At 41.5% G+C, this 72089-nt stretch overlaps 1 protein-coding gene across 1 annotated transcript; it reads right to left on the reverse strand.

Moving 5' to 3' along the window:
• Positions 1–23028: 23028 nt before the first annotated feature.
• LOC147856026 (uncharacterized) lies at positions 23029–32993 on the reverse strand. The gene is made up of 7 exons (XM_087329486.1): positions 32791–32993; positions 32058–32196; positions 30110–31890; positions 29844–30006; positions 29483–29646; positions 28066–28324; positions 23029–23844 (listed from the first exon to the last, which is right to left on the reverse strand). The coding sequence occupies exons 2-7, from the start codon at positions 32184–32186 to the stop codon at positions 23734–23736; spliced, it is 2607 nt and encodes an 868-aa protein (XP_087185612.1). The 5' UTR covers positions 32187–32196; positions 32791–32993; the 3' UTR covers positions 23029–23733.
• Positions 32994–72089: the final 39096 nt, after the last annotated feature.

The raw sequence follows: 72089 nt of genomic DNA on the forward strand, positions 1-72089 counted from the left end.
GATCTAGGGTTTAGGGGGCCCTAATTCAGCCATGGGCCCTTATTCCAAACCTAGGTAGGTTAGCATTATTTGTGGTGTCCCATTGTTTGGTCCTTGGGAGAAACCATTGTTGCACCCCTCTTGGGACTTGGACTTGGCTCCCTTGTGAGTCTCGCTCAATTTTGGAACTATAAAAGATAATGTGTGGAAGCTAAGACAAAACCGACTAGTCCGGATAACAACAGAACATAGAACAGAGGTTTAATGGAAAGCTTGAATACACGAGAGGGACAGAGAGAGCAGAACAGTAAACTCAATTCAAAATAATAACACTTTGTACATACAAATGTCCTACAGAACACTTTTTATACAAGTCCTTAAAAGGACTGACATGTACTTCAATGCTCATACGAATGACTGACACTAACTCCAAGGAATATGCCTACATACCAGGCTCGGACCGTAGGCTCCAACGGCCTACCGGTTCTCACTATTCTGGAGTACAATCCGGTTCTCCGGTTTGGCTCTAGGTTACAGATACCGATATATCCTGACACCTATCCGGTTCTCCATTCCGGATACCGATCCGGCCCTAGCTTATTCAGCCAATCCAGATCCGGTTGAGCTTGCCCGCTCAACACTCCCCCTCAAGCTCAACTTTAGGTCGGATCACTATATGTGTCCACTGGTCCTCTCCTCAGGCTCCTCCTAGTGTCTTCCCACCTTGCTTGCGCTCCTTGACCCGTCCGGTTCCGCTTTCCACGACCCATTCGGTTCTGCTTTCCACAACCCGTCCGGTCCCGCGCACCTGGACCTTCTCGGTAGGCTTGTCTGCTCATAAGGCCCATCTCAACTCCTTCCTTGTTGCAACTCCGGCACGTCTCGACCCGTCGGTTCCTCCATGTCGGTGTCAACTTCCGTTGCCTCCGCATCCGTTTGGCCTTCTGTTGATCCAGCTCCTCCGAATCAAGCACCTCTTCCGAATCGGGTGACTCTGATTCATTACAACTCTTGTTCGAATTGGCTGTCTCCAATCCGTCTTCAACCTTCAGGCCCTTCACCACGTCGGACCACGTCTAGGTCTTCGCCTTCTCATTCTGGTCGGCTCTGTCCTTCATGACTCTGCCATCATTGCCGCTTGTTCCGACTTGTTCGGATGTGCCAACTTCTTCAGTCGACTCGGCTTCCTTTTTCTTCTTTGTCTCCCCCTGTCTCTCCAGCTCTTCTTCTGGTGCCATCACCTATTTTCCCAGTTCCCGTTCCCATTTCCTCCTCCTTTCTCCCCCTCAAGTGCGGCATGTCAAGATGTTGAAGACCAAACATCTCCGAAAAATGTTGCAACTTGTCCAGGCTGAGAGGTTTGGTGAAGATGTCGGTAGTCTGCCGATTCGTCGGAACATACACAAGTTCGACTTCACCGGAGAGCACATGCTCACGGACAATGGTAGTGCACCTCAATGTGCTTGATCTGGGCTGGATGCTGCTAAGATTGTCATTGTAGATCGTCGTCGGATTGGACACATCCAACTACAGATCCTTTAGGAGCCTCTTGAGTCATATGGCTTCACATGTTGCAACAACCGCTCCTCGATACTCGGCATCGGTGCTCGACAATGCTACTATCGGTTGCTTCTTACTGCTCCAAGCAACCGCGATGCTTCCAACTGAAAACGCATATCTAGAGGAAGACCTACGGTTGTCGGCATTTCCGGCCCAATCGACATCCGTGTAGCCGACAAACGTATAGAACTCTCGAGAGAAAGAAAGAGGGAGGGAGGGAGAGAGAGAGAGAGAGAGAGAGATAATGATGATAACAAAAGATATATATTATGTTAAGAGAATATACAATAGTAGCTAGGAGGCTTAAGACTAGCTTTGAACCAATTTGGTTCAAAATAATGCCTTGTGCCTCCTATATAGTTTTGTCGCTAGTACTCCTCAAGTTTCTAGAATGTTCTAGAGAAATCTGGAATATACATCAATTTTATATAGTAAAACTTAAATAAAAAATAATATCTTTCATATTACAACATATAGTGTAATGGTCAAGATCTCGACCCATGTAACATAAGGTCATGAGTTTGAGTCTTGCCATATCATGACACTATCCTCCCTTTAAAATGACGAGTATCACGACTGGTTTTGGATTGAGCACCCAGTTTGTCTGCATATTGACGATGGAAGTCTTCAAGAAGAGCACGAGCATTGGTCACATTCTCTATTCGTTCCCAAGTATGCTCATTGGGACCATATCCTAGCCAATCGACTAAATAGTAGAGCTTCTTGCGAACAATCTTGGAATTGAGGATGGCGACAACCTCGTACTTAGGTCCATCTTCAAGTTCGATTGCGGGTGGAGGTTGTTTAATACGACCTGGGATGGTGCTATCTTGATAGGGTTCGAGGAGAGAACTATGGAACACCGAATATATCCGAAGTTGTGGAGGTAGATCGAGACGAAAAGCAACATCATTAATTTTTCCAATAATACGGAAAGGACCTAGTCGCTGATAATCCAACTTCTCGCATGGGCGAATAGTCTTGATGTGTCGTCATAGTAGCCATACCCGGTCTCCAATGTTAAAACTGGATGGAAGCCGATGATGATCCGCGTAAACCTTGTGTGTTTGTTGAGCTTGTTGTAGATGAGTAGATAGATCCACTTGTATCTTGCATAACTGCTCCAAACGATCCTCTGCGCAAGGATTTGTGGGTAACTCTAGGGTTTCAAATACACACCACCGAGGGTGACAACCCGTATAAGCATAAAATGGTGTAACCTTTGTCGATGAGTGCACGGAGTTATTATACGCAAATTCAGCGAAGTGGAGAATATCCGCCTAGACATCTTGATTATAGCTTAGAAAGCACCGAAGATATTGCTCCAGTGTTTGATTTGTTCATTCTGCTTGGCTGTCTGTTTATGGGTGGTAGCCGGAGGAGAGGTTACAAGTGACCTCGAGCATTTTAAAGAGGTGCTTCCAGAATTTCAAGACAAATTGGGGTCCACAGTCGTTGATGATACTATCGAGAAGGCCATGATGCCGACATACTTCACGCATGATAGTTTCAGCAGTTTCCTCACTGGAGATTTCCTTAGTACATGGTAGGAAATGGGCCATCTTCGTATATCGATCTACTACTGTTAAGATCGCATCAAATCCCTTAGAGACTGGAAGATCTGTGATGAAATCTAGAGCAATGGATTGCCACGTCTTGCTTGGAATTGGTAATGGTTCTAATAAACCATATGGATGATGCCTTGGCATTTTTGCTCTGAAACATGTATCACAAGTCTGAACAAAATCTTCGACAAATTGTCGCATATGGGGACACCAGAATGATCATTGTACTAAATCTAACGTTTTAGTACTACCAAAATGCCCAACTATATATGTGTCATGACAGTTTTGGACCACTCGAAGTCGACAAGAATCAGTAGGAACATACAAGAGTTTCTTAAAAAATAGTAATCCATCATGACATTCAAGTTATCGATAGTCTGTACCTAGTTGTTGCGACTATGAACAAGATGCTCGAGAGGGATCAATTTGTGCTAGAATGGCTTGAGCGAAAGCATCTGTCTTCAAGTCCTCACGTATGGTATCGATAATGTGGGAATCCAATGGCATACCGAAGACCTGCATTGCTTGGAGTCATGTTGGTTCCAGGATTACTTGCTTTTGGTTATCAAAAGTTGGCTCACCATGACACGATGCAAGATATGAGCGTCGTGATAATGCATCTGCCTTCCCTTGTTGCTTCCCCAAACTATATGTAATTTTGAAGTCAAAACAAGTGACGAATTGGGCCCACTGAGCTTGACGTCAATTTAACACACAAGCATTCTGAAAGTAGGCAAGGTTTTTGTGATAACTAAATACGGTGACTTGATGAGAAGATCCCTCTAGAAAATACCTCCATTGCGTAAAAGAGTCCACTATTACTAATAGCTCCTTATCATGAATTTCATAGTTGATTTCGGCGGCGTCAAACTTGCATGAGTGGAAAGCCACAGGATGGAACTTTTCCTCGTCACCTTGTTGTGATAGAATGCTACCCAACACGAAATCTGACACGTCTACTTCGATGATGAATGGTTTTTCCGGATCAACATGAGCTAGAATAGGAGCTGATGTAAATGCCTTCTTAAGACCCTCAAAAGCCATGTCTGCTTCGTTAGACCAAACGAACGATTGTTCCTTCCTAGTGAGCTGTGTGAGAGGCAGAACAAGCTTGAGTAATCTTGTATAAACTTGCGGTAGAAATTGGCAAAGCCTAAAAAGCATTGCACATCTCACAATGAACGCGGCGGAGTCTGCCACACTACCACCGTTTCGACCTTAGCTGGATCCATGGAGATGCCTTCCGAGGAAATGACATAACCTAGAAATTCTACCTGGTTGCACTCGAAACTACTTTATCCAACTTTGCATAAAGACCATGTTCTCAAAGTCGTTTTAGTACTAATAGTACATGAGAATCATGTTCTTCTTGGGTCTTCGAATAAACCAGTAGATCATCCAAATAGATGATCAAACAAACATCCAACAGATCTCGGAATATATCATTAGCCATGTGTCGGAAGATTGTTGGCGCATTAGTGAAGCCAAATGGCATGACCGTATACTCGAAGTTACCATTTCTGGTGTGAAATGTGGTCTTCCATTAATCTCTTGGTCGGATCCGTACAAGGTTATATGCCCCTTGTAAGTCGATCTTTATGAAGAACCTTGCACCATTGATCCGTTCTAAAAGACTTCAGATAAGGGGAAGTGTGTACCTATTCCTAATGGTGACCTTATTCAAGCCACGGTAATCTACAACGAGATGAAGTAGTCCATTCTTTTTCTTGACGAAGAAAATGGGTGCGTCGGCTGGAGATTTCGAATGTCGAATGAAACTATTTGCCAAATTCTCCTCTATATAGGCTCGAAGGACTTCTAGCTTAGTTGGTGACAAATTGTAGATCGGTTCCCATGGTGGCTCTTTTCCCCGGTTGTAAATCAATGGGGCAATCATACGGTCGATGGTGAGGAAGTGTATTGGCTTGTACTTTATCGAACACATTGGCATAATGACGATACTTCTCTAGAAGTTGAACAGTGGGATCCTCTTTAGTGGTGTTGGAGGGTTTTACTGATATTGCGAAGAGAAACATTTCTTCCTTGCGTCCTTCCTCACGCAACTGATGTAGCGAAATGGTTGCAATCTTATGAGTAGATCCTCGGGTTTGTCGATACCGGATTTCTCTTGTTCTCCAATCTATGTATGGGTTATGTAATTCGAACCATGGTAATCCCAAAACGATGGGATGTTCTGGGATACTAATTATATTAAAGGATACTACACACGCTAAATTATCTAGGACAATATGAACGGGCTCTAACTCTTCTATGATATTTCCGGAAGTAATGGGACGACCATCATTGACTACTATAGAGGTTGGACACAGGAGTTTTCTTAGGGAGCTTGGGCAAAATTCCTATCCATGATGCAAGAATTAGCTCCGGAATCTAGGAGTGTTGAGACATATACTGGAGAGGTACTTTTAGTACTAACTATTACTTCGGCTTAGAACACATTGCTAGCTTGCTTACAGGGAATGGACCCACTAATGGGTTGCACATATCTAGGGTTGTCCAACCAAACGGCTCCTATTTTGGCTGGACTTAGTCGTTTAACTCTTCTTCTAACTGACTAAGGACATCAAATTTGTTCGATAGATTTGGGCTATTACTACTATTAGGACTATCAAATATTCCTACTAAAATAGACTCAGGTTTAGTACAGTTAGAACTAGCAACTATTTGGTTCACCTGTCTTCTTGGCCTATGGGGACAGTTCACTGCAATATGCCTTGGTCCACCGCAATAAAGACATAGTCGATTTGCTCACCGTTGCTGCTTTTCTTCTTCCGATAATGATCCGCGACGACGTGTAGTGTCAATTTCCATCGGAGTTGGACTATTCACTAGTGACGCATTATATGACTCCCTTGGAAAAGGTTTTGCTACCACTGGGGCGTAGGTGGGCTCTAATCTTGCCCTTGGCATCTGGAACTAACGTTCCGAACATCGTTCGAAAAGACGGTTCTCGCATCTCACCGTGTGACTGATTGCTTCTGTCAATGACATTGGTTCTTCGGGGAAGGTCAAGAGTAAATCCTTGACATCGTTACATAGACCATAACAAAATTGCTCCATAAGTGCTTGGTCATCCCAGGGGATATCGGAGGCGAGTAGGCAGAAATCTGTAGCGTATGCGGAGGCTGGACGATCACCTTGACGTAATCATCGGATTTGGTTGATTGATGTCCTTATGTTGTTAGTATCTCCAAAACAGGCTTTAAACTCACTTAAAAACCCTTCAAAATATTTTAGTAAAGGAGATTCCTTTTCTAACAATGGAGCGAACCATGCCAAAGCTTAGCCACTTAACAACGTGCCTACTAAACCCACTCGTGATGCATCGGTGGGATATCAGGAAGGGTGCATTTGAATGACTAATCGTACCTGATTAAGGAATCCTCTAAACTACGATCGTGTTCCATCAAATTTCATGGGAAGGCCGATCTTGGGTTCTTTATGAACCCCTTGCGTACTGGGTCCTTGTTGTTGCATCGCGACTATGGTTGCTTCGAGCTATTACACGCGTAATGCTAGTTCCCCATGTTGTTGTTGTGTATGCTACTTCTCTAAGGAAATTTGTTGAAGTTCCCCCAACAGTCGTTGATTTTCTTGTTCCAATGCGAAAAACTTCTCTTTCAAGCATTGCAACTCTGAAAAAATGGATTGATATTCTTGAGCACTAACAGTGGCCATAGTATAGAGAAAAGAGGAATAAGAGATTAGTATTAAGGGAGGGAGAAGAAAGAACATAAAGAAAGAGAAGGAAGGAGAAAAATCGGTTCAGACTGTCAGGAACAGTACTAAGACAGAGAAGGATTTAGTACTAAAAGATGAGGATTAGTACTAAGGGAGGTGTAGAACTCTCGAGAGAAAGAAAGAGTCAGTGAGATAGATAGATAGATAGATTATATTATCGTCTTCGGAGGTCAAATATGACCTATGAGACCAAAAATATTACATTTCACGTGATATGTGTGAAAGTGAGTAGTGACTCTCGATGTTCAAGAACTTTACTAATGAATGTTGCAATCAAGAGTGCACATTGTGGTTGTGAGAGGAATTCATGCAAAGATTGGACTCGATCGAAGAGATGTGGAAAGCATGGTCGAATATGATCAAAGGCAGAGCATTGTATCAAAGTGTGATACTCAGACTCGCGAACTTGTTTAGGGCAAAGTGTGCATAGCCGACCACTCTCATCACTTGTGCCCCAACGCCATGTTTCACATCGCAATGCATGTGAGCTAAGTCGCATGGAAGCAATGGTTCGAATGGCAGATAACGGTATGGGTTCTAACATGTATGGATGTGTACGATTTCCCCATTTCACAAAGAATATGGTTTTGTAGTTAGGTGCAACATGTGTAGTATAATGTGTGAAGCGTGAGCCTCCACATTTGTCCCATGTTATGATACATTGGCATTGCAAAAATGCCTCATTTACAAAAGAATCTAATGATGCATCATGAAGCAAGTGTCTCGCATCCTATCTACCAAACCATTTTTCTATATCTTGCATCCAACCGGAACACAAAATTTTGCTTTTATGCATCTTTTAGATCTTTTTGCTTGCTTCCCACGCAATTCTAGGATGTCGATGTAAGGGAATTTTTTGAACCTTAAGCATGTATTCAACAACCCTTTCCATGGCCATGATTTCAATGGGAAGCGATCCCGTCTCAAGGAGGAGGAGGGTGTAGGACGTTTGTTTCTTAACTTGTAGAAACTTGGTAAGAAAATGCTTTTCGACATTTTCAAACTCTTTCCACATAGATTTAGGGATGCTACCGCCCCATACTTCCACCCCATAGAGAAGAACCGGTGTCACCAAAGTGTCGAAAAGATATATCTTGAGGACCCAACACTTAATATCTCCAAGATTGCATGTGTTCTCAAATGCATAGTATGCTCGCTTACCCGCCTCTAAGCGGCGTGTAGCACATTCATTCCATCTATGATTTGAAGGAACTTCAAGGCCAAGATATTTGAAGCTTTCCACACATTGAAGTGGCTCATTGTTGTCCATAATGCATGGTTTATCTCTTTTTTGGCTCTTCACAAGCATAATCTTTGTTTTAGAGCTATTGACACTTAATTTAGTATGCATGCAAAAAATTTCCAATGCCTTCATAAGCTTTTGTGCATCTCCTAAAGTATTTGCAAAAAGCACTACATCATCTGCATATAGCAAAACCATAATCACAACATTCCCAATGGCAACTTCTTCAACACATTCTTCCTTTGCAAACTTGGTAACCATTTCTTCCAATTCATCAATGCATAGACCAAATAGTGTTGGTGAGAGTGGGCATCCTTGCTTAACACCAATAGTGCTTTTGAAAAAATCTTAAAGTTTATCTCTCATGCGCACACAACATATAACCTTCTCATAAATTCGGGAAATTGCAAGCATATATTCACTTGGCACCTCAAGTTCTTCCATTCGCCTCCAAAGATGCTCACGAGGTATCATATCAAAAGCTTTCTTGAAGTCTACAAAGCAACAATATAAACCTTTACCTCTAAGGTAACTTTCCTCCATTAAAACTCGAAGGGTGATAAGGTGATCAATGGTGCTATGGTGTTTCCGAAAGCTAGCTTGTCCATAAGCTCTCTTACCACTTTTTTCAGCCCATACACTTATCTTTGATTCCATTATACATCCAAATAGTTTTGCCATTAATGAGCCAACCATGATGGTTCGATAGTTGTTTACATTATTTATATCTCCACCTTTATGTAAAGGTTTGATCCAATTTGTAGTCCAATCGTACGGCATACCATGTTGCAATGCATCATTAAACATATCGCTTATCGATATATGTGCTTCCTTTCCCGTCCATTTGAGCATTTCAGCCTTTATACATTGAAGATCGCTTGCCTTTCGAGAGGCCAATTTCTTAAGTCCTATGCATATATCTTCAAGTGTAAAGAAAGGAGGCATATGTGAAAGAGAACCATAACACATCATCTTTCCGGCAAGAGATAACTCATATAAATTCTTACAATGCATAGACAAGTCGTGAAGAGTTAAGTCACAATAACTCTCAAAACGTTTCCCCTTTAGATTTCCCCAAAATTTAGCACATTCATGTGCTTTCTCTTGTGTTTGGATAAATTGTTGAGTAACTTCCCATATTCTTCTCTTTCTTTGAATAAGCCTTTTATACTCATGCAAATGCTTTTGGTAATTCTCTTTATCCTTAATTACATCCAAAACCATAAGGCACTTTCGAGCTTCACGACATTCTTTATCAAACCATTTTTTCCTAAGTTTCTTGGTGCATTTCCAAGATGTGCGGTTGGTCGAAAAACATTTGTTTGTACATGAGAGAATGACTTTCTTGAAAGCTTCCCATTTGCATTCTAGTGTAGCACCATGTTGTATCTTTGTCATTTGTAACATATCCTCAACCATCTTGGAATACATGGGTGCTCGCTTAAGGTTCATGCTCAAGTGCGGTTGTTTATTCTCTTCAATAGCCTTCTCACAATCAAACCTATGCATACATTTGAGATCAATACATAAAGGCCTATGATCGGATTCCGGTGTCCATTCACCACGTGAGAATTTATGTATACGATCCAAAATACCTTCGGAAAGTAGCACATATTCAATCACACTATTTCCGTTGTGTTTTCTACATATAAAACCATTAGTGTTGGGCCATAAGGAAATACCATTTGCAATAAGCAATCTGGTACTATTGCACATTTGTAGGAGTAACTTCCCAAATTGGTCCGGATCTTTTTCATCGCTAGAAGAGCGGTTATACATTTGCATATCCTCTTGCATCCTTGAGATATGTGGCATGAAAGATTCTTGTGAATCAAGTTGGAAACTTCTTGTACGAGCATTCATGTCACCAAAGACAATAACTTCCCCTTTGGATTTGAAATAAGCAATATCATCTTCTAGATTGGCAAATGGTTGATCTTTATCCAAACAAGCATAAAAGTTAGAATCTTGATGAGGAATGTAACATCCAACTACAAAAGTGGGCAAATCATTAGGTGTTTCTATTTTGAGCCATATGTAGCATTTATTTTCATCATTTTTTATAATTGACACATATTTCTCTATTTCCTTCTTAATCAAACATGCCACCCCTCCTTGTCCTCTTCTTTGTCTTGGATTTTTCTTCCATATCAAAGAGTGTACATTATAGTTTCCTAAACCTTGAATCCTTTGAGTATCATGCTCCCATGTTTCAACAAGAAGTGTGATATCCGAGTCATCAGTGAACTCCTCTATGCCAAATCCCGCATTCCATGGGTATCCATTGCAATTCCAAAAGCATAGTCGTAAAAGGCGTGGGTTAGTCTCATAAATCATGTGTCCCTATTTGCCTACATTTCCATCTTTAGGCACATCCTTAACCTTATTTTTCAATCTTTCTTCATATGCTTTACGAGGAGCATTTTGTTGTGAGATAGTACGATCTTCACTCACAAAGCATTGTGTACCTTTGAGGTATACCCAACTATTTTCGAGTATGATCTGCCGCTTTGTATCATCTGTCATTGTGCAGTGCATACAATAGGCCTTTCTCCGGAGCGAGTAACACCATGTTTCCCAACTCAGTGTGCCCCATATACATTCACATCTGACATCCCACAATGCATGCTAAAAAATTCACCAATGGCCTTTCCAAGGGATGCGGGTGTTTCCATACTCTCTTCTTTAATCCCACGGACGACAATATTCTTTGATCGTTGTTCACGTTCTTTCAATTCTCGGACATCTATGCTTTCTATATTCTTCTCTTGATGCATCACATGCATATTAGATGAGTTTGATAGCACATCCCCACCACATAAATCGGCCCATGACTTCATTGTACATACATTTTTCATCTCACTTACATCCCGCCTCATCGAGTCCAATTTTTCTTCATTTAATGCTTCCTTTAACTCAATCTTGTTAAGGCACTCATTTGTTTCAAAAGAAGCTCTTTTACATTCTTGAATATCTTCTTGAAGTTTTGCAACCACTTGTTTAAGACTTTCATTCTCAATGACAACCCTTTGGAGCTTAGTATTCTCTTTCATTAACATCCTAATCTCTTCACCTTGCTTGTTTATGGTTTCTTGAAGAGAAATCAAGTGACTCATAAGCATTTTGTCCATTGCATTAGAATCGAGATTTGTTGGTGATCTCGGCTCATTATCAATCATACCCCCGAACTTTGCGGCGGTTTTACGAGTATTTGCCATTGTAGGGAAAAACCCTACGAGAAGAGAGAGATAGAGAGGGAAGGAGAGAGAATGTACCTTTCACTCGATTTAGGGCTTCAAAATCTACCTTCCGTTTGAGGAACCGTGGGGCAAAGATGGCTACGGATGAAAATGCTCATAACTTCTCGCCACGGTAACTGAATTCAGTAAATGAACATTCTTTAGAAAGCTCTCTCAAAGAGCTTTCCAATGAGCTATAGAACATAGAAAACGATGGCCGAAGTGAACTTACAGAGAGCTTTGAAAGAGAGAGAGAGAGAGAGAGAGAGAGAGAGAGAGAGAGAGAATGATGATAACAAAAGATATATATTATGTTAAGAGAATATACAATAGTAGCTAGGAGTCTTAAGAGTAGCGTTGAACCAATTTGGTTCGTAATAATGCCTTGTGCCTCCTTTTATAGTGTTCTCACGAGTACTCCTGAAATTTCTAGAATGTTTCAGAGAAATCTGGAATATACATCAATTTTATATAGTAAAATTCAAATGAAAATAATATCCTTTGTATTACAACATATAGTGTAATGGTCAAGAGCTTGACCCATGTAACATAAGGTCATGGGTTTGAGTCATGACATAGTGTTGTTGTTATACCTAAGTATTCGGTGCGCGCACTGAAGGTGCTCCATGGTTGGATGCGCCATAAATTGACTAATCAGTCCGACCAGATAATTGAGATTCGGTCGGGTGATGGTCAGATATATGAGGCTTCCGGCTATTTGTCTGAACCTTTTCAGGTCGCATGTCATTCTGGAGTCGAGGCGGAGCTTCACATTCCTATCCAGAGTAGTCCAGATGGACTTGCATTCCGTCATACCGAATTTGAAGAGCATACTCAACACATAGTGGCATTGACTAATCAGTATGCCATCCAAGGTGCAGATCACTTTGATCACAACGAAGTAATGAAGGTCCCCAAGATCCTTCATGTCAAATGATGCCGCGAGTTCGGTCTTGACATAGTCGATTTCATCCAGGTTGGCATCGGCGATGACTAAATCATCAACATAAAGAAAAATACTTATCGGCTCGTTCCGAGCCCGCCGGATGAACAGGGAAGAGTCTGACCTCGACACGGAAAACCCCATCCGACGCAATCATTGCGCGATTTTCACTTCCAGGCACGCGAGGCTTGCTTGAGTCCGTAAAGGGACTTCTTCAGTCGGCAAACAGCCGACGTGTTCATTCTGGACTGAAATCTGGGGGGCTGAACCATGTATACTTGTTCCTAAAGATCACCTTATAGGAACGCATTTTTCACATTCATTTGATGTAGATGCCACGCCACCCCTTCGCCGCTGCTACCGCAAGCAAGACACGGACGGTCTTCATCTTTGCAATCGGCACGAACTTCTCATCATAATCGATGTCGTGTTGTTGCACGTAGCCCTTTGTCACTAATCGGGACTTGTACCTATTGAGGAGCCATCGGTGTTGTATTTGACTTTGTATACCCACCAGCAACAAATCTGCTTCACTCCTTTCAGTACGTCCACCAAGTCCCATGTCTCATTCTCCATGAGCGTATGCATCTCTTCCTCCATGGCCTTCTCCCAATTTGGATCCTTAGCCGCTTCTGCGTAGCTCTCCGGCTCACGCATAATGATGCACCATATACTTGTTATATCTGTAATGAATTACAGGGTGCTTTTGGCGAGTGGATTGGCACAACTTCTGGTTCACCGATTTCGTGGCCCTCTTCGCCGACTCACACTTTTCTCCTGAAGATCAGTCTTTGTTCTTTCCAGAGTCGTATCCATTCTAATCCGACTCATCTCTGCCGGTATCGTATTCCGGCATCTTTTTCTTCCCCTTTCCTTTGTGCGTGAACTGTCTCCTTGGTTCCTTACGCGGGGAGAGCACGACCGAGTCTTCGCTACTCACCAGCTTGTCATCTAGTTGACCGCTTCGGCTCAACCAGTCCGGATTTGGTCCACTAATCTGGAGAGAAGTCGCACTATCCGGTTCGGATTCCATTATGCTTCCTTCTATTCCGGAATTAGTTGCATCATCCACAGCAATCGGTTTGGGTTCGGGTGATGCGAGGTACCACGATGTTGATTCGTCAAAGACGACATCACAGCTAACAGGGGTTGTTGCACTTATACCCCTTCTATTCGTCGGAGTAGCCAACCAGGATGCACTTCTCGGATTTTGCATCAAGTTTCATTCGCTTTCCATCCGGCACATGCACATACGCAATGTTATCGAATACCCAAATGTGCGCCAAATTCGGCTTCCACTCAAAATACAATTCGTGCGGTGACACCTTTGACCCTAATGCAAATATCCGATTCTATATGTAGACGGTTGTCCGAATTGCTTTGGCCCAATAAATCCGGGGCATGCTCTTCTCCTCCAACATTGCCCTCGCCGCTTCTACCATGGTCCGATTCCAACGTTCAGCCACGCCGTTTTGCTCCGGTGTGTATCTACAAGAGAACTCTCGGCGAATTCCCTTCATCTATAGATAACTAGTGAACTGGCTGGAAAAGTACTCTTTCCCGCCGTCTAATCTCAAACACTTAATCTTCCTTCTGGTTTCTCGCTCTACGTGATTCTTTAGGTCCCGGAAGCAAGAGAAGACTTTGCTCTTCTTCTCGATCAGATATATCCAAGTGTGTCGACTAAAATCCAAGTGTGTCGACTAAAATCGTCCCCGGTTTCGACTACCCCCGGCTTCTCGAGAAAGGAGAACCACTCTTTGTGGTTCGTCATGTGGTTTGAAGCTCCGGAGTTCACATACCAAACTTCTTCCAACTTCGAGTCAATACTCCCATCCGGTTGGCCTTATGCTTCATTACAAGGGCCGGTCCCGGCTCTCTCTAAGCCTTCAACGAAGTGTGATCGATGACGCCTGACTGTTGTGTCTTTCCGGCTCGATCCAGCTTTGTCCAAATCAGCTCTCTTCTTCCAGCTCTCACTTTCTTTATGGCCCTTCCAGCCGTAGTACCAACATTCTGTTTCAGCCTTTCCTTGCCGGTTTCTGGCTTTGCCGCCTTGGCTTCGCCTACTTCCGGAGGGTCCAGAATTGTTGTCGGCACCATCTTTGTGCCTCTGATTCTGCTCATGTCGGTTGCCTGTATTGCGCGCTGATCCACCTTGTCCACCACGACAACGGGATCTCTCTTCCTCCGTGTACAGCATCGTGTTGTCAGTGTGTGTGCTCCTCGACACACCCGTGTGGTTCTCCTCCACAAGGAGCATTGACTGTAAGTCGAAAAAGGAGGGCGTATTCTCCCTTGTACATACCGCAGTCCAGAATGCTCCGAACTTCGACGCCAAGCCCCCGAGACAGACCTGCACCATCTCATCATCCTCGACAGTCACGTTGATGGAGACAAATGAATCACATATGTCTTTGATCTGAGCCGTGTAGTCGGCCACCGACATATCCTTCTATCAGACATTGCTCAACTCTTGTCGGAGTTGCAACTTCCGGGCCGTGGTGCTTGTAGCGAAGACCTTTTTCAGGTTTCCCCAAGCTTCCTTTGGCAACTTGGCGTCCCGGATATGGTTGAGTAGCTGATCACTGACACTAGATACAATGCATTACATTACCCTACTTGTTGCTTGTTCCCAAGCAGGGAAGTCTCTGTGTGTCACATCAAGTGTTGTATCATTAGCTCTGTCGACATAACTCTAGTAGCCATGCCCGAGTAGGTATTGGTGCATCTTGTACGACCAGGATGCATAGTTGGATCTATCGAGCTTCTCTGTCAAGAGTGAGCTAGCCATTCCTTGGTCCATTCTCTCCTTCCTGTTCTTGCTTGTGAGCGTCACTCGTCAACAGCAAAGGATTCTCAACCCTCGCGCTTTGATACCATGTAAAAGATCATGTGCGGAAGCTAAGATAAAACCGTGTTAGGGTTTGCTTGTGAGCGTCACTCGTCGGCAGCAAAGGATTCTCAACCCTCGCGCTTTGATACCATGTAAAGATCATGTGCGGAAGCTAAGATAAAACCGGCTAGTCCGGATAACAACAGAACACACAACAGAGGTTTAATGGAAAGCTTGAATACACGGGAGAGACAAAGAGAGCAGAACAATAAAATCAATTCTAAAGAAATATGAGAAAGCACATCTGTTCTGTAATATACATTTTGTTGGAGGGAGAAAATACAGAGATCTCTTATTTTTACATGAGGAGAAGTCCCTCTTTATAAAGGCCAAGATCTGGCCGTTGGGCTAACTAGCTGTTGGAACTAACTAGCCGTTGGGCTAGCCGTTACAACTTTTAAACATTCTCAACACTCCCCCTCAAGATGGGTGAAAAATATCCACTAAGCCCATCTTGTCACACAATCTAGTAAGACTTACTGGCCCAAGTCCCTTTGTAAGACAATCTGCTACTTGATGTTCAGTAGAAACATGACTCAATTTTAATATTCCATTATCAAGCTTTTCTTTGATAAAGAACCTGTCGATTTCGATGTGTTTGGTCCTATCGTGCTGTACCGGATTGTTGGCAATGCTGATTGCTGACTTATTGTCACACCACAACATCATCTGATTTTCTTGATTCACCTTTAGTTCTACTAGGAGAGTTCGCAGCCATAACATCTCCGCAACTCCTATAGCAATAGCTCTATACTCTGCTTCAGCTGTTGACCTTGCTACTACTGACTGTTTCTTACTCTTCCAAGAGACTAGATTGCCTCCAACAAACATGCAGTATCCTGATGTGGATTTTCTGTCATCAGCACAACTGGCCCAATCAGAATCACAATAGCCCTCAATGTTAAAATGACCATGTTTTCTGAAGATTAATCCCTTCCCTGGGGCACCTTTGAGATATCTCAGAATATGGTACACTGCATCCATATGATCTTTCCTCGGATCATGCATGTAGCGACTTACCACACTTACTGCAAATGAGATATCTGGACGGGTGTGGGTCAAATAAATCAGCCGACCTACCAATCTTTGATACCTTTCACGATCAACTTTCTCTCCCGCAAGTTCAGTTAGCTTGATCTTTTGGTCGATTGGAGAAGCTACAGGCCTACAACCCAACATTCCAGTTTCTTTGAGAAGATCAAGTACATATTTTCGCTGAGATAGAACAACTCCTTCTGCTCCACGAGCTACCTCAATTCCAAGAAAGTAGCGTAGCAATCCTAGATCCTTCACCTCAAACTCTTTACCCAATTGCATCTTCAGTTGGGCAATTTCTCCTTCATCGTTACCTGTAATAATTATATCATCCACATACACAGCAAGCAATGTAGTATGGTCCTTGTGTTGTCGAAAGAACACTGTATGGTCTGCATTCGTCTGTTGGTATCCCATACCCACCATAGCCCTTCTTAACCTGTCAAACCAGGCTCGAGGAGATTGCTTTAGTCCATAAAGCGACTTCCTAAGTTTGCAAACCTTACCTACTGTTTGAATTGTACGGAAACCTGGGGGAACATCCATGTACACTTCCTCCATCAACTCTCCATGAAGGAATGCATTTTTTACATCTAATTGATGTAATTTCCAATCCTTATTCACTGCTAAGGAAATAAGTGTTCTAACAGTGCTCATCTTCGCCACAGGTGCAAAAGTCTCATCATAGTCAATGCCATATGTCTGACTATATCCTTTAGCCACCAATCGTGCCTTGTATCGATCTATTTTTCCCTCTGGGGTCTGTTTTATTGTAAACACCCATTTGCACCCAACCGCCTTCTTTCCCGGTGGTAGTGACACAATCTCCCAAGTTTTGTTCTTCTCAAGAGCTCCGAGTTCTTCTTGCATGGCTGCTTTCCATTTTGGATCTTCTTTAGCAACCTGCCAACACTTGGGTAAAGTGATAGAGTCTAATGATGCAATGAATGCTCTATGTGTAGCTGATATGTTAGAATAAGAGATAAACTGAGCAATATCATGAGGAAAACCATAACGATCAGGAGGGACCCCTGCATTACTGCGAGAGGTCCTCCTAATCTCGATAGGAGAAGGAGAGGAAATCATATCACCTGTGATTTCTAGGTTCGGGAGTTCTGTAGGTATTTCAGAAGTCGAGGCAGGTCGGGACATGGAACTTGATGGCACATGTGGTGCTGAAGACGTGTTCATATTTCCGTCTTTCTGCCTCCTCTTCCTTGTATACACCTTTAGCTCCCCCTCAACTTGAGTCCCAACACATATAGGCTCCTCGTCTTCGTTTCCTTCTTCTTCCGTACCTCCTACGCTCACTTCTTTCTCAGCTGATGTAGGGATCAGCAAAGGAATTGATCCTATTTTTAGCAACCTCTCACAATTATCTCCTTCCCTCATATTTTCAGTCTGAATTAAGTCATCAAAGGGTGAAGTTACCCCTTGTTTATAATATGGCTCTGACTCTCTGAAATGCACATCCATGCTCACAAATAATCTCTTCTCTACTGGACTCCAGCAAACATAGCCTTTTTGTGTGGCAGAGTATCCCACAAATACACATTTTACAGCTTTAGGATCAAGTTTTCCTACTGATGGTCTACTGTCCTTTACAAAACACACACATCCAAACACCTTCAAAGGAAGGATTCCAGAGTTATTGCCTTGCAACAACTCACATGGAGACTTCCACTCCAATACTCTAGAGGGCATTCTATTGATCAATGTGGCAGCCGTCAAAACTGCCTGTCCCCACAACTGCTTTGGGACATTCATAGAAATCATCATGCTTCTCGTTACCTCTAGAAGATGTCTATTCTTCCTCTCTGCTACTCCATTTTGTTCTGGTGTATATGGGCATGTAGTTTGATGTTGTATTCCTTGATCTGAGAGGTATGCCCTAAATGTCATGTTAGCATACTCTGTTCCATTATCAGACCTCAACACTTTTACTACTGCACCATATTGAGTTTGAACTGCTCTATGAAAATCTTTAAAACAAGCAAATACTTCATTCTTTTTCCTCATCAAATATAACCAAGTCACACGAGAGAAGCAGTCAATGAAAGAGACAAAATATCGATATCCATTAATAGAACTTGTGGGACATGGTCCCCAAACATCGGAGTGTATTACATCAAATGCATGGGAACTCCTATGACCCGAACTAGCATATGAACTTTTAGTAAGCTTACCAAATTCACATGCATCACAAACAAGTTTTGTTTTATCCGCCTTTTCAAAAAGGTGTGGATACACCCGACTCAAAATGCCATAAGAGGCATGTCCCATGCGTTGGTGATGAAGTATTAACAAGTCCTCATAACTCATTCTAGATCCCCTTACATCTATTCCCTCTACCATAGATGCTAATGCTGAATCCAGCCCTTCACGATCCAAATACCATAGTCCACTATGCCATGTGCCAGTCCCAAGTCTCCGACCTGTCCCTTTCTCCTGGAATATCACCTTGGGAATATCAAAAGAAACAACACATTTTAGTTGGTGTATGATAGAACTTATAGATAATAAGTTTACTGGGAAAGAAGGAGCATGCAACACATTAGACAATGTCACAGAGTCGGTACATTTTACTGTACCTATACCCACTACAGGTTGTATAGTACCGTCAGCAATTTGAATGCTTTCTGGCATTGATAAGTGAGTATATGAGGAGAATTCACTAGCATTACCCGTCACATGCCTAGATGCACCAGAATCAATTATCCATTCCGGTGTAGAGGCAAGAGTATTTGTGTTGCTAGTACTTGTGGCCGAATAAGCATAGGTGGCAGTGTTACCTCTTGACATGAATGAAGTATCATCTGCGGCTCTTTGCTTCCTCCTAAGTATTTCTAAGAGAGCTTGATCCTCTTCGGTGAACACCACCTTAGTTCCTTCCTCTTCTTTTGCTACCATCAAGTTTGCTTGGTAACCTCCTCGTGCACCTCTTCGGCCCCCTCGACCACGACCTCTAGTTTGTCCACGTCCTCCATATTCTCTCTCCTTAGATGGTTTAGGGCAAGCATTCTTGAAATGACCAGCTTCACCACAATTGTAGCATTTTCGATTTTCACTTCCGCTTGTATTGGACACCATTAGTGCCGATCGTACCCCTGGAAGTCCGGTAGTGTCAGAGAGCAGCTTCATTCTACTCTCCTCTTGTATCATAGTCGCGATTGCCTCATCAAGTGTAGGAATTTCTGCCTTAGCTAGAAGAACTGCCCTTCTTTGATCAAATGACGGGTTGAGATGTTTCAAAAATTGCATAGTTCTTCTTTGAGCAGAAATTTCCTTGCTCTTACACTGAGGATCATTGCACACTGTCACAGGCGAGAAATGATCGTATTCTGCCCATAGACGCTCCAACTCTATGGCATATTCCTGGACCATCCTATCTCCCTGGCAAACAGCATCAATCTCCTGCTCGATTTGAAATACTCTCATGTTGTTTCCCCTCCCTGCATACGTCTTTTGCAATTTCTCCCATATCTCCTTTACACTTAAAATTCCATCAACTGTTGTGGCGATTGATGGAATCATGGAGTTTAGGAGCCACGTGTACAATGACATGTGGGTAGCTCTCCATGCTTTCCATTCATTGCTCGTTTTGATAGGAGGCTCTTTCTCTTCTCCCGTAAGGTAGCCGTCAAGGCTTCTTCCTGCCAAGGCACCTATAATCCGACGCGACCAGCTCAAGTATGTGGCTGGTCCATCGAGTTTGAACTCAACTGGGAGGAGTTCAAGTCGGGGTGGTGGTTGCATTCCTGTCACACCTCCAGATGCTACTATCTCAGCCTGTTTCATGTATTTCACCAATGTTTTCACCTCATCTTCATTCAATTTTGAGAACACATCATCCATCTTGTCAACTTGGCCTATCTCTGCTTTCCTCTTCTGACTTTTTTCCCCAAGTCACCTCTCAATCACATAGCAATGTCATCCCAAATGAAACAAAAAATCCCCCTTTCCTCTCTTGAATGCTAGGACAGTGCTGTTCCAATCACTGTCATTTCAGCAGAAGGGTAGATCTAGGGATTTGCAGAGGGGCGGATCTATGCTCTGATACCATAAAGAAATATGAGAAAGCACATCTGTTCTGTAATATACATTTTGTTGGAGGGAGAAAATACAGAGATCTCTTATTTTTACATGAGGAGAAGTCCCTCTTTATAAAGGCCAAGATCTGGCCGTTGGGCTAACTAGCTGTTGGAACTAACTAGCCGTTGGGCTAGCCGTTACAACTTTTAAACATTCTCAACAAATTCAAATAATAATACTTTGTACATACAAATGTCCTATAGAACACTTTTCATACAAGTCCTTAAAAGGACTTACATAAGTACTGACATGTACTTCAATGCTCATACGAGCGACTGACACTAAGTCCAAGGAATATGCCTACGTACTAGGCTCGGACCGTACGCTCCAACGGCCTACCGGTTCTCACTATTCCAAAGTACGATCTGGTTCTCCGTTCCAGCTCTAGGTTCCGGATACCAATATATCTAGACACCTACCCTGTTCTCCGTTCCGGATACCAATCCGGATCCGATTGAGCTTGCCCACTCAACAGGAACTTTGTCTTAGTTGGGACATGTTGAGAACCATATTCACTAGGTCCTCTAGAGCTTAAGTCCCATTAAGCTTACAAAATTGATACGATGGCAACCCCAAGTTGTTAGCCTTGTGTCTTGTGTTGTGTGGCCGCTTTCAATCTTCACTTCTATGGGCCGTCAAGGCAATTTCTACCATCTTAGACTCTTACTTGAACCGCTCTTGATCCTTTGCTCTGCGACACTTTGAGGCCTTTCCTTCATCTTCCCACTTTGCACATCCACCTTGGTTGAGCACACCTTCATCAAAACCATCTTGACTCGGCCTCGGTAGTCAGTTCCTCTTCTTCTTCATCAAGTTCAACTTGCACTCCCACCATTCGAGAGGAACCCTGTCCTGCTTAGGACACTCTCGAGCTAAGTGTGGATGACCACATTTGAAGCAACCTTGGTCGAATCAGGACACTCATTGTGTCTTGCTTCCAATTGAGAGGTTTGAGGGAGTGACTCGTTCATTCGCCTTGTTTGGCGCCCGATTCCTTGTTGGATGACAAAGTTTTGCAGTTCCTCCTTTTTCCATGGAGTCTTGCTTGTGTTCGAAGGCTTCCCAATCACCCACATGCTTCGCCATGTGGGTCGCCTCCTCCAAGCTTGCCATTTCCGACTTTTCTACCTCCTTCCTACCCAAAGGCCACAATTTACATAGAGAAAACCATGCACTTGTTAAAATCGACCATATTAGTTATTTGTGACAATCCTTCTATACTTATATATATTGCTTTAGGTTTCCAAACTCTTGTTGTAACGATCTCCATGCATGTGGTAGCCTGTATGGCTTGTTTGGTGGGATGAATTACTCTCGCTTGTAATCTTCCCAATCCTTGAAGGGGCTCCTCTTCTCCACCAAGAGGTACCAATTGTAGGTGTCTTCCTTGAGATATCGGCCCCACTATGTCCAACCATGCTCATGGCCTCACACAACACTACTCCAAATAGCCCTCCATGTCACAAATCCACTTGTTGAGTACCAAGAGCTCCCTTGCACATACTTAATCCCTGTAGCTCTCCCTCCTTGGTGAGCATTTCTCTCTCCTTTACTCCTTTAAGATTTCAACCAATTGTGATGTCACGATCTAAACTAGCCTCACCCCCCTTCATGGCACCACGATCGCTTCTTATACAATTCATTCTCTTCCTCTCTCCTCATACACTTCCTTTTATGTTGTCAACTTCCATTTCTTTGGCATTTTCGCCCCTCCAATTCACATTCCTACTCAGATACAAGTGTTATGCCCCAAAAATACAATTAGACTTATTAAACACATGAACATGCGAATGGATATCAAACACGGGACAAAAATGCTCTTATATTATTTACAACACAAAATATTGCAAAGAGTCCCAATATTGGGACAAAACAAAAATGTGAGTTGGGACAAGTCAAGACATTTTGTCCATGTCTCGTGCACCAAAATGATGTATGTCTTGACTTGTCCTTAACTATTTGGTGCACTATTTTGCCCAATGACCCGTGCACCAAATAGTTGAAGAACCCACACACTTAATACATGCTCAAATGTATCCAGAAGTTGGAATGAGAAGCACAACTTGAACACCATGGTCAACATACCCTAAACTTCAACACCATGAGAAGTACAAAAACCATGGTTCAAACAACAATGTTCAAACTTCAACCTTTAAGTAAGGCATTCTAGCCTATTTCAATAACCACATTCAAAGTATTAGATTCCTTAACTATTTCTCTCTAACTCTTTGCCTTTTGACTATTCTTTGACTAAAAGAATCAAAATGTTTTTATTCTTCATTCTAGAGGTTCAAAAGGTCATCACACTAATATCATACAACAAAAACTTCCAATAATTTAAATTTTATCATTGCATGGCATCATCATTCCCAATCATTCTAGAAGCTCAAGTACCAATGTGCACATCTAATCAGAAACATCATTATAGAATGGCAATCTTTCCAAAGCAAGACAACTCCAAAACTCTCCAATAATATCGACAAATTTGTAATAAGAAAGTAAACCATGTCCCATATCATTTAAAATTTACATCATCGAAAAGAAGTGTTATGAAGTCTTGTTTTATATACCAAATGGAACAATAAGAAACAAACCATCACATATTTTATTGACAGTGTCTTGAATCATATTACATATTATTTTAGAATTACATCAACAAAATGAATTCATGTTATGGGGCCTTGTTCTTTATATGTTAAACAAAACAATTAAGATATAAACCATCATGTATTTCATTAATATTGTCTTGATACATGGTTGAAAAGAAACATGTCTTTTTACTTCTTTGGATTTAGGCATTGATCAATCCTTGCCTAAATTGACACTTTTTTTCCTTAAGAATGTCCATCTTGTACAGTAAAAGAAACCCTAACAAAAAGAAGAAGCTGGCGTTCCAGAGCTCGCCACTGAAATGATGATGATGATGATGATGATGATGATGATGATGATGATGATGATGATGATGTTACTATTTGATACCAAAATAAGTGAACATTCGCTCAGAATATGTGATGTACACTCTTCGAACAATTTTTACATGTAGCTCTTTCTTTTTCGAAACTTTTTCTGGAAAACTATGTTCAAAATTTCTATTATCCTTTTTACCTTGGATAAAGGTGCCACTGATATGTGCAGACTATGAATGCTTTTTGGTGTGTACATCTGGTTTTTAACACTATTAACTTATCTTACTTTTGGGTCATCATATGGTTTGTGGAAAATGATCTCTAAAAACATTTAAGCTTAAAAGTCAAGCAAAAACTCTGCCAAGACCTTGTTATTATTCAGAGCTCTGAGAAAATTGCACCTTTTTCTTATTATCATATGGTGACTCATGAATCGATCCATCGATCTGGCTACAAAAGCATAGCGGCATTTAGAGGGATATCCAAACATTGTTGAGAAAAAACTGGCTTCTGTTAACATCTTTTCATGTTTCTTCGAGACAGAATACGTTTTCCATATGGGCTGCTACGCAAGAAAGGCGTATGTGGACAAATTGCTTCCATAAGGCTCGCATGAAGTGAACCCTGCACATTTAACCCTATCAGTTTTTTCGTTCTTTACAAGGAAAACTGGATAAAATGTACAAAATAACCTAAACCACAAATCATATGAAGACTCAAAACCTCATTTGACATAATGTTTAAATTCTAACCAGAACTTTCAAGGCCACTAACAACAAAAAATTGCCCAAAAGTGATTACATATACAGAAATGTTCTATATATACAGATGTTGGTGTAAGAGTTGGAGGGCATGGAAAAGAAACAGGTCTTTTATTTGTTAAAAGATGGGGTACAAAAGGCAAAGAAAACCCGATGTCTTTGCGAAGGGTACTTAAGTCAACGACTACAAGAGTAATAGAAAAATTATCTAGTTGGACAGAACTTGCTCCATTAGAAGACATTCTTTGCCTAAAAAGAAAGCTCAAATTACAAATGGTAGAAGATACTCTTAACAAGTGGAGTACCAGGTGGTGTTCATGTCAGGAGAATGAAAACAAAATATTCACTTCCATGAAACATGTGCTTTATTTTGTGGATGGCAATGTAGAGATGATGACAATGATATATATTTCACCATGACACATGGTATCAACAATCGTTACAACACACTCCCAGCTGTGTAGGAATGGCATTTGAAATTGATAGAGCAAAACGAACATGTAAAAAAATGTCAGTTCCTGAATTTCATTGTTTTGATTTTCCATCAGTCTGGTTTTGTAGTTAACTGGAATAGGATAATGGAAAGCTACAATTAAACTTGCCATGATTCTTGAAAATCATGCCCAATATACTCATGTCTTCCAAAGTGACATTTTTCTGTTTCTGGAACATGGAGAAGGCACAGGTCACATATTCTATTTTTCTGCTCAATATTCAGCCTATCCTCATTTCCTATTTTCATTGGTGGGATGGTGCATCTCTCCCTACTAGATATGGGTATCCAGATGTGAGATTGGTCATTGGCTAGCCACACATTAATTTTCCCAATATTGAACATTAACGCGGCTAAATTGGGCTGCTCTTCCTTTTGTGCAGGGGAAAACCTTTTGACACACCCTCTCATACCCTTTAATGTTTTTCTACATGCACATCAAAACATCAACATGCCATCTCATAAACAAATTTCCAGATGTCTCAACCCAATTGGATGAGAGAAATTTGCTTTTGTAATTTTTCTGTGAGAAGCATCTAATTTTCCATGCAGCTTTGTGGAATTGATTTCAAAGCAATTGCTGTAAAGGGAATAAAAAAAACTCTTGGCCTTCTTCCAGTTTTAGCAACATTACAGAGAGAGCGCTTTCTGCTCTTAGCCCGTAAATGGCAGAGTAGAAATTTGACCACTATGACTTTGGTCTTAGCCACATTGACAGCTAAGCTACCACATTCAAAAAGTATGTTCAGTATCTAAAAACCCTTGCAATCTCAGCAGAGTATCTAAAGTATGACATCATCAGCATAAATGAGAACCAATTACATTGAAATGTCCAATGGCTAGTTTCCATCATGTTCTCCGAACACTTCTTAGATGAACTCCTCTGGTTGGTCAACACAAACTCGACGGAGTGGTGATGCAGAAACTCAATGCATGCTGACAGGTATAGCATCCATCATTTTCATTGATTGTTTGTAGCACAAGGATTCTGGATCTATTGCCATATAGGTGCATTACCATGTCGAACATAGATAATGATGAATTTATTAAATTTTGTCATCTTCACTTTCTAGTTAATTGGCTGATTTTATATATCGTTATCAAGCTAAGTTGGAACCATTTTTTACGAAACAAGTGTTAGTCTCACACATATTTTCATGGATACTTTTATTGAAAACATTTGGTGTTTCTGTTTTCTTATCCAAATTTTGGATTGCATGAGTATAGAAAAGTGTCTCGCATTTCCATTTTCTTTCCCACCTTTGAAATTTTGAGAATTTCATTCCAGTATTTCCCCATCTCCTACAGGGCTGATAACTAAAAGCACATGAAAGAAGAGACGTGAGAATTCAATCTATACATGGAGGGTGAATAGGTGGTACTTCTAGCTCATCAATTCTATCCAAGTGGATATTCAAGTTTGAGAATGTCATGTCCAAGTTAGGATGGACATGCAAGAAGAGAAAGATGACGAGAAACAGCCACAGAAATTTCAGAAACATGTAGAATCGCCTACAGTGTTAACCCATAAATACAGATCCATGTACCTACCGATATGCCAATAAATGGATCACGTCATTCTGGGACAACAGTTTATGGAAAGTTTTGTACAGGGTATTGTCAAAAGAAAAATTGGCAGAGAAATTTATCAAAAAGAAAAACAAATATTGGCATGTCTCAGAATAAAAGAAACAAATTAATATGGATGCAAACAAAAGAAAAACTGATAATGTGAATTTTGAACCAATCTTAGATACTACTATATTAGCTATATCTATTTTACCAAGCCAATCTACACCATAAGAGAATCCAGACATCAGTAACTAGATCCGATAAACATGTCTACATTCTCTAACACATTTTCCACTTCCTACGCCATCCATCAATGCACACAAAACACGATATGATGAGTAGTATCTGTGGAAGGTGACAAATGGACACCCTTAAAATAAGACTTGCACCTAAGTTACCGCACCCAAAGCAAAGCATCAAGTATGCAAGAACGTCTTCTGAGCCATCCATCAATGGACACAAAACACGATATGATGAGTAGTATCTGTGGAAGGTGACAAATGGACACCCTTAAAATAAGACTTGCACCTAAGTTACCGCACCCAAGGCAAAGCATCAAGTATGCAAGAACGTCTTCTGAATCAGAACACTTGTCTAAAAATAAAAGAACAATCAGCACTATAGTATTTGGATTGATGGATTCCTCACGTATATCCATGGTCCCTCATGGCTGCAGAACCACCATCATGGGGCATTGCTGTTCTAAAGACTGTCAACGATCTTAGTCTGAGGACAAAGGTGTTGGAGGGTGGCAGCTCCAGACCTGCACTCTCTTTCATATTTATTATCTCTGTACTACATTCTCTCTTTTCTCAGATTCTTCTCTCTCTAGAATCTGCAACTCTTTAAATGCCTTCTCTCTCTAGAATCTGCAATGCTTTAAATGCCTTTTCTCTCTTCTACCTTTTCCAAGATATTCCTAGTTTTTTGTACCTGTTTGGTAGTACAAGAGTCACTTAACTACCAAACAGCCATTTCACCCACATTCCCCAATTTTGTATAAATAGGCTATACCAGCCTCTTTTGTGTAAAGTTTTCATTTTCTTTTTTGCTACTTAAAACAAGCTCTATTCCTTGGTTGTGTCTCTACTCTTTGCAACCATTTTTTCTACTGCTGTCTAACAGCCTTCTCACAGCTTGGCTGTGCCTATTTTGTTTTAAGTCTTCCACTGCTGCTATTAACAGCTTTTCTCACAAAAGGTTTGCAAACCCTATCACAACCCACAGACCTTTTAATCAGCCTAACCTCCATTACTATGGACATGCCATTGAGGTAGTGAATAGCTTTAATACATTCGGAATGTAAAATCCCAAGCAACCATGCTTGGAACCAGAGCAATGATTTTAAAAACCCATACTAATGCAAATCATTTTATATTGAAACAAGGTATCGGTCAGGGGCGAGTATTTCAGCCAGTTCTTGGAATGAGATAAGAAAACACAAGTTTTTATTGTGACATCTCAGAATAAAGAGCACAACCTAATATTCAGTTCTGATTTTGGGGACAGGAAGAAGACCAATAAAATTTTATGCCCTCCACCAACACATGTACGTTTGGGACTAAGCCACCTATGGCACATAGAAGAAAATTGGAGTTAAGCCATCACAAAAGTAAGGTTCTTTCTTCAGGTTGGGTTCTTGACATTTGGCAATAGTATGCATGTTGGAATGTAAAAGAGGACTTGAATATTCCACATAAAGGAGCAGAAGACAATAGAGCATAAATCCAGCTTTTATTCAGCCACATTGGGCCTCATTCTTAAGTGGCGAGCAATGTTTTAATTAATACTACTACATAAATACTTGAAATTTGGAGATCCCTCAGGTCATTTTGGCCCTCAGCAAACAATAACTGATCATCGTCATCATCATTATCTTTTTCTATGCCAGTTTCTCCCAGAAAAGAAAATAAGCAACATGATTGTTGTGAAGCATTTGTTGCGAGCCATAGAGAAATATTATTATATGTTTGAATATTAATAAAAAGACACTGACTGTAAATGAAATTGACAACTAACCTTTGAAACAATGAGGGCTGATTGTATCACATAATTTGCAAAAGGATCCTGGAGCAACTCTAGAAGGCGAGAGTCTTCCATGAGTTCACGAATAATGCAAGTCCTCTGGTCCTCATCTGCAATTTTAAGACATCTTTCTACAACGTTGCTACTGAACTTCTGCATTGAGAGATGAGCATAGTTCCCGGCAAGCTGGTCTACCACCATTTTGGTGGCCCAAAGCAATCCGAGGTCTAGAACATATTGAACCACGTAGTTTCTGCCAAAAGTAAAGAGAAGCTTTAGTATTTCTTCAAGAAATCCAATTATGAAATTACAGAATCATTGCCTACAAAATGTTCCACAATTGATACAAATAATTTTTACCTGATTCTTACAAACATTTGCAGTAACTTGTTTACTTAACTTTATAACAACCATGGTTAAAATTTCTTAGAATCCCTTCAATAAGAGCTTCAGCAAGAGATATTTTTACATCATATGAACCATTCCAAGCTGCTAAAGCACTGATAGGCATTCAAATAATTGGGCTAATAAATGCCTCAAATAATTGGAGTACCTAACTGACGCCAAATAGGAACCAGATTACTTGGCTATAGAAAATGAATGAAGACGAAAAAGAACCCATGAAATAAAAACCAATATAGAAAACGAAGGAAGAAGAAAAAGAACCCATGAAATAAAATTCATCTTTTAGTTACATGCATAGAATATATGGTGCATAGAGCTTATGTTCTAATTAGGGACCTCCATTGTGTTGGAATCTCATACCTTAAGGTTACACAGCTCATAAGGACACACCATAACAGCCCAATATGCATCACTACCACTGCCCAACATAGAAATGGAACTAAGTATTTACAAGGGTGGCAAATTCCTGTTATCTAGACTATTTTAGGCATTCTTTATATGTTCCATGATTAATCTAAACTTGAAATCTAGTTTAGTATGCTGCTTGATATATTAAGAATAAACTTTGACAATGACTTTATTGCTAGAGCACATGTGAGAATCAAACATTTGATTCTGGAAGAATGCCCAAAACATTTATTATGTTTTGGCAGCCACAAAATGAGAATCAAGTATCTTGATTTGGCCGCCACAAAATAGTGCATGCGAGAATGTAGTATATGTATGTATGCTGGAGATATATTATTGCCAGGATGTCTATATAGATTACACTATGTTTCCCTATTCATGTTTCCCTCATCATTCATATGGGTTTCACTATGTTTCCTTCTTCATGTTCCCTTCTTCTTTCATTATCTACTTAGTACAATATATAGGATTAAAGGTAAGATATGGGTTATTGACTACTTTGCACTCATTCCCTCATTATTTTAGCTGAAATGACGGACTCTCTCAGCTCTATGCAAAATTGAAAAGGGTAAGCTGGTCTAATGTCATCACAACTTACCCAAAGGGATCTTGAGAAAGAAGTAAGGCATTGGCTGCAATTTCAGCAATTAGCCTTCGCTGTGGTACTCCTGTAGAAAAGTCAATACATCGTTGCAACACACAGCAACCATGACGATGTGTAGCAATCTCCACACAATGAGATGTGACTGCCTCAAAAATGAACTGCATTCCACCAAATGTAGACTTAAAGAAGTTTAAAACGCACTAACTTCACATTCAAATAAGGGAATGCCATTATATAGTCAAAAAAACAAGCACAAGATCATCCACAGACTCTTTATTAAACATATAGCATCTGGATAACATGTATCCACTGTGAGTTTTAATTGGTATTTTAAATTACAATTGATTTGCTTTACCTGACTATCTTCACTGCTAAGGTGTTGTAAGCACCGCTGGATGACATGATTCCCATTTAGATCCTTGATGAGGGCTACCACTCCAGATCTTAATGAGGCAGTGGCCATTGACACTTGTTGACTGGACGCTAATGTTTCTATCAGCTTTTGCACAGCACGTGTTCTGTAATACAAACTCCCAATCCTCATAAAAACAAAGAATTGTCTTTTCAAGTAAGAAAAGTGACAAAAACGGGTGAGAAAAAAGATGGATCACACTATTTTACCCATGCATATTAAGTGAAACATTGATCAGTTCCCCATTCTTTGCTGTTCTCTCTAAAATCTGTGTCCTCTGTTCTTCATTACAAACATCAAGAAGCTTTTGAACCAGATAATTGCCAAATGGGTCGGTCATAAGCTCGAGAACATGATCAATTATTTCCACAAAAATTTTCTCAACTTCCTCTGGCCCACCTTCATCAAATTGCCTTTGCAGGAATCGACAACCATGCTGGTCTTTGGCAACTGCATATATATGTCCTTCAACTTCTGCCAATGAGCAATATTTCATTTGTGGGGATTGTGAACCCTCAGAAGACCTACAAAGTTCGATTCCTGTTGGGTCAACTAGAGTATCCCTGAAATGGTGACCATCTGACTTCACCAAAAGAAGATTAGAAGTCTGGAAAAGGTTTATAGATGAGTCACCATTCACATAAAATGCCTCTTTCTTCCCATCAGTTGAAAACCCACTCAGAATTGCTGGACCTTTGGAGTGGTCCCTTGACAAGATTTTCACTGGTGCCGTGATTTGCTTCTCTTGTGAGGAGGAACTTAACTTGAAATCCATGCTTCTTGACATACCTCTGGTATATGAATGAATAATGGGACACATTTCTCCTTTACAACAATACCCTTGCGAAAGGAATGTACAACTATTTTCTCTTTGATTTGTGAAATTCTGCAGGGGTTGGTTAAGCCCCATTGCATTTCCTGGATACATTTGTGGTCTCCAATCCATGTTAGTGATAGGTGTAGCCTGAGATGACCGATATAACTCATCTCGCCCAGTCTGAAAGGATGAAACTGGAAAACTATGTGTATGAACAGGATGTTGGTATGGTTCTATACATCCTACTGCTTGAGAATGGCAATTGCGCATTTGCTGCATCCTCTGCCATTCCCCCTCTTTTCTCTGCAATGGCAGTGGTGTTTTGCATGCATTTTGAGTATGAAAAAATGATGGCACAGAACAATCCCGATGCAGAGGTTGGCCTGTATGCAAAGACTGCACATAGCCGGTTGACAGTCTTCCTTGCTGAGGGAAAAATTGGGCATCATAGACACTTGATTGAGACATATCTGCAACTAGAGGCGTTTGAATATGTTTTCTTGTTCCGATATCATGATCCAAACTCTTATAGTCTGAATACATCGTAAAATCTCTCAATTTGTTGTTCTCACCCATAGGATTTGCATTATTAGCAAGTGGTTCCACCCAGCAATGCTCAATGTCATCAACCCCATAAAGAGATGCATTCCTTGCATTATTACTAGTGTTAGAAGGAGCAGGTCCTAATCCATTGGAATATGCAAACACCATAGCATCATTTATATACATTTTTCCTGTGCTTAAACCATCAGAGCCCATAGTAGAAGGGACAGTTTTCATGCCCGAGTCCATGTTTAGAGGGATTTTTCCAATGCCTCCTATCTGGTTATACAAACTGATAGATGCCTTCGTTACCCCATTGATGGCTTCCCGATGAGATACTATCTTCGTACTTCTACTCTCTTCAGGAGTTTGTAAAGAATTTCTAGGAGAAACATCCATATCCAAGTTCACATTTGAGAATGCTGTCATCAATGACTCATCTGGTAGTTCATGTGAATGGCTTTCGGTGAATCCTAGAGAGGACAGAGGACCCTCCTCTTGAGCTACTAGTGAGGAATGCCTACTTGAATCCTCTATGTTGATATTAGATGGAAACTTTGAGGATATATCTTCCTTTACAATGCTGGTCATCACTCCCACAAGGGATGATGGCTGATGGCAATCTCCACACTGTCAAATATTGGCAAAGATTTGGAAAACAATACAGTTCACGTCAATCTTACATTCATATCAATCATACAATGTTTTTCACATCAATCCTACAGCAACCTCACATTAATCCTACATCGATCTCTCATTATTAAAAAGGAAATGTGGATCCAGTTTATAAAAAATACCTCATCTCTTTTCGAACAAAGCACAGGAGATGCCCCAGCTAATACCAATCCTTCCACATGCAAGGAGCTGTCAGTAACCTGAGGGATTTCACCAAGCAGCATTTCTAGCTCCTCGTCAGCATGCGTCATTGTGAAAAACCTAGATTGAAAGAAGGTAAAATCAACCAATAGTTCAATAGAATTCATTGCACAGCATTAGAATCAAAAGGCCACTCTACAAAAGCCCAAATACGAAGAATTGTTTTTCTCATTTTGCATATTGCTGAGCAAACCCACAGTTAAGAGCTAACTAGTCGGCCCTTATAATAAAGGTATCATACAGATACACACACGCATATACATAGAAAGATTGAGACTCATCCTTGAAGAAACAGATCAAAACCCATCATGCTTATGTGATGGGAGGTCGCTAGGAAGAAATTATATGTATATAAGAACTCGCTATATAGAAAACTGGGGAGGGGAGGGGATTATAGAAAAATCATATGTTACAAGTAAAATACACCAGAGTAAAATGGGAAAATAGGGCAAGAATGCAAATTAAATGAAGGAAAGCACGAGGTTTAAACGAAAAGGGTATGTTATATGAGATTTTAAAGAGAGAGAAAAAGCAAGAAAGAAAGAACGAAAGAAAGAAAGACAAAATAAACAAAAAAAAAGATTGGTGAGCATGGATGGGGAAGAAAGATCGTGTGATGAAAGAAATGAAATAACCTTCTATCTACTTACTTACTTGTAAGGAAAGAGGGAACAGGGGATATGGAGATTGAGATGGATATGGATATGGAGAGTTTGAGGTTTTATGCTTCTGCCTTTTCCTTGTTTATGTCCTCAATCTTTACTTCTTTCTTCCTTCTTGGGATGTGGTTGTTTCTTCAATCTCTCCTTCTTGTTGATGAGAATCAGAGAACACATAGGCAACACACACAAACAAGGCCGAAGATGATTATAGTGAAGTGACTCGATGAAGGAAGAAACAGAGAAACTAATAAACCTCTTTAGGGGCACAAATACACACCGATGGAGACAGAGAGAGAGGGGAGAGTGTGGTGTAGAGAGAGAATGTAGACTTCTAGGGCATTGGTATAGGGGTAGCGGTGCAATTTCGTTTTCTTTTTCCCCTTTTTTGAAGTATTTTTAGAGCACAAATCAAAAATTAATTATGAAGCGATCTTATGCAATATGTACATATGTATATGTATAATGTACATATAAGAGAGCGAAAGAAAGAACAGAAATATATGTACATATATGTATGTTAGTATGTATGTGGAAAGAAGAGCATCATGAGGAAACAGACAAAAGAGAAAAAATAAATAAAGAGGTTATTATTGAACTTTTCTATAATTCCAGAACTACCCTCTATCTCCCACAACTGTGTCTCAGTTTCTTAAACCCTAGCTCATTTTATTAGCTTCCACCACTCTCTCTCTCTCTCTCTCTCTCTCTCTATGTTCGCAAGCCATGAACCAACAACCTCTACCTCATGTCCTGAACCCTAATAATGTTGGGTGATTGATTACACAAACCCTATATCATAATTCTTCTTCTCTGTCTCTTGAGTCCTACTCTGTTGTTGAGCGATTTTGTAAACCCTAACATCCCTCCTACCTTACTCTAGCACACCTGAATCTGTTGGTTGGGGGATGGATCTCTTCAGCCTTGCCATTCTTCTTTCTCTCTCTCCCAAACCCTTAATCTGCTGTTTGATTTCTTAAACCCAAGCATCTCTCTCTCTCTCTCTCTCTCTCTCTCTCTCTCTCTCTCTCTCTCTCTCTCTCTCTCTCAGACCGTAGTCTGTTCCTGGGCGATCTCTTAAACCCAAGCATCCTTCTCTTCGATCTTAAACTCTAATCTGTAGCCCTAGCATCATTCTTACTCCCATCTCTCTCTCTCTCTCTCTCTCTTAACAGCTCTAAAAAACCTTTTCTGTTATCCGAAAAAACCTAATGTGTGTTTGGGCACCTAATGTGTGTTTGGGCGGTTCCCTAAACCCTAGGGCCTGTGGTTGGGAGATTTACATTTAACCCAATTCCGTCAGTTTCCCTTAGACCTATAAATCGGCTATTGGGCGATTTCATAAACTCTAAATCTGGATTTCAAGCAGCAATTTATGAAGCCCTGTCTATAATTTTAAGCGATGTATTAAGCCCAAATTTGCTGTTGGGCGATTTCTTAGACCCTAATCTGCACTCGAGTGATTCTATAAGCCCTAACTTATTACAGATTAACAATCGATTAAGCAGACAATCAAATCTATGCCCTGATCAAGCAAACAAACAGTCGAAGATGTTCTGATTAGCTAAACGCCTTCATTAATGAAATTAAGCAAGCGCTCGGTTGTTTTCTAACTCTCTACTCTGTTTGAACCCTGGAGAGTTCAAAAAAATAAAATGGAAGAAAAGATGAAGAGGGGAGGAAGGTGTAAAAGAGAAGACAAAGGAAAATGGCTACATGTATGCATGCATTACATACACATACACATACACATACACATACACATACATGCATGCATACATATGCACATGTATATGAGTATATATGTATGTATGTATATGTCTTTACATAATGAGGAGAGACATGTATGTCCAATTCCTTTATTTTCTACATAATAAATAAATAATACATACATATGTATGTGTGTACTCTCAACAACCAAAAGTTCCCATTCCTGGGAAAACTAACTCTTCTTGCTCACCCCACAACACACACACACACACACACACACACAAATATGGTAATGGTTACCATGGCAAATGGCAAATGGCAAATGGCAATGGCAATTGCTTGCTGGCAATCAAGCCACAAGACCCGTCCCCTTGACTGTTTTATTTATCTCCCCCACCTCCAAAAAAACCACTATGACCAATAATCCGGGGTACAAAGCAGGTAAAAAACAAACTAGGCAAGACAAACATGGATGGGACCTAGGTGCAAACCCTACCTAGGCAAGGCCTAACAAGAGCAGTACTAGCAAAGTTTGGTATGTTACATACCCCTCTAATACAACGGAGACTACCTCAACACCCTTATCTAGGATTGATCGGTGTTGGACAATTGGGAACCCATGAAGTTTTCTTCATGTTACATGCCCCTCTAATACCACGGAGAACACCCTTATCTAGGATTGATCGATGTTGGACGGTTGGGAACCCGTGAAGCTTTCTTGATGTTACATGCCCCTCTAATACCACTGAGACTACCGCGACACCCTTATCTAGGATTGATTGATGTTGGACGGTCGGGAACCCATGAAGCTTTCTTGATGTGCTTCAAATGTCATTGAATCGAATTTTTTATAACCTTGCACTTTTGTGACCTATACACATACACTTGCTACTTTGAAAGTTTTGCATATGATGAAACATGTGACATATTGTGTGTTTTTGTGGCATGTCTAAAATATGCATAGGTGGTGCTTTGTTCTTCGCAAGATTAGGTAGGTAGTGCCCCATAAAGGATGAATCTACTTTGTTCACTACCATCCATTTTAGTTTTATATTTCCAAATAGATAGCTTGCATGCATATGTTGACTCATGATAGGACATATATCTTGCATGCATTCCATACTCACACATGCGTCCCATTTATATTTCAAAGTGAAACTTATTTAAACAGGTTCATTATAAAAATAAAGCATTTGTATTCAACACCAATCGTCATCTCTTGAGTTGTATCTAGATGTAATTATCATTCTATTCTTACCAAAATTACTCTATCTACATTACCTTATATATATCTTCAAGTCTCTAAATCTACCTCTTGACTTCTTCATTACCTTAGTTAACAAGAGTCATAACCAAAGTAGCATAGTCTCATCATAAGTTAAGTCTCCCTTGTAAGAACGTCGTTAGCCTTCTTGTATGGGTAAAAAACCCTAGGACCTATTGTGTTCACACTTGACCACTTCATGTGAAGTGGTCAAATCATAATACACTTAATAGGTATCTCACATTATAAAATTGTAATTCAATTCATACCCTCATTCCATTTAGAATTAATCTACACATACTGACAATAAGATTAAGGAAACTATGAAAATTGATATCATGATCATTATAGTTATGCACATAACATACTCCTACACTTAAAAATATTGCACTAATGACTATTTGAGGAAAAAAAATTGTTTTGCCAACTAGAAAATTGATCAATCAAGCAAATGAACCAATACATTTGGCGATTGTAGAAGGACCACAAACTTTTGGGGCTAATTTAATGCACTTCACTTACTCATAAGCAAAGTCTTAGATTTTAGAAAATACACAAAGAAATACCTTCTATCTATGGTTAATACATGAGGTTGCTAATTATAGTTGGCATAAATCATGCTTTGTCTTGAGCAATTGTAACTTGTCTCATGCAATATGCAGTATATGTTTGCATATCCCTTAGATAGTTTATGTTGTGTATAATTCATAATCATAAATGTTAACATCAATCAAGGTTCAGGGCTAAAATAATATGTACATCAATATTAAAGCATTATATGTATTTTTGGAGAAAACTCCATAATACAAAGTTATTGTTCCAATAAGCTCTAAACATATCCTCATTTATTTGATCACCTATTCGATTCCATAAAACTGAGTTTGGTATATAGAGTTCATGCTCAAGGTAGTTTCTAGTTCCATAATGGACTTTTTAACCAACAATGGTAGTAGTGAATTGGAAATCTCAGCCGCTCAATATATCCATTGGTAACCTTACAATGGTGTAATTTAGTCACATAATCATCGATATCATAATGATTCCTTAGGGGAAAAGAAATTAGTAGAGCTAATAACAAGTGCAAAAACGAATTCTCATTTTAACCTCAAACAAATTTGGAACACAAAACTTTTTAATATAGTGAGTTGACTTTTAGAAATTTAGAAGGTTCCCTTCAAGAATATGGCTCTTGCCCAGAAATTTTAAAGGAAATTATCATCAAGGTGATTTCCTTAAATGTGGTTATAATGATTTGTTTGTTAATAAAGTTAATCATGTTAACCTCATGAATATGACTTAAGGCATTAGTGACTATATTAACAAATCATTTTAAGCTATCTATTGGAAAATCAAAGTCCTTTATGAAGTTTGCCCATTGTGTCACGCGATCCATGAGGTTCCGTTAGTCATAGAGTATAAGGACTATCAATTTGTAGATACTCAAAAATGATTTCCATATAGGTAGTATCTCCTTATTTCTTTAGTGCATTTTAAATCTAAAATAGTTTTGTTCATGAACTATCTATTGATATTGAGCACAAGAAAATATCTTAGTCACAAATGAAACACCCAATTTAGATTTAGGAGATTGTTGCACATGTTCCTGAAGTGTGCTTAAGTCTTGCTTACTTGTCCAACAAAGATACCCGTCATGTAGTTGGATCGCAGGACAAGTCGCCATGGCCAAACATGAACTCAACATGGCAGAAAAGGAAATATATGACATGGAGTTTCATGGAAGCATGGCGCGATGGATTCGAGTAGGGGACAAAACCACGAAGGAATTCTTCCGCTCCAAAGGTACGAGGCACCCTAGAACAATGATGTGCAACCTCAACCGAGAGGATGGAACGACCATTGAGGATGGTGACGAAATGAGGAATATTGCCACAAGTTACTATAACCGCCTACTTACCGAAGATACTATGGCTACAGGGGAAGACATAAGAGAAGATATTATCGTCAAAAGCATACCCGAGAAAGTCACGACGGAAATGAATACATGGCTCATGCATCCCTATCAATCATCAAGATATGGGAGCCCCTCTCTGATTTGGATGCCGATAGTTGCCCCAAAATCAACAGCCTCACCCCGCACTTTTTCACATGCCTTTGGGACACTATTAAAGAAGACCTCCTCCATGCATATGAGGAGATCATCACCTCTAGAAGCATGCCAGAGGAATTTGGACATGGGATGATACATCTCATTCCTAAAAGTGGTGGGAGTGCCAACGACATTAGCAAGTGGCGGCCCATATCTCTTCTTAATATTGTCTATAAGTTGCTCACAAAAATCGTGGCATGCCGTTTAACACCACTTCTCCCTCAACTCATTCATCCATCCCAAACAGGGTTCATAACAACCTCTTCTCATCTGGGAAGCAGTAGCCCTTGCCAAGGTATGACAACAAGGTAGCGGTGGTGCTACTAGATTTTGAGAAAGCATATGATAGGGTATGTTGGAACTTTCTAGAAAGTGTGATGGGGAAACTCGGCTTTCAAGAGACATGAATCAAAGGCATTGCAGGACTTTATAGGAACGACAACAGTTGCGTTTCACTGGCAGGTGAAAGGGGCCCCTTTTTCCGAATATCCCGATTTGTACGACAGAGATGCCCATTAGCTCCATCCTTATTTCTATTATACGCCAAAGCACTCTCTTGCTTTCTCAACTCGCGGCATCTCAACCTACGTGGTCTTCCCGTACCTCATTCTCACCAAAGCATCATGGATATAGAATTTGCAGATGACACAATGGTCTACCTGCAAGGGGACTTGGAAACCCTCAAAAAGCTAGAAAGTGGGTTAGCCGTATTTTGCAAGAGATCCAATGCCATGATCAATTGGCACAAATCCTGCGCAATATGGCTTTCTCATGAAACACATCCGGCGTGGCACCCACATCCCGCTTTCAAATGGATCAATCAAGGAGTGTGCACCAAATATTTGGGTTTCCAAATTGGTTTCAACATACCGTCGGAGACTATGATTGCACCCGTTATCCATTCCATTCGACAAAAGTTGATACATTGGAGTTTGAAAAAACTATCGCTAGCGGGTCGCATCATAGTGGCAAACCAGGTACTACTCGCAACAACATGGTACAATCTATCATGTTGGACAATCTCCAAGGAAAGTATACATAAGATTCAACAACTGGTCCACAACTACATTTGGTCTGGTAAGGAAGACCATGTAACTTGCACCAAGATGGCGTGGCCTATACTCACAACGCCTAAGTCAAGAGGGGGATTGGATCTTATTGATCCCCTTTCACAATCAAAAGCCTTACTTGCCAAATTTGTGGTGCAAGGACTCCAACCAGGAAATGACTGTTGGAAAATGCTACTCCGGTTACGTTTCGCTTACTTTAGGCCACGAAAAGGGGTCAAATGGGCCCCCCAAACGGGATGGATTCTAAACACGGATCTCAAACCTAGTTTCTCCCGTCAATTGGAGGATAGATTCAGTGCATCCATGTGGAAGGCATGGTGTGACATTAGACGAGGGCTCAAGTGCGATCAACTAAGTTCCAAACTTGCCTGGCCTAGTCAACGTATCCTATGGAACCCATGTATCAAGGATGAATCTAATCAACTACTGGGATCACGTAAGGGGTTGTCATGGGGATACATTGCAGAGGGTTCAGGAAAAAGTATAGAATGTTGGCGACAGTTTATGCCATTACCACTACAAGATCAAGCCAACATACTTCATGGAATCAGAGGCAGATGGACTATGAGATTGGAAATCATTAACACTCTATTGATTAGGGAAACTGTTACTCAAAGGACGACAATGGAGAAATGGATAGGCCACGAGGAGGAGGGATCTCTGATCCCGAGAGGTAGGGGAACACCAAACAGGATCGAAGGCTCTGAATTGCGAGACACTGAGACACCAACACAAAATAGCGCAATTCGAGTACTCGTGTATACTGATCATAAATGGATTGCAGATCCTGCTCCGATCAAAGTACAACCCGATTGACACATATGTACTCATGAAAACACATGGCTACATAAGGCCAGTTGGGACCCTTTGCAATGGACATAGCGTGATCCTTACGCGGGGCAAGGAAGCAAAGCCATCCCTTTCTTCCAATTCACAACTAGATCGGGTTGCCACATTCTAGCTACTCAAACTGCCCAAGAGCCAGCTGCTGCGAAGGTCTGGCACACATTTCAAGTTCCTCCCACAATTATCACCAAGTTTTGGCAGAAAATCTGGAAACAACAACACGTGAGGCGAATTACCACGTTCCAATGGCTATTAATACATAAGTTCCTACCGATGGGAGCATGGCAACGTGGGAACCTTAGCTCTCCTAATTGTGTAGAGTACCCAAATGCAGTAGAATCAACACGACATGCTCTGTGGGACTGCCCAATGTCCCATTGAATATGGCAGGGGTTTGGCCGCTTGTTGCAATTATGCCAGGTGCAAGGTTCAATCAAGTGGGGAAATATATGTTGGCTATCATGGCAGATCCCAGTTGGCAGATATGAGCATCTGGAGGAGGGTATGACTTTGGTGATAAAAGCACAAGAGGTTTTTTTCTCCACCAGTGACAATGTCCACTCAACTCCTCTTAATGACAAATCTCAAGTTGTGTTAGAATTGGTCAGCCCAATAACTCTTTGGATTCTATGGAAACAACGGTGTAGACGAGTCTTCTCCAACCAAACCGCGCATCCAACAAGGTTACTGCAAGAGATATGGAGTGAATTGTAGCCACTCTAAAGAGCCAATATGATGGCCTCAAGGGCGGCTTTGATGGAGTTGAAAGACAACGAATAGCCTTCATCCAACAATGGTCATCCTCTTCCTTTCTTGAGTTAGTGGGCATCCACATAAGATGGAACTATCGCATCCCTACAGGGATTTGTACATAATCGTCTCATTTGTAAAATTTTATAACTAATGGAAGGAGTTTTTTTTGGGAAAAAAAGAAAAAGAAAAAAGTATTGCTTACTTGTGTGTTCAACCTTGTAGGAGGTTACTAAAGGCATCATCAATTGTGAGTTACTACAAATCAACATAATCAAGGAATGAATAAATTTCTTGGACATTATAAAGGATATACTAGAATTTAACTTTTTCTATTTGAGAAAGATCAATTGTATCCCTCAATCAAGTGCTCAAACTAAGTAAGTAATATGGAAATATCATAGCCATAAAATTCTAGTTTGATGGTACGGCATGTATTTATTTAAAAGACAATAGTTTATATGTAGTCGTCATGGTCTATCATATTTCACATCTAATTGGATTGATGCACCTTAGAGTGTCATACTCTAAATGTGTTAGATCTTATGTCTAACGTAAGCATATGATAAGGAAAATAGATAGATAGATAGAAAAGAGAGAGAGAGAGAGAGAGAAGGGTGTCGATCCACCCGACCACCCCCGTGCGAAGGGATCGAGACGGACTCGAGCCTCGATTGGCGTCCCATACCACCGCCATGGCGTCGAGTCGTACCTGGTGTTGGCGCGCTCGCAACAAGAGTTGACCCACCACAACGTCAGAGTCTCGATGTAGTCAAAAGATGATGAAATGAGGGTAGCTAGGCCTCATATTTATAGCGATACCCAAGGCCCCCAGGCAAGTTCACACTTGACCTAATGGGTTGTCTCAACCCCGAGGATTAAAAGTAATCATCCCCTTCTTTACACTCTCGTTTAACCCTCACACTTATCCACGTGTATAGAATGCTACGGTAAATTCTCACCACGGGATATTATATGGTCATGCCCGTAACAAAATGTGTCCCATTATTAAGTAATCCTCAAGTTTATGATCGATCTCAGCTTCTATGTATTGACTGAATCAATGTGAAGGTATAGAAACTAGTGCAAGTTGCAACACACAAATGAGATCGAGATTATCGTCAACATTAAATGTTGGCATTGTCCTAGATGGGAGTTCTCTAGAAAAAGCATCACAAAACTCTCAAAAGAGTACCAAACAATCTTTGGTCCTAAGGAATTAGAATGCATGAGGATATATGTACAAGAAAGATGTCAAAATAGATGGCTTGTAACATAATGAATAAAGTGTTATTAGAGACAAACAAGATTTATACTTAACTTAGTGATAAGTCTGTTCAAAGGAAGAAAATCATTCAATCTTAGTGAGGTTGACAAGATTGGAAAGTTACTTAGATGTTCAACATTAATCTCAAGAATTCAAGATTGAACAAAGGTCTATAGACTTGACCTTTTGCTCTTAATGCTTTGGTTGGAGCTTGTGGCATTAATAACTTGTGTGATCCTTCTTTTCTATATTCACATGGATGATTAAGTCGTTTAGGGTCGTTTCAAGGAAATTATTAGGTGTCTTATGTTTCCCAACGAGTTGTGTTGATTAGCCACATAAACCCAAGGTTGTTACGGTCCTTCCTTGAAGTATATTTATAATGAAGTAAAATCTCAACTTCATCTTCAAGTTTTTCAAGATCCTTATTGTGCATAAGGCAACTATAGTCCAAGTTTGAATGGAATATAGTAACAATAAGGTACTCATCATAAGATTAGGGAAAGCTATGGAAAACCTATCTCATCATAAGTTATAGTTACACATATAACATGATAAGTTGCTACGCGATTGGCAACATCACTCTACAATGGCAAAAGGCCAATCATGCTTCAACACCTAAACCATAGACTCTCAACTCCATGCAACTGAGGAAGAGTTTCTAAATTCTTAAGATTAACTAGGGTTAATATACACCTAATTCATTCATAGGAAACAATTACAAGGGCTATGTTTGGTGTATATAGATTATCAACTATAATTGTGAATGATGGGTTCTTTTTAATTGTTGTACTGGTAGAATCTTGGGGGACACAAAAAATACAAATCTTTAAGTTGCAAAAAGGTAAAGTCTCTAGGGTTCATCATTAAGATCCAATTACATTGAAGTACTTAGGGAATCATGATGGGCTCACAATTATCCAACACCCAAGGCATGGATCATCCCTAGGATATGTAACAAACATAATGGAATTGTTCAATAATACTAGTATTCTACATGAAATTTGGAACAAGTTGCCCAAATTCTTGTTGATTTGAATATTCTATATATCACAATGGTTTGTTGTGTAATTGTTTCTAGCATATCGATTTTTCGAAGGAAAAAAATTTAATCCTTGAATTGAGAGGTGAATTTATGAAGTCAAGTTGTTGGTGTTATTGTTCTCAAATGAATAACATGACATTGTTTTTATAATGAATGTAACGTCATATTATTCTTGCTTCTTCCAATATACAATCCTTAAATCATACTATGAGCGTTTCTTTTGGGACTACTATCACAAGCATTCTACCATTCTATTTTTTATAATAACAAAAGTATTTCATTTCGGATTACTATCCTAATCATCACACTACTCAATGTTCTAATGTTTGAATATGGTTCAAATAACAATTATTCTTTCATCATATTGTCTTGAGGTTCATGCAACTTAACTCTACAACCTCAAAGTTAAAAGACTACGAGCTTTACGACTACATACATAATGTTTTCACATATAATCTTAACTCTAAGCAATCATTTTGTGCAAAAGTCTATTTTGATGTGGCATGCCATCATATCCTTTCAAATTGTGATTGATCACAAAATGTCTTATTTTGCCCACAATGGCATGCCATAAAAGCTTGTACCATGTACATTTTGCCAATGGTTGGCCATGCTTCTCTTGGTTTACTCATGGAAGATATGTGATCACCATTATCAAACTTGAAATTTGGTCTGCAAAATTATGTCATTGTTATGAGGTAGAATCTAATAAAGATTGAAAAGGTATACGTTATTTTTGACAAATCATTGGCAATAATTGTTTCTATAATGCACTATTCATTGAACACCCATGATGATATGAAGAACGGCCATAAAAAAACACCACAATTGGTGGGCTCATGGTCAATCCTCATTCACTATTCGATGCAAGGTAATGACAAGCATGCTAAATGAATGTTTCATCACATCTACAAACTCAAATTGAAAGGCATGTCAAATTAACCTTGGGCTTGAACAAGATCCATGATTTGTTTCACAATAGGGGGATCTAAACGTAATCATTCCACCCTTACCCCTAATACATAAGTTATTCTAGAGTTTTTCATAAAGCCGGTAGTTTCACCTTGGAAAAAGTTGATATATTTTACTTGCAATTTGGAGGTCTTCCTTTCATTAAATGATGTGTGAATTTGGTTAACATGATTGGGTTCATGTCCTCAATTCCATAACTCCTAATAAAAAGACATCTCACTTTACTCTCGGTTTACCTAATGATTGTTCCGTTGCATAACAATGGCTGACTCATTTCAAACAAATTTGATATATTACTTGAAATTATGCTTTCTAAATTAAGTACTCATTGTTAGTCTATTAATTAACCATGTTTGTCATGTGGAAAAGCTTGGGATGTTAACTTACATGGAGGTGTGACGCTACGCCCGAGTTTCAATATATTTGAATACGAGTTCAATGTCCCAAGTCAAAGATTTAGTATTAGTTGTGTGCATATAAAGTACGATAGGTTTATATAGATGCCATCATGCCTACTTATGATCATCAAAGTTCATATATCGATGCCACCAAATATGGATTTATATAGGAATTGGACACGTCTTGAAAGCAAGTGATGAGACATGAAGGTTGATGCTAACTTGCTATCATCCAAAAGTTGTTGATAATTAACTATCCTCTCCTTGACACAATTGTTAATACTTTGGCCAAATAAGTATATCACATTCAAAGACGATCACTGAATGGACATGCATCTAATCTTGATCCATGTCTTTAAGAAAAAATACATTTACATTCAAAATAATCATGGGACAAATATCTACCTCATTCTTTAAGAGATATGGACCAAAGCAACATTTCCAAATTCCCATGATCTTTTTGAAGTACTTTTGCACCTAATGTATACCTTCACCCTCAACTTTTCGATTTCTTTCTTCACATTTTATGCATATGCAAGTTATGGATGTTTATGTAAGTTGTTGACAAGCATGATAAGACATAACAAATAAAAAGTTGTAGTGATTGTTTGGGTGACTCGTGAGATATATAATGAGTATTAATTTGACAGTATTATGTGACAATTTTCAAGCTACAAAGATTTTAAACAATTATAATTGTTATTAATAAAATATATGAGATATTGGTGGAACATGTAATTTTCTGTTTTTACTTTGAACACTGGGTGCATCCCCTCTCCTAGTTGAAGCATGCCCACCTCTCTTGTTTTAGGTTTGGTTCACAATATATGCTTTTTATGGGTGATGTTATCTAGCATAAATGATGTGTAATGTTGATGGAACATGCAATTCCCTACCTCCAGCTTTAGTTGTGAGACATGCGTCTCTACTTCTATTTCGATATCATACTTCCCTCCATCTAAATTCGTAAAGCAACATATTAATATAAAATGGAATATGTTGAAAGAACCCCTTATATATTAGTTTCCCCCATCTACTGATATCTATATATACCCATGGATTGTGAGGGTGAGTGAAACAATATGCATCAAACCATTGAATTACAATAACCAATAATGTAATTTATTCTAATCAATTATTAAAATAAAGTTATTCTTCCCATATCCATATTTTCTTGTGCAAAAATTCAATGTGTTATCTATATCATAAAACAAATAAAAAAACAAGATTTTATACAAACATTACTAGAAGTAGAAGTAGAAAGTGTTCCATGTATATTCTCCATTATTTACGAAGCATTTCACCTCTCTCATGTTTATTAAGTAAAGATGATGACAATCAAGTATTCAATAATAGGTCAATGGTTGTAGTTTGTCTTGTAGTGCAATTGTATCATTTTGTGTGGTATCTTGTGAATATGTCTACATTTTATTATATCCTTATGCATACATTGAGTTATAATGACCATCAAATGTACATATGTATATATCAATCTCAATGGATTTTGTTCATATGATTACTATTATTTATGTTTTTACACATGCATCTAGTATATTAGTATGTAATCCGATAGAAGTAGCCTAATGCTTCACGTGTGCCATCTTCAAATTAGTTCACATTAAAATGCATGAACCTCATCTATCTTAGAGGATAATTACAATGTTTAAAATCCGTGATTGTGTGATTGCAAACTACTCGTTTTTAGGGGTATTATGTAGGTCTACTTAAAAGAAAGATCACATGTGAGCAATAGTTAATGTTCTCATAATATTGGAGAGAAAATGGGTGCTTAAAAACATGGCTTATTGTACAATCAAAATACCAAGATGAAAATGAAAGATTTATTGGTAATTGCACCCCATTAGGCATGAGCAACATAATGAGAAATAGTAAGGCACATCAATGAATCATCTATATGTTCCTATATAATTAATATGACCGTACCCAATGAGGTGGTTTTTCTATCTTATAGAGATCATTGTACTTATCGATTAAATGCTTTCAAATCATGAGGATCCTTTGATGGTTTGATATGCAACCACTACAATGTCACGTTTGGTATGTGCACATAGTGAAGTACATGATTAGTGAGTCGTCGTGAATTGATATGCATATCATGCTATAAATGGAGAGACTTCATAGCCTATAGGTATGCCAACATGTTTTCATACAAGTAGAGAAGTAGAGATTTTAGTGCATGTGAATAGTAGAGACACAATTAAACTTGTCGAGATTTCAAATGGCCCTTAAATCATCGAATATATTATTTTCCTTACCTATGGAATCCAATTCAATGGCATATGCAAGTGCATTGTGTGTTTATTTTGATAGTAAATAGTATATCACATCCCCTTATGTGTAAGTGATATGGAGTCTGGACAATAAATATAGCCATAAATAGATGAAAATTGACATTCCTCAAATATGTGCAGTATCACATTAAAAGCAAGATTCACAAAAGAGGGTTTATAACTAGTTGAAACATATGTGACAACAATCCCATTTAATGAAGTAATTATGAGGATGCAACTCCCCAAAATATCAATGGGGTGAAGGCTAAACAAAAAAGTTGATAAAGAAAGGGTTTAAATTTAAGATGAGATATTGTCATGCAACAAGTTAACTTCTTTGTGAAACAAATCCTTTGGATTTGGAGATTGGGTTCAATCTTTTAAGATAGAGTGGGAATTTGGAAATCATACTAAACTCCTTGCAAACCATTAAATCACCACTCATAAACTCCTAACGATATGTGAAGCACAAACCTACATGTATGTGAAAATGTGAAATGAAGTAGTGAATTGTCATCAAATGATATGCATAATGATTATGGGTTGGGGGTGGAGCCACTCCCAAGGGGATGAGCGTGAGGGAGAGAGAGATAGAGATGGATGTTAGAGAGAGAGAGAAATTAAAGAGGAAACTTCTTGTATATTTCATTCATGTCCCATATGGGGTTATATGGTCACATGAGGGTCATACATCAACAAGATATGTAGGGGTACATACCCCTCTAGCCATTCACACACACAACACAACTTACTTGCACTCTTTCATACCTACACACATGCACACAAACATGCATGTGCTCATACACATACGAACATACTCACACTCAATCTTATGCACATGTGCACATACACTTACAACCATAGAATGAACCATAAGTATCATACATGCATTCACATTCGAGAATGATTCAATCAAACGTGTATGGTAAATCATCTCAACGTTGGATTGGATTTATATGTTGGAAAAAATATAAAGAATGGTATTGATTGAATCACATGTCATCAAGTTTCAATACTTAGGAATTACATTAGTAGAAAACATCGCTACCTTTGACGTAGTTTTGATAGCAAGGTTTTTTTGTATTATCATGTTGTTTTAATATAAACATACATTTACGAAGAGAGAGAGAATTAGAATTAGAATTTTTATCGTCCATAAAGAGGCCAATTTTGACCTCTGGGACTAGAGTATACATGTGTTCTTCTTGATATATGTCTCCTTCCTAAGAAGGGGTATTCATATGTTGAAGCACAAAGTCTCTATGTGTTAATAAAGCATACACATATGAGCTCAACCTTCTAGGTGGTGTCTTAAGTATGGATCTTAAGTTATCACTCCCTCTTAGTATGTCAACATATCTTGAACGAATTGCACTATATGTCGAGCATGTGAAGAGAAAGTGACATTCATCCTCTACAATGCCTTCATTGCATACTTTACATGTCTTCAAATTCGTTACATTTTGATACCATGATGCAACTTCAATACCTAACTTGTGAGATCGAGTGCGAAGTAGTGTAAGGGCTCTACGAGCATTGCTACTCATATTGGTAACGAGATAAGGTTGGATACGATCAATAGACATTCTTGCTTTATATTGAGACCAACATTCAGGGTTGACATTTGCAATGTAGTATTCTAGCTTTGTCCTCTTAGCATCCTCCCACTGACGGGAACTAAAACGCTCCTTTTACACGACGCTCGGCCACAACCGAGCTTAGAATCATACACAAAAAACGGGAAATAATGAACGACACGAAGAAGAGACGAGTACGCAGGATGTTTACGTGGAAAACCCAAACTAAGGGGAAAAACCACGGCAGCCCACAAGCTGCAAACTATCACTATGTTAAAATGTACAACAGTGAGTTCACGAAGGCAACGACCTCGTGCTCACGATCCTCGCCACAGGCGGCGGTTACAACAGAGGCAACAACCTCTTTCTCTCTGTTACTCTGTACACAGTTACACGCTCTCTCTCTCCTTGCACCAACAAGAATGACAACAGCTCTATCTAAAAGTTTGCCCTAAGTCATATTTATACTAATATAGGGTTTAGGGTTTAGGGTTTAGGGTTTAGGGTTTAGGGTCATATTTATACTAATATGACTTTTTTTCTATTTACAAATATAGCCTCGATGGACTCTCAGAAACATATTTACGAATATGTCTCTTCATCCGGTGAGCATTCCTCACCGGGTCTGCACCATCCGGCTCTCCATAGCCAGGTACTCCTCATCCGGTTCTCACCGGGTCTGCACCATCCGGCTCTCCGTAGCCGGGTACTCCTCATCCGGTTCTCACCGGGTCTGCACCATCCGGCTCTCCGTAGCCGGGTACTCCTCATCCGGTTCTCACCGGGTCTGCACCATCCGGCTCTCCGTAGCCGGGTACTCCTCATCCGGTTCTCACCGGGTCTGCACCATCCGGCTCTCCGTAGCCGGGTACTCCTCATCCGGTTCTCACCGAGTCTGCACCATCCGGCTCTCCGAAGCCGGGTACTCCTCATCTGGTTTCGGCCTCGGCCGAGTTTGTTCATCAGCACTGTTCTTCTCCCTTCCCATCCGGAGGAACCTGTCTCCCAACAAAATCCCCCTTCACTCCGTCATGGGGTGTCTTACTAGTCCGATCCTCTTCCGGCATGCATCCAGCTTGTCGGGTATCAGCACTTTGGTCAGCATATTTGACCCGTTCTCGGACGTGTGGATCTTCGTCAGTGTGAACTCCTGGTCATCTACTCTTTCCCGGATCCAGTGATATCTCCGCTGGATATGCTTCGTCCGGGAATGATAGGCCGCATTCTTAGCAAGATGGATGGCACTTTGACTGTCGCAATAGAGTCGGTATTCATCTTGCCGGATACCGAGCTCTCCGATGAAGTCCTTCATCCATAATATTTCCTTGCCGGCTTCCACAGCCGCCATGTACTCCGCCTCCGTGGTTGACAATGCAACCGTCTTCTGCAGCCTCGACTGCCACGAAACAGCTCCCCCTGCATATGTCATTACATACCCGGATGTAGACCGGTTGGTATCCACATCAGCCGACATGTCCGAATCGGTGAAACGGTCAAGTTGAGGTTTTCCGGAGCCGAATCGGAGACACATATTTGAAGTGCCCTTCAAATATCGGAGTATCCATTTGGCCGCGTTCCAGTGCTCCTTGTCGGGATTGCTCATAAACCGGCTCACCACTCCGATTGCGTATCCTATATCCGGTCGGGTACACACCATTGCGTACATCAAGCTCCCGACGGCAGAGGCATATGGAATCTTCATCATATCTGCCTTCTCTGCTTTCGTCTTAGGGCTTTGCTTACCGGATAGCCTGCAGTTTGCCGAAAGTGTCGATCCGACCGGTTTCGCATTTGACATGTTGAACCGGTGAAGCACCTTTGTCACGTACTTTTCCTGTGACAACCATAATTGCTTCACTGACCGGTTCCGGATAATATGCATCCCCAACATCTGTCTTGCCGGACCCAAGTCTTTCATTGAGAAGGTCCGGTTGAGGGCCTTCTTCAGCATCCGTATTTTGACTTGGTCCCGTCCGACGATCAACATGTCATCCACGTACAGAAGGAGTATCAGGAAGTCGCCTCCTTCAAACTTCTTCACAAACACGAAGTGATCGGCCTGCGTCTTGTGGTACCCTTGATCGGCCATGAAGGAATCAAACTTCCGGTACCATTGTCGGGGAGCCTGCTTTAGTCCGTACAGGCTCTTCTTCAGCCGGCATACCAGGTGCTCCTTCCCTTTCTCCACAAATCCCTCCGGTTGCTGCATGTAGATCTCCTCTTCGAGGTCGCCGTGAAGGAATGCCGTCTTCATGTCCAGCTGTTCTACCTCGAGGTCCATGCTTGCCGCTATACTCAGCACCGTCTGGATGGAGGTCATCTTTACCACCGGGGCAAATATCTCGTCAAAGTTCACGCCTCATCGGTCATAGGACATGCTCTGCATTCGGAAATCTCCGGGGCGCCCTTCTCTCTCTGAGAGGATATCTCCGTCTTCGGGCTTCGGTAACCGGCTCCTCCATTTGCTCTTCATCCGAATCCGATTCGGGGTCTTGGCCGGTTCCGGTTTCAACTTCCTCTACTTCTTCTTCCGCCTGTTCGGTATCCTCACCGTAACCGGCTAGTCCTTCGAGTGCTAACCAGTCTCTTGCCGGTTGGGTCTGCTCGTCGTAGAGTCGATCCTTACCGGTCGACTCAGAGTTCATTATCTTCTTCTCCGACTCCCAGTCGGCGAGCGTCTTGTCCTCCATGAAGATAATATCTCGACTCCGGAATACCTTCTTGTCGAGTGGGTCCCACACTCGGTAGCCGAACTCATCGTCGCCGTAACCAAGGAATATGCATGCCCGGGTCTTTGGATCCAACTTTCCTCTCCGGTCCTTAGCTACATGCACGTACGCGAGACACCCGAATACCTTCAGATGCCGGTAGGATACTTCCTTACCGGTCCAGACCCTCTGTGGCGTGTCTCCGTCCAAGGGTACTGAGGGTGATCTATTTAATACATATGTCGTTGTCGACAATGCCTCAACCCAAAACTTCTTGGGTAGTTTTGCATGCGCTAGCATACTTCGGACCCTCTCCATTATGGTCCGGTTCATCCTCTCGGTCAGTCCGTTTAGTTTCGGCGTCTTCGGCACGGTAAATTCGAGCCGGATTCTCTTCGAGCGACAATACTCCTTGAACTGCCCCCGGTATTCTCCTCCGTTATCTGCTCGAACCGCCTTCAGCTTCCAGCCGGTTTCTCTTTCCACTCTTGCGTGGAGCTCTTTGAAGACGGATAACACCTGATCCTTCGTCTTCAACGGTGTGGCCCACAGCTTCCGGCTGTGGTCATCTATGAATGTCACGAAGTACTGCGCTCCGGCATGTGACTTCGTGTCTACTTGACACACATCCGTATGCACCAACTCCAGTGGTGCATTACGTCTCATCGGTGGCCTTGGTCGTAAGGAGGTCCGGTTTTGCTTACCGGCCAGACAATCAGTGCACTTCTCCAAGTGCACGATCTTCACTGGAATGAGGTTGTCGTCTGCAAGCGTCTTCATCCCCTTCTCGCTCATATGACACAGCCTCTTGTGCCACAGCTCACCGGCAGTGTCGGATGCCACGTTCACTTCTTCCGGACATAACTGAGCGTTCATCAGGTACAGTGTGTTGACCTTCCGGGCCCGAGCCACAATCAAGCTCGCTTTGTTGAACTTCATCACACCGTTCCGGATGCTACCCGTGTAGCCTTCATCATCTAGCCGACCGACTGATATAAGGTTCAGACGAACCTCCGGAACGTGTCGGACATCCTTCAGCAGCAACTTGCATCTGGTTGGTGTTGTCAGCCACACGTCTCCTATGCCGACAATTCGGCATGTACCTTCATTCCCCATCCGGACACAACCGTGATCACCGGATGAGTAGGATGAGAAGCATTTCCGGTCCGGGGTAAGGTGGAACGACGCTCCGGAGTCTACCACCCAGGTCATCTCGTCGCCGGCAAGGTTGATCTCACTCTCCTCGGTGATGAGCATCAACTCTTCTTCACTTGCCGCGATTACCGTCGTTCCCTTCCGGTCCGCCCCCCTCCGGTCTTTACCGTTCCGGTCCGGGGTCCGCTTCGAATCGGTACCGTCGGTTTCCTTGTCTTTTTGAAAATGTCGACAGTTCTTTTGGAAGTGTCCCGACTTGCCGCAATAGAAGCAAGTAGGCCTCCCCCTTGACTTTGACCGTGTCCCCGACTTCTCCCGGTTCTAGGGACTACAGTTTCTATGTCTTCCGCGTTCCGATTCGGTAAGGAGCGCTTTGGAGTCGGAGCTCGTATCTTTATCTTTCCGACGCGCCTCCTTATCTAGCAAGCTCAACTTTACTCTTGCTAGGGATAACCGTTTTCCTTCCGGCCCGGCGTTGCCCAAAGTGACAACCAACGTCTCCCAACTATCCGGGAGGGAACCGAGCAGGAGTAGCGCTAGTACCTCATCGGCGAGAGGTACTTCCAATGAAGTTGCTTGGTGGATCAGCCCCTGGAAGGCATTCATGTGCTCCGCCATGCTAGAGCCATCTTGGTACTGGAGTCTTACTAGCTTCCGGAATACCGAAACCTGATTAACAACATTTTTGTTTTGAAACATTATGCCGATCTTCTCCAAGAGCTCATGAGCCTTGCTCTCTTCTTTGAAGTTGTTGTATAGGCTCATGTCGATGAAGCACCGTATGTAAGCCGTTGTCTTTATGTGCATCACCTCCCATATCGCGGCGTCGATTTTGTCCGGTCTCTTGTCCCCAAACTGAACCGGCAACCAAAGATCTTTAACCACGAGCATGTCCCTCATCTTCGACTTCCATACCGAATAGTTGGAGCCGGTGAGCTTGAACATGCCGCCAAACGATTCGTCCAGTTTCTGTGTCGTTTTGCTCTGATACCACTTGACGGGAACTAAAACGCTCCTTTTACACGACGCTCGGCCACAACCGAGCTTAGAATCATACATAGAAAACAGGAAATAATGAACGACACGAAGAAGAGACGAGTACGCAGGATGTTTACGTGGAAAACCCAAACTAAGGGGAAAAACCACGGTAGGCCACAGGCTGCAAACTATCACTATGTTAAAATGTACAACAGTGAGTTCACGGAGGCAACGACCTCGTGCTCACGATCCTCACCACAGGCAGCGGTTACAACAGAGGCAACGACCTCTTTCTCTCTGTTACTCTGTACACAGTTACACACTCTCTCTCTCCTTGCACCAACAAGAATGACAACAACTCTATCTAAAAGTTTGCCCTAAGTCATATTTATACTAATATGACTTTTCGGCTATTTACAAATATAGCCTCGATGGACTCTCAGAAACATATTTACGAATATGTCTCTTCATCCGGTGAGCATTCCTCACAGGGTCTGCACCATCCGGCTCTCCGTAGCCGGGTACTCCTCATCCGGTTCTCACCGGGTCTGCACCATCCGACTCTCCGTAGCCGGGTACTCCTCATCCGGTTCTCACCTGGTCTGCACCATCCAGCTTTCCGTAGCCGGGTACTCCTCATCCGGTTCTCACCGGGTCTGCACCATCCGGCTCTCCGTAGCCAGGTACTCCTCATCCGGTTCTCACCGGGTCTGCACCATCCGGCTCTCCGAAGCCGGGTACTCCTCATCCGGTTCTCACCGGGTCTGCACCATCCAGCTCTCCGTAGCCGGGTACTCCTCATCCGGTTCTCACCGGGTCTGCACCATCCGGCTCTCCGTAGCCGGGTACTCCTCATCCGGTTCTCACCGGGTCTGCACCATCCGGCTCTCCGAAGCCGGGTACTCCTCATCCGGTTTCGGCCTCGGCCTATCGGCCTCGGCCGAGTTTGTTCATCAGCACTGTTCTTCTCCCTTCCCATCCGGAGGGACCTGTCTCGCAACACCCACTTCATCCTTAATGATTCCACCAACCTTTCCTCAATCATTACATATTGCATAACATTGAGAGAGAGAGAGAGAGAGAGTGTGTGTGTGTGTGTGTTAGAGAGAGAGAGAGGGAGACAACAAAGAAGGAAAACGAAGGAAAAGAAAAGAGAGAGGCAGAGAGAAGAAAGAAGAAGAAGGACGAGAGAGGTATACGTACAGAGAGAGAGAGAGAGAGAGAGAGAGAGAGAGAGAGAGAGAGAGAGAGAGAGAGAGAGAGAGAGAGAGAGAGAGAGGAAAACAGAGAGGCGCGATGAGGGGAGAATCAGAAAATAAGAAGAAGAAGGAAGACAAAAAACAGGGAGAGAGAGAGAGAGAGGAGTAGGCGTAGGAGAAACAGAGTAGGATAAATGAGAAAATCAGAGAAACAAAGTAGGACAAAATCAGAAAATCACAAGGAAAAGGACGAGGAGAAGAAGAAGAAGGACGAGGAGACGCAAGAGGAATAATTATTCGTGGCTACATCGACATAATTGGGCAAGTGCTATAACAACATTCTTCTTCGACGACAAGCTCGAATGTCATCGTCTCTATTTCAGGTTAATCATCGTGCTGTTAATTTCCTTTTCTTATAATTGGGGCGTTGTATATATGGACGCAATGGATGAAGGAATAATTGAGAGACAAATAGAAAGTAAGAGAGGAGAAGGAGAAGATGAAGTTATTTTGAAGAAACAAAATATTGGCATTAATAATATGCATGACGTGGATATAGAGATGATGCCAAGACCATCATATGCACATGTTATGGGAGAAGGTGAGGAGGAGAGGAATGCACAATATTGGGATGTAATGCATGTAGTTGGTAATGAAGTACTACATGAGATTTTACCGGATACTACAGATATGGTGGCCAATGTAGAAGAGGATGACATTGTCGAGGTGGAGATGCCACATAGAGAAATCTTAAAGGCATTTTCCATGTTTCACGAGAGAGGCATTATTTGTTTCTTTACAGAGAAAAATCCTTTAGTAAATTGGGTGGCACAATGGCTAAATGCAATGATTGGTAGAAATAGTGTGGAAGATGTGTATAAAGGTCCACATGGGTTTTTTGAGGTCATTTTCCGAACCGAAGAACAACAATATAGATTGTTATCGCGTTTGCCAGTCTTTTACAATAACAATTTAGTCTATATTGTCCCTTGGAAACCATTAGCCGAGTTTCAAGAAATTTTGAAACAAGAGTGTCCAATATGGGTGGAGGCAGAGTGTAAATTTTTGTTTTTATGGCCTATAATTCAAGGTGTCATGGAACAATTGGGAAAGGTGATAATAGCCCCAAATGCCAAAGCATATAATAGATATAGGTTATGTATGCTATGGAATACAACAAAAAAGAGACCTTTGTGGCTAAACATAAAGACTAAGGAGATGAATGAGGTCATTCCGTTGCCAATTGCATTGGGGATCATTTGCCGATGCTTTTGATGTGGTCGTTTAGGCCATTTCATGGCAGAATGTCATCAAACACCAGAAATGGAGGTGACTAATAATTCCCATGGGAATGAGTTAATGCCAGACTCTATACTAAATGATAATGAGGTGTTGAAAAGTAAGGAGGCAAATGTGGAAAAAGGTAAGAATGTTGTTATTTTGGAACATAATGACAAAGATAATCAAGAAAGAAGAAAAGATTTAATGGATGAGGGTGGATCTTGGATTAAGGTGGCCTCCAAGATAAACAATCCAAGGTACCAAAAAGACAAAGTTTATGCACATAATGGACAAGAGAGGGGTAGTTCCTCTAGGGATCCTACGGGGTTATCACATACACATAATCATGATCAATTGAAAGGAAGGTCAAAACCATGGCAAGGGTCACAATATAAACAATTCAATCAAGGGACAAAACCTTTCAACCTTAGGTTTGATAAGAACGGGAAAATCAATTTACCGTTAGAAAAACAAAATTGGAAAAGAGATAACTCATGGGGTATAATGGGATCCACCAATAATCATCGACCATTTGTGCAAAATGCATTTGCAGTCTTAAGTGATTATTTCGGTGATATACCAAAGATATTAGCACAACGGGAACAAGAACAAGCCAAGAAGTAATATAAATAGTGAGTGATGAAGGTAGTCACATGGAATGTAAGGGGAATTTGTTCTCCGTCCAAGCAATATGGTATGTGGAAAACTATTTTTAATAATGAATGGGATATATTATGTGTAGTAGAACATAAGGAGCATGCTAAATCTGGGTCTTCTTTTCATCGTAAGCAATATCACGTGTTTTATGCTGGAGGCAATGGGGGCCCTTATTCAGGTGTGATGCTTATTATAAGGGATAGCTTGAAACTGGTAGTGGTTCAAAGAGATGTACATGGTTGGTTTTTGGTGGTTGAAGTTAATTATGAAGGAAAACATATTTGGGTGGTTGGTATTTATGGATTGAATGTTGCAAGACATCGTATGGAACTTTGGAGATGCTTAATCAAGTTTTGCTTCATGGGAGATCCGGTTTTTTGTTAGGGGATTCTAATATGTGTTCTGAGGTGGGCCAATCTACTTCGATGCATGGCTTGATGGATGCTCCCGAACGAGAGGTATGGGATTTGTTTATGATGGATGTCGTAAGGTATGATGCATGGACTTGGATCAATGGAAATGATGTTGGTTATACCTTTCAATCGGCACAAAATAGATCAACTTGGAGTAGACTGGATCGCATTTATATTATGCATGATGATACATTCTTGCTAGAGTTTTTGACTATGCAAGTGTATAGGGGGATTGGATCATCAGATCATTTCCCAGTTGTTTTGGAATGCACACATCAAACTGTGGATGGTTTTAGAGCTTTATTGGGGGACAACCATTGAGATTTAATTCACCCTTTCTTGGACATGATAAATTTAAGCATGCTATGGGACAATTGGTGGGGGAGTTTACAAGACAAGTCAATATCCACGGTGTTTCGTCATGGGATGTTTGTCTTTCCAATATTCAACGGTTTACACGATATTATGGAATTTATCAAGCATCTATCCGTAAACAAAAGATGAGTTGGTTACAACACTTTCTAGATAGATGTAATGCATTGTTGGTAAAGATTCCATTGGATGATGTGTTGTTGGATATTCAAGAGACATTGTCACAGGCTTTACAAGTATTAGAGGTTCGCAATTATCAACAATCACGGGTGATGGCTATGAAAAATGAAGTACATGATCACAACTGTAATTCACATAAGTTTTACCATGGGTTGCAGGCATCTCATGCTAGAATGAATGTGGTAAATGTAGAGATTGATGGAACTTTGAATACAAACCCACAAGTGATTATTGATAATTGTGTTAAACATTTCATGAATCTTTTTGGGCAAGATCGTATTATGAATGATGACATAACACAAGCGCAATCAATGTTATTTAACTCAGTCAAAGTGAGTGGTGGGCAACATGACATGATTGCATTGGAGGAGGATATAAAGGAGGAGGAGGTGGAATATGTATTATCACATCTTGCAATTGATAAAAGCCTGGGTTGGGATGACATTACGAATGAGTTCTTTAAAGCCTTTTTACATGAACTCAAAGCCCCTCTAACAATGATATTCCAAGAAATATGGAGTTATGGTAAAATGCCCGATTCATGGAAAGTTGGTCTGGTTAAACTTATACCAAAAGTTGCATCTCCTATGTCATTTGCTCAATGGAGACCGATATCATTAATGGGTGGAATGTATAAGATTTTTGCCAAAATAATTGCAAATAGACTTCAAAAGGTGTTGTCGTCTATGGTCCATCCAATGCAATATGGGTTTATTGAGGGAAGGGACAACTTGCATAATATTTTGAATGTGCAAATGGCAGTGGATTATGCAAAGGAATCCAAACAACAAATTGTAATGATACAACTTGACATCGAGAAGGCATATGTGACAGGAACTACACGCTCCGATGAACAACGCTCGGCCACAACTGAGCTTAGAATCAAACACAGAAAACGGGTAATGAATACACGACACAGTGAAGAGAGGAGTACATAGGATTTTAACATGGAAAACCCAAACTAGGGAAAAACCACGACAGCCCACTGACTGCAAACGATCACCACGAGCATGTCCCTCATCTTCGACTTCCACACCAAATAGTTGGAGCCAGTGAGCTTGAACATGCCTCCCAACGAATCGTCCATTTTTTTGTGTTGCCTTGCTCTGATACCACTTTGACAGGAACTACACGCTCCGATGAACAACGCTTGGCCTCAACCGAGCTTAGAATCAAACACAGAAAACGGGTAATGAATACACGACACAGTGAAGAGAGGAGTACACAGGATGTTAACGTGGAAAACCCAAACTAGGGAAAAACCATGGTAGCCCACTGACTGCAAACGATCACTATATCACAATGTACAATAGTAAAGCATCGAGGCAACGACCTCAAGCTTGCTATCTTCACCACAGGCGGCGGTTACAACAGAGGCAACGACCTCTTCCTCTCTCTCTCTCTCTCTCTGTGTGTGTGTGTGTGTGTGTGTGTGTGTGTGTGTACACAATTACGCGCTCTAATCTTGCACCAACAAGAATGACAACCAAAACACTAAGTTTGCCCTAAGTCATATTTATACTAATATGACTTTTCAGCTATTTACAGATATAGCCCCGATGGACTCTCAGATATTGCCCTAAGTCCATGCCCTTCTTTTGCTGGAACCCCTTCACCATGAACCTGGCTTTGTATCTCGGGGGGTTGCCGGCATCTCCAAGTTTAAACTTGTACACCCACTTATTTCGGAGTGCCCTCTTTCCTTTTGGCAACTCCACCAACTCGTACATATGGTTCTCATGCAGGGAATCCATCTCATCCTGCATGGCACTTAACCATTTGCGGTTATGGGCGTCACTTTTAGCTTCCTCGAAGCTTTCTGGATCCCCCTCATTGGTCAACAGCACATGCTCTGAATCCGGAAATCTCCGGGGGGCCCTTCTCTCTCTGAGAGGATATCTATGTCTTTGGGCTTCGGTAACCGGCTCCTCCATTTGCTCTTCATCCGAATCTGATTCGGGGTCTTGGCCGGTTCTAGTTTCAACTTCCCCTACTTCCTCTTCTGCCGCTTCGGTATCCTCACCGTAAACGGCTGGTTCCTCGAGTGCTAACCGGTCTCTTGCCGGTTGGGTCTGCTCATCGTAGAATCGATCCTTACCGGTCGACTCGGAGTTCATTATCTTCTTCTCCGACTCCCAGTCGGAGAGCGTCTTGTCCTCCATGAAGATAATATCTCGACTCCGGAATACCTTCTTGTCGAGTGGGTCCCACACTCGGTAGCCGAACTCATCGTCGCCGTAACCGAATATGCATGGTCGGGTCTTTGGATCCAACTTTCCTCTCCGGTCCTTAGCAACATGCACGTACGCAAGACACCTGAATACTCTCAGATGACGGTACGACACTTCCTTACCGGTCCAGACTCTCTGTGGCGTGTCTTCGTCCAAGGCTACTGAGGGTGATCTGTTTATCACATATGTCGCCGTCGACAGTGCCTCAGCCCAAAACTTCTTGGGTAGTTTTGCATGCGCCAACATACTCCGGACCCTCTCCATTATGGTCCGGTTCATCCTCTCAGCCAGCCCATTTAGTTCCGGCGTCTTCGGCACGGTAAATTCGAGCCGGATTCCCTTCGAGCGACAGTACTCCTCGAACTGCCCTCGGTATTCACCTCCGTTATTTGCTCGAACCGCCTTCAGCTTCCAACCGGTTTCTCTTTCCACTCTTCGTGGAGCTCTTTGAAGACGGATAACACTTGATCCTTCGTTTTCAACGGTGTGGCCCATAGCTTCCGGTTGTGGTCATCTATGAGTCACGAAGTATTGCGATCCTGCATGTGACTTCGTGTCCACTTGACACACATCAGTATGCCCCAACTCCAGTGGTGCATTACGTCTCATCGGTGGCCTTGGTCGGAAGGAGGTCCGGTTTTGCTTACCGGCCAGACAATCAGTGCACTTCTCCAAGTGCACGTTCTTCACTGGAATGAGGTGTTCATCTACAAGCCTCTTCATCCCCTTCTCGCTCATGTGACATAGCCTTTTGTGCCACAGCTCACCGGCAGTGTCGGATGCCACGTTCACTTCCTCCGGACATAACCGGGCATTCATCAGGTACATCGTGTTTACCTTCCAGGCCCGAGCCACAATCATGCTCCCTTTGCTGAAACTTCATAACACCGTTCCGGATGCTACCCATGTAGCCTTCATCATCTAGCCGACCGACTGATATAAGGTTCAGACGAACCTCCGGAACGTGTCGGACATCCTTCAGCAGCAACTTGCATCCGATTGGTGTTGTCAGTGACAGGTCTCCTATGCCGACAATTCGGCATGTACCTTCATTCCCCATCTGGACACAGCCGTGATCACCGGCTGAGTAGGATGAGAAGTATTTCCGGTTCGGGGTAAGGTGGAACGACGCTCCGGAGTCGACCATCCAGGTCATCTCGTCGCCGGCAAGATTTATCTCACTCTCCTCGGTGATGAGCATAAAATCTTCTTCACTTGCCGCGATTGTTGTCGTTCCCTTCCGGTCCGTTCCCCTCCGGTCTTTATCGTTCCGGTTTGGTGTCCGCTTCGAATCGATACCGTCGGTTTCCTTGTCTTTTCTAAAATGCCGACAGTTCTTCTGGAAGTGTCCCGACTTGCCGCAATAGAAGCAAGTAGGCCTCCCCCTTGACTTTGACCGTGTCCCCGACTTCTCCTGGTTCTGGGGACTACGGTTCCTTTGTCTTCCACATTCCAATTCAGTAAGGAGCGCTTTGGTGTCGGAGCTCATATCCTTATCTTTCCGACGCGCCTCCTCATCTAGCAAGCTCGACTTTACTCTTGCTAGGGATAACCGTTTCCCTTCCGGCCCGGCGTTGCCTAGATTGACAACCAACGTCTCCCAGCTATTTGGGAGGGAACCGAGCAGGAGCAACGCTAGTACCTCATCGGCGAGAGGTACTTCCAATGATGTTGCCTGGTGGATCAGCCCCTGGAAGGCATTCATGTGCTCCGTCATGCTGGAGCCATCTTGGTACCGGAGTCTTACTAGCTTCCGGAATACCGAAACCTGATTAACAACATTTTTGTTCTGAAACATAATGCCGATCTTCTCCAAGAGCTCATGAGCCTTGCTCTCTTCTTTGAAGTTGTTGTATAGGCTCATGTCGATGAAGCACCTTATGTACGCCGTTGTCTTCATGTGCATCACCTCCCATATCGTGACATCGATTTTGTCCGGTCTCTTGTCCCCGAACTGAACCGGCAACCAAAGATCTTTAACCACGAGCATGTCCCTCATCTTCGACTTCCACACCGAATAGTTGGAGCCGGTGAGCTTGAACATGCCTCCCAACGAATCGTCCATTTTTCTGTGTTGCCTCGCTCTGATACCACTTTGACAGGAACTACACGCTCCGATGAACAACGATCGGCCTCAACCAAGCTTAGAATCAAACACAGAAAACGGGTAATGAATACACGACACAGTGAAGAGAGGAGTACACAGGATGTTAACGTGGAAAACCCAAACTAGGGAAAAACCATGGCAGCCCACTGACTACAAACGATCACTATATCACAATGTACAATAGTAAAGCATCGAGGCAACGACCTCAAGCTTGCTATCTTCGCCACAGGCGGCGGTTACAACAGAGGCAACAACCTCTTCCTCTCTCTCTCTCTCTCTCTCTCTGTACACAATTACGCGCTCTAATCTTGCACCAACAAGAATGACAACCAAAGCACTAAGTTTGCCCTAAGTCATATTTATACTAATATGACTTTTCGGCTATTTACAGATATAGCCCCGATGGACTCTCAGAAACATATTTACAAATATGTCCCTTCATCCGGTGAGTACTCCTCACCGGGCCTGCATCATCCGGCGCTTGCCGGGCACATGTCATCCGGTTCCCATCGGGTCTTCCATAGCCGGGTACTCCACATCTAGTTCTCACCGGGTCTTCACCATCTGGCTCTTGCCGGGTACTCGTCATTCGGTTCTTCTCACTTCCCATCCGGAGGGACCTGTTTCCTAACAATATGATCATGTATGTTGGTCTTTTATTAGTCAACTTATGTCTCATATGGGTTTTGGGGAAAGGATGTCTTGAATATCGTTGTTGGTGGGATTAGGTGCAGTCTCACATGTTATGTTGAATGGTGGAGTTACTAAGGCAATAGCATTGAAAAGATCACTTAGACAAGGATGTCCATTGAGTCCACTATTATTTGCAATTGCTACACACCCGATTTTTGTGAGGATGCATGAGTTGGCAACACGTGGGGAAGTAGTCGGATTAGCTCTACCATCAGGGAAACATTTGATCGCTCAAGCATTGGCTGATGATTCATTTTTATTTCTCAAAGCAACACCTGATAACATAGCTAAAGCCATGGAGGTGTGGAATGTGTTCGCATTGGCATCAGGATTACATATAAATATGCAGAAGTCGATGCTCATTAGATGCACTGAGAGTGATTTGGTGGATCTTGGATGGGGTGGCCAAATATTAGATCCAGGGAATGTGTGTCGACACTTAGGTTACCCTATTGGTGTTGATATCTCATCATCACAAAGTTTGAATTGGATATCGGGAACCATTTTGGACCAATTTATGTATTGGTAGTCTCAAGCATGGCCGTTTAGTACTTGTCTCAAAGTGGTACAAGCTATAATGATTCCAATGATTTCTTATTTTTTGCCATTGTTACCGTGAACAAAGAAATCACTTGATCATTTAGCTTGTTCACTTAAATATACACTATGGAAGAAAGACACAAACCTTGGTATGAGTTGGGTATCATGGAACAATATTTGTACCCCAAAACGGTTAGGGGGTGCTGCTTTACTCAATTTAGAAGATCATATGGTGGCTCGAAGATTCAATCTTTTGAAAGGCATGTGCATAGGTACCCAACCTTGGGCAGAAATAATTACTTATTTTGTGGAAAAGGTTGGTATTTACCATGGGAAAATGAGAATTACAGCTTCGTGGTGGCATATTGTTAGTAGTACTCGGCAATTTAAATGTTCAGAATCTAGTATGGTTCAACAATTGGTGCTTTCGTGGCAACGGTGTTTGAAGTTGTTTAATTGGAGGCCTCCTGAGTGCAGAAAAGATATAAATTCATTGGCAGCAGAGGTGTTGGCAACTTCAAGGATATTACACTGGGAGGGAAAAGAAAGTCTAAATCCACAGTTCAATCGAATGGCAAGGCTAGGTTTGATAACTGTAGAAGATGGTGTTTTAGAGTCACGTAGGAAAATGATGGCCTTTCAGACAATTAGAAATAAGTTTCATATACCATGTGGATATGGGTATATTTGGCAATCAATATTGGCAATGCCTACATTAGTTTTCCCAATTCTAAAGTTGGTGGTCGAGGAACCATGGAAAGATTGGTCATTTGGTAATGGGAAAATGATTTTTCTGGTGAACACTAATGACGTGTACCATAAGTTGGTCAAAGATAGAGCTTGGTTAGAAAATAAGGTGTTGGATACATGGAGCACTACTAGAAATGTAAAGTGGTGGCGTAGAGTTTTAGATGCTGGGTGGCAGTCTCATCTTCCATTCCGTGCAAAGGTGTTTCTTTGGCGTGCCATAGTTGATGGGTTGCCTTTGGCGATGGCCTTAAAACGAAGACATATTTCAAATGGGACATGTTTTTTCTGTACGGTGGCTGAAGAAGATGCTAGACATAGGTTTATTACATGTTCGGTAGCTAAGGCCATTTGGGTGATTATGTCACAAATTTGGGCATCCATAATAGGAAATATTTAGTCACCTTATAAATGGGTTTTTATGGATGAGGATAAAGTTATGCCCACACCATCATATAAGGTGGTTTTTGATTACCTTAGATATTGGGGGATGTGGTTTAATTGGACCATGAGAAATGATTTCTTGTTTGATGGACTTCATGAGATAGCACAACAAATCCGTAGGATGAAAGGGAAATTGATTTAGCAATTTTCACAACTATGTTGTATGGGGATCTTGTCCCAAGAGGAGATAGACTTATGTAATCTGGTTTTACAACACTTGAGAGGGTTTCCCTTGCACTATCACTATTTATGAAGTAGTGAAGATAGCAAGGGGTGTATCATAATTTTGTTTTAATAACAAACATTGATTTACAAAAAGAAAAGAAAAAAGAGAGTGTGTGTTATGAGCTAAAGCTTTAGCTTTTATGGCAGTATTCCCAGGACCATTCACCTTTCTTCTCTTCATCTTCATCAGATTCTTCTTGTTGTTCTGATCACCGCCATCATCGTGATGACTTTGATTTCAGATTCAGATTCAGAGGATCACCATGGTCCATGACTATGATTCATCTGATTCTCGTCGACATGGTGGATCAAGCTTCCGCTCTTCTTGCTCATCATCATGGTATTCTTGAGATTAATGTTGGCTCTGTGCACGTCCTTGGCTTTGCGGATCTCCTCCCTCATCTTCTCCACGATCATGAACCATACCTACTGCCCAGAGCTCCCCATTGCTCCTCTGTTACCTCTCTTCTTATTCATCCACGCCTGCTTCTTCTTCGTCTTCTCCTTCTGCGCCGCCTACTTCTTGGCGGCGTTATTATACCGAGGAGGCTGAGATGTAGCAGACGCCATGGAGCACTGCATCCATGGCCTAGCAACAGAATCATGGTCAATAAGATTGCCATAGTCGTAGCTGTAGACTGGATGGGAAGAAGGAGAATCAAGAAGCACAACAAAATGGCTGGAGAAATCATGGTCACCAAGATATGGCAGATGAATAACGTTATTAATCATGTTTTGATAGGAAGAAGTAGCAGTAGAAGAAGATTCATGAGGAGGCACTGCTATCTATGAATTCATCATACCCCCATTATTCCTTCTATTCAAATGTCATCACAATTGATGGGAGAGAGAGAGAGACCCTTGAAATTGAAACTACAAAAAAGGAAAAAAAAGGAACATGAAATTTTCCCTTTTCAAATGTGTTCGTTTCCAAACATTTGAGTGCTTCCATGAACACGTTTATTACGTTATATGCTTACAACATGACTTCATACAAAGACATTCAGACTTATCCATCCACATACAATCATACAGATAATGTTAGGATTCTGTCCCTCCAAATGGGAGAAGTCGGTAGTTGAAGTCTGGTCGGTTGATCAGATCGACCAACGAGTCAACTTGGTAGTTGACTGTATTGGTTGGACGAACCAAGTGGGGGATAGGCCAACCGGATGGTCGATGATAAAGTCGGTTAGTCAGACCGATTGGATAGTCAACATAGGAATCAACTAGTCGAATCGACTAGACTGTCCGACTTGTGGGTCAGATAGTTGAGTCGATCAGTCGATTGTGGGTCAGATAGTCGATTAGATTAGTCGGCTGATTAACGACTATTATTATTATTATCTAATAATAACTTATTCCCATCTATAAATATGTGGAGTTAGGGAAAATTTCATTGAGAGGAAATAACAGAACTCTCTAGAGCGAGTAGTAGAGCTTAAGAGAGAAGATAGGAGACAAGAGAGAAAGTGAGTGAGAGACGACAAAGTTTAGTGGAACTTGCCAAAACCCTAAGTGGGTATTCTCTGTTTTTTAGAGATTTGTAACTTTTCTCTAGTACTTCCCTCTTTCATAGTGAAAGTATGTTGGTTCGAGGTTTTCCCCTGTTTTAGGGTTTCCACGTAAATCTTGTGTACTGTGTATTTTGTTGTTTTCAAATTTTCTCTATTCTATGTATCATCAAAGTCTATTTTGCTTGTTGATTTACGGTCCACATTATAAAAAATTGGTATCAAAGCTTGAGGTGCAAGATGGAAGGAGGTGTAAGTGGTTTCCTAGGAATGATAGTGTTGAACTCACACAACTACTCTGACGGGAAGAAAATGGAAAACCTTTTAATAGTCAGAGATCTGTACGAGCCCATAGACAGGAGTGAAATACCCATAGGGGTGTTGGAGTCTGAGTGGAAACTCTTGAATAGGAAGGCAATACCATCAGAAAGTGTGTGGACGTTATGTTCTACATCATGTGGCTAACGACACAAACGCCTATGAAATGTGGCACAAACTGTTAGGCTTGTATGAAAGGAAAAATGCCATCAACAAAGCCTCTCTAAGGAGAAAGATCATGAGACTGAAGTACAGAGATAGAGAAAGCATAGTAGTACACATGAACACCTTCGTGGGGTTTGTAAATCAACTTGCGACAACCAAGTTTCCCTTAGACGACGCTCTTCAGGATCTGTTGTTGTTGTGTACCCTGCCAAATAGCTAGGAGAACTTGGTGGTGTCTCTTAATACCTCGTGCCAAGAAGAAAACTTGTCTTTACAAAGACAAGTATTGTAAACGAGGAAACTGTCACTTCTAGACTAGAACCTCTGACCTATAACACACCCAATACTTAGTATTAGATAAACTATTTGAAAACCCTAAAATTACATGGTTTAATATTGTATAGTCTAACATATAGTACGTTAAGAATATTGTAGTCTTTAGTATATTCTAGAAATATTCTATGGTATATTCTAGAGATATTTCTCAGGTATATTCTAGAGATATTTCTTAGGTATTGTTGAGTGGACAAGCTCAACCAGATCCGGATCGGTGTTCAGATGGTATCTAGAATAGGAGCCGGATCAGATTGGAAGCCATAGGCTGTTAGAGGCCTACAAATCTAGCCTAGTACGTAGGCATTTTTTTGGGAGCCAGTGTCAGTCGCTCGAATGAGCATTGAAGTACTTGTCAATACTTCTATTAGTTTGTGTAAGGACTTGTATAAAAGTGCTCACTAAGCACATTGTATGTAAATAGAGTGTTATTATTTTTGAATTGAGTGTGTTCTGCTTTAACTCTGTCTCTGTCTCTGTCTCTCTCTTGTGTAAGGTTTCCAATTAAACCCGTGTCTGTATTCTGTTGCCGTCCAATTGAGCCGGTTGTGTCTTAGCTTCCACATATTCACTTTTACATGGTATCAGAGCGCAAGGGTTGAGAACCTCTGTAGCCGACGAGCGATTTCTGAAGACAAACCCTAACACCTGGTAAAGAACAGACAGATGAAAAATATGGACCGAGGAATGACTAGCTCGCTCCGAACGAAGAAGCTTGACAGATCCAATTATGCATCTTGGTCGTACAAGATGCACTAGTACTTGCTCGAGCACGGTTACTGGAGTTATGTCGACGGAGCTAACGATACGACGTCTGATGCGGCACACAAGGACTTCCCGACTTGGGACCAAGTGGCAACCAGAGTTATGTACTGCTTTGCATCCAATGTCGACAATCAATTGTTGAGCCATATCCGGGATGCCAAGATGCCGAAGGAAGCTTGGGGAAACCTGAAGAAGGTCTTTGCCGCAAGCACCACGGCCCGAAAGCTGCAACTCTGATAGGAGTTGAGCAATGTCTGCTAGAAGGACTTGTCAGTGGCCGAGTACATGGCCCGGATCAAAGACATTTGTGATTCACTTGCCTCTATCAATGTGACTGTTGAGGAAGATGAGATGGTGCAAGTTTGTCTCGGGGGCCTGGCGTCAAAGTTCAGAGCAAATCCGAACAACGATTTGTACAAGGGAGAATACGTCCTCGTTTTTTGACTTACAGTCGATGCTCCTAGTAGAGGAGAACCATGTGGGTGCGTTAACGAGCACACACACCAACAACATGATGCTGTCCATGGAGGCGGATCAGTGTCGTGATGTTTCTAACACATAGTGTGAAACCACCCTCGAAAAGAAGTAAAATAGTAGTTCAAATAAACTAGTATTGTGAAGTCAACTTTATTGGTAGAAAAAATACTTTTTCATTTTCCAAAGATAATTCCTTATAAATAAATGGTCAAAGGATTGAACCTTACAATAAATAATGATGAATATTAAGTTAGAGGCGGTTTTCAAAAGTAGACAAAAGTAGAAAAAAAGATGGAGAGAAAAAAAACAAAAGCACGCGTGGATATGAGGAGCACAATAGAGAAAAAAGCTCATAATTTCCTCATTAGATGTCCAAATTAGAAAAGAAAAGATGCATAAGAAAGCTAACCCAAAGAGCTTTCCAAGAATATCTTGCATGTGAAATTGTGGCTAGAAAACAGAAATAGTGAGGAAAAGAAAAGTCGACTCATATAGACAAGCTTTTTTTAGGGGAAAAAGGCAAGCAATCCTAAACCTATAAATAAGAGCCTATTCTAATGAAGAAAGGGGGGAGGGAGAAGGAACGCAGAAGCTCTACTCAATTGGAAAGTGGAAGAAGGATCAACAACATTGAGAGGCATCATCAACAAAGCAACTCCTTCTATACTCCACTCTCTTCTTTCCTCCACCTCTCTTCCCCTATTCATTTATAAACAATCCTTCATATTCGCATCCAACCCATTGTAACATGATTCTTATATTATAAAAGAATCTATTATATTGATATAAACTTATGTTTTCTTTCATCTACTTGTCTTATGTGTAAATCTTGATTGTGCTTATTTGTTATCGTCATTTGTGCTTATTTGTTTGTGTGTCTTGTGACAAGGGAGCGTTTCGGGCTTGCCCATGCACCTCTCCTTTCACAAAGGCATTCAAACCTACGTGTCTTATATGTTATCGTTGTTTGTGCTTATTTTTTTGTGTGCCTTGTGACCAGCGAGCGTTTCAGGCTTGCCCATGCACCTCTCCTTTCACAAAGGCATTCAAACTTACATGTCTTGCATGTTAGTGTAAATCTTGCTTGTGTGTTCGTGTGACTTGTGGCAAGGGAGCGTTCGGGCTTTGCCTATGCACCTCTCCTTTCACAAAGGAGTTCGAAATTGTGTCTCCTGTGTGTAAACCTTGCTTGTGTGTTCATGTGACTTGTGGCAAGGGAGTGTTCGGGCTTGCCCATGCACCTCTCCTTTCACAAAGGAGTTCGAAATTGTGTCTCCCATGTATAAACCTTGCTTGTGTGTTTGCGTGTTTTGTAACAAGGGAGCGTTCAGGCTTGCCCATGCATCTCTCTTTTCACAAAGGCATTGGAAACTCTGTCTCTCGTGTGTTTAAGTAATCCTTTTCCTTGTGTGTCCGTGTGTAAGCCTTCCTCACGTGCCTTCGTTCGCCTTGTGACTAGGGGTTGATTCGGGCTTGCCCATGCACCTCTCCTTTTCACAAACACGTTCGAATACTCGTGCCTTGTTTGTGTAAGAATTCCTTGTGTTGTGTGTGTAAGCCCTATTTCCTTCCCATCCATAACCCCGACGGTTCCACCTCACGATCCGCACATAGTGAGGGATTTTCACGACATTGGCACGCAGTGGAAGCGGCCGACAAGAGCAAAATCGGAGGTGCAATGATGGTGCCAACAACAATTCTGGACCCTCCACAAACAAGGGGAGTCAAAGCGGTGCCGGTAACCGGCAAGAGATGGCTGCAACGGACTGTTGGTACTGTGGCCGGAAGGGCCACAGGGAGAGTGAGTGCTGGAAGAAGCGCACCAATTCGGACAAAGCCGGATCTGGCAAGGACGGTCGGGGAAACCGACAAAGCTCGCACTACGCGAAGGGACTAGAAGGATCTAGTTTCGGAAATGGATCAGGCCCGACTTTTGTGATGAAACACATGGCCAATTCAATGAAGACAAGCACCTCGAATCCGAATGAGGTATGGTATGTTGATTCCGGAGTGTCAAACCATATGACAAGCCACGCAGAGTGGTTTGCTTATCTAGAAAAACCGGAACAACCAGGGGTGGTCGAAACCGGACACGACACCCCACATACCATCAAGCACATCAGAGAGATTCCCGTCAACCATGTTGGGTAGAAGGGAAATCTTATGAACGTCCTACACGTCCCGACCAAGGGATGCAGGTTCGGTTCAAGCACCTCGGTTGTTTCATCGAAGAAGGGGAAAAAGTCATCGCACAAGGGTGCCGAGACGGGAGGATGTTTATCCGCAAGAAGAATGATGTTGGCGCCGGTATGTTCGCAAAAGGGTAGAAGATCGATTCAGACATCGACATGTGGCATAAGCGGATCGACCACATCAACTTCCGAAAGCTTTAGGAGTTGCAGTCGGAACACGTAGTTTCCGGATTGCCAAAGTTTAGTGGCCGGAAAGGCCAAATATGTGAAGCTTTCCACCTCGAGAAGCAACATAGGCTTCCATTCCCCAACGAGAAGAATTAGAGTGGGTATCAACTTGATCTCATCCATTCGGATGTGTGGGGATCGGCACAAAACATGAGCATCGGTAGGAGTCGGTATTTCATCTCCTTCATCGACGATCTCACCCGACACACTTGGATCTATCTAATTGAGAAGAAAAGAAAAGTCTTCTTGTGTTTCTGGGATTTGAAGAAAAGCCTTATCTATCTGACCATCACCCGATTAGACCTCAGGTATCCGATCAGACTGATTAGTCAATTTATGGCGCATCCAACCATGGAGCACCTTCAGAGCGCGCACCGACTACTGAGGTACGTCAACGACACTAAGGACATGGGGCTGTTGTATTGGATTGGTGTAGCCGAACATCTTGTCGGCTACACGGATGCTGATTGGGCCGGAAATACCGGCAACCGTAGGTCTATATCCAGATATGCTTTTCACTTGGGAGCGCCGCGGTCTCCTGGAGCAGTAAGAAGCAACTGATAGTTGCATTGTCAAGCCGTGAAGCCGAGTGTCAACGCCGTAGCCAAAGAGAAGTTTAAAATGAAGAAAAGAATAAGGCGCAGAAAATAAGAGAGGAATGAGATAGAAATAATATGTTGAAAATGTATTACCAATGAGAACAAGGGTTACAATAGCAATGAGAACAAGAGTTACAAGAGTATGCTGAAGATTGGCATTGAACCGGAATGGTTCATCAATAGTATGATATATGTTTATATAGCATGCTTTGGATACATGCATGCTTGCCACCTCATAGGCACACATGCTCACCATTTGTCATTCATGCAAGCATGCCACTTGGCATTCATGCAATCATGACACTTGGTAATCATGCGTTAGCCTATGCGGTGGTGATGTTTCATACTATTATATATGTTTCTTCTAATATAAGAATTACAATTTAATAAATGTTATATAATGTATCCTAGTGGTTGAAGCTATATATCATCTTTGAGGAAATCATGGGTTCGAATCTCTATTGAGTCTTGGATTTTTGTTATATGTTCATGATATTATCCCCTTCCTTTGACGACGAGTTCCACGAGTCGTAATGCACGAACTAGGAGTTGGCTTATTTGGATATCGTCAATGAAATTCAACTACCAGTTCTTTGGTATTCTTGAGATTTTCAGCTGGCTCCCACGTTCGATCTGTAGGTGTATAACCCAAGAAATCAACAAAATAATACAATTTGTTCTTCACAACTTTGGAGTCCAAAATGGATTTCACTTCATATTCCAGGCATTCATCAAGCTCAATAGGAGGTGAAGGGGGAACAACGCGATTTGGAATAGAGTTTGAAGCATAAGGTTCCAAGAGTGAGACATGGAACACTGGATGAAGACGCATATGAGGAGGGAGATCATGATGAAAAGAAACTTCATTGAATATGGACCAAGACGTTGATAATCCAGCTTGTTACAAGGCATAGTGGTCTTCACATTACGTCAGAAGAGCCATACATAATCTCCAACTTGAAATTTTGGTTTTTCTGGTGATGAGTTGAGTCAACGGCGATCTGCAAATTTCTTATGGGTGGCTTGAGCATGATGTAAATGATGAGAAAGAGCAATATGAATTTCTTAGATATGACATATGCGATCCTCCGCAACGGGGTTTTTCGAGATTCTTGGGTGGTCAAGCATTGTCCAACGGGGATGAACACCCGTGTATGCAAAGAAGGGAGTAAGTTTGGTAGAAGAATGAACTGAATTGTTGTAAGAAAACTCCGCAAAATGTAAATAATCTACCAAATCATCTTGTTGATAATTGATGAAGCAACAAAGGTATTGTTCCAAGGTTTGATTGGTACTCTCGGTTTGACCATCAGTCTTTGGATGATAGCTTGAAGAGAGTTTACAATCAATTTGGAGGAGCCCAAACAAGTGTTTCCAAAATGTTGAGATAAATTGTGGTCCTCGATCACTAATGATGTCATTAGGAAGACCATGATGCCGAAACACTTCACGCATAACCAAATCTGCTGTCTCTTG

Source organism: Azolla caroliniana, unplaced genomic scaffold (genome assembly GCF_043228905.1).
Source record: "Azolla caroliniana isolate FFs.n. ecotype wild unplaced genomic scaffold, voAzoCaro1.0.p SCAF_13, whole genome shotgun sequence".
Taxonomy (NCBI): Eukaryota; Viridiplantae; Streptophyta; class Polypodiopsida; order Salviniales; family Salviniaceae; genus Azolla; species Azolla caroliniana.

Bases quoted from the DNA above. Each gene is read 5' to 3' on its own strand.
- LOC147856026 (XM_087329486.1), bottom strand. From the start codon at position 32,186: ATGACGCATGCTGACGAGGAGCTAGAAATGCTGCTTGGTGAAATCCCT. The intron at 31,891-32,057 runs GTATTTTTTATA...AATATTTGACAG, and splicing joins TTTGTTCGAAAAGAGATGAG to TGTGGAGATTGCCATCAGCC. The intron at 30,007-30,109 runs GTAAAATAGTGT...TTTGTATTACAG, and splicing joins GTTTCACTTAATATGCATGG to AACACGTGCTGTGCAAAAGC.